We start from the raw sequence: 56,426 nt of genomic DNA, 5'->3' as shown, positions 1-56,426 counted from the left end.
ACGGTTCTCTAACTGCCCTCAGTACATTTTCAAGTGAGATAATGCAGACAGTTTGTTATATACTTTGTTATTTCCTTAATATATCCTTTGATTAGCCTTGATCTTCAGGACAGAGATCAGGTTGATTTATGGTATCCCCAGCATGTAGCCTGGCACCTCTTAGGTCTCCCAAAATATTTGCTAATAAATACAATGAATTTGAACGAACAGAGTATAATAAGTCCGTTTTGTGCCCTTCACTGCCTACTTTGCTTAGATCTTGGGACTACATATCCCAGGTTCCTTTGTTCTTTGGCTTCTGGGTATATTTGCCCAACAGCAAGCTTTGGTGAAAAGCTAGGGAGGAAGGGAAAACATGTATAATCCAGTTTTCTTCATCCCAGGGTATTTTTGGCATTGACAGTACACCCACTGTGAACCTACCTTCTAACAGCCACACTGGACTGCTGGATTTCCTTAACTCCCCAAAGCCATTGTACCCACAGCCCTAGATGTGACCCTGGCTCCTTGATTCTGCTCATATTGGGGTGGCCTCACTATCTCTGTTCTTTATCGCCAATGTAATCCTCTAATTAAATTTACTGTTTTAAAGACTGACTTCAAGTAGGTCACATTTTCCTTACTGGACCCTAATAAAAATCCTTGGTAGGAAAAGTATCTTCGAAGTCCCTGATCTCCAGAAAAAGGGAAGCACATCACTAACAGGCTACTAACATTACTTATATACATTTATTCTTTAAATTCACAACCTACCAAAAACAACGTCTCTTTCACTTTGTGTAATCACCTACACTCAGAAATCAGCGTCAAAGTCAGCTCATCTGATTAGCCATAGATCTCAACCAATTTGCATTTATCTTTTTTCTAAGCACCCCACCGAACAGATTTTTTTTTCTTTCTGAGAACATATTCTAACAATAACGATGGTTTTTAAAAAGACTTGCTTGGTTTATATCTCCTAGAACAATGCCACTTGCAATGGTCAGTCTGTCTTTTTATGTATGTGGGTGTTTTTCCTGCATGTATGTCTGTGCACCACATGCATGCCTGGTAATGATGGAAGCCAAAAGAGGGTGGTGCAGTTCCTTGAACTGGAAATACAGACTGTTGAGGGCTGCCATGTGGGTACCGGTTCCTCTGAGCCATCTCTCCAGCCCAGCAATTGTTAATCACGATTGCCAACACGACTGAGTTTAGAGTCCCCAGGAGACTAGTGAAGCGTATTTCTGGGTGTGCTGGTGAGGGCGTTTGCATACGGGATTAGATCTTGAGGACTTTCACCTGAATGGTTTAACCCCCTGATGGACTCTTAGGAGGCAGTGGAGCTGTGGGAATGAAGCCTGATTGGAGATGTTTGGTTGCTAGTGTAGAAAGGCCTCCTTGGGGGGCGAGGGTTACTTCATGCCTTGGCCCCTCCTATTGTTGCTCCATCTGCCCTTGCATGCCATAATCCTCGCCTTGCCTTGATGGTCTGAAACTTAGCAAAAGTAAACCCTCTCCGGTATGACCTGTCTCAAGTATTGTGGTCACAATAGTAAGCAAAAGCAACAGAAATTAAGTGAGGTGAAGCCTTTGAGTTGTACATTATATAGAATTGCTTGGATGCTTTATAGAAATGCAATTGTGTAGGTAACACCCTTGGCCCATTGTATCGACTTTCTGGGAGCAGGGCTCAGATTCTGTGTTGGCAGATTCCATAAATGGTGTCTTTGAACTAGATATAAATACTAGTTATTACCCCAGGCGATCGTGGCTTAGTGAACAACTTGTAAGCCATAATAAAAAGTAATTTCTATGCTTGGACACATAGAGTACATTGGAAACAGAGCAAGGGCCCTAACAGGAAGAATGAACAACTTCTGAGCTTTTACAATATGTCAAGTACTTCCAGAGTATTGAATCAGACATCACATGGGAGAGTAAAATTTGAGCACATGACCTTTCTGACATTATATGATGGAGGTGGGTCTTGTATCTTATCTGTTGATTTCATTGGTTAATAATAAAGAAACTGCCTCGGCCCTCATAGGACAGAAAATTAGGTAGGCGGAGTAGACAGAGGAGAATGCTGGGAAAAAGAAGCTGAGTGAGTGAGTCGCCATGATGCTCCCACTCCAGACAGACGCAGGTTAAGATCCTCTCTGGTAAGCCAGCTCATGGGCTACACAGAATATTAGAAATGGGTTAGAACAATATGTAAGAGCTAGCCAATAAGAAACTGGACCTAGCCGGGCCAGGCAGTGTTTGAAAGAATACAGTTTCCGTGTAATTATTTCTGGGTATAAGCTAGCCATGCGGGCGGCCGGGTGCCGGGGACGCAGCCCTGCTGCTCCTATTTCAACAGATGGCGCCCAGACGTGATGGGCTAAATCCACTTAAAAACCTGAGAGAGCTTAATTTTAAACAGAGAAAAAACAGAGTTTAATGCAGAGTTTTGCTCTTTGTTGGTGGCGTGCTGTAGAGAGATTTCCTGATTCAGCAACAGCAGCAGAAAAAAAGCTGCGTCATTTTAAAGCGCGGCTTCCTGGGGCTGTGCTGCCAGCGTGAACTCTGGCTTTAAAGCATTTCAAGGCTTTTATGGGACTGGATGTTTGTGTTCCCGCTTGGGATCGGAGGAGAGTGCTCTGAGACCGTGCAGATGGCTCAGCGCTCCCCGCCTGCACCTGGGCAGAAGGCAGAATCAGGCTTAGGCAGGCGGAAGAGCATGGCGGATTCCTGCCGCTATACAGAGACGCATTTTCAGACTGCGCAGTGCTCTGCATGTCAGATTTGGCTGTAACTTGGATGAAAAGAGTTTCTGTGCTGCACACTCAGTCTCAGAGTTAAACTGCTGAGTGCGGCTCCAATGTGGACTTGCTGTGTGCCTGAAACTGTGAATGGTTCAGGGGCACCAAATGACTCTGAGGCAGGAGCGGCTGCTCCATGCTGAACTGTGCTGATCTCAGGCAGGAACTACCGTAATTACCTTAAAACCGTGCAGTTAAGGTTTAGACTGGGCAGGACACAGGCAGTACCGTATTACCTGTAAATGGTGCAACTTAAGTTTTTAAGAAATGCTTAACATTTTAAGAAATGCTCCTGTATAGTAAAGAAATTACAGATTCACAATAAAACAGATTCAGACACTGTTGGATAAATGTACGTAGGCTTGGGAAAGAGAAGAAAAAGAATATAAAGAATAAAGTTAATGTCTTAAAAAGAAAAAGGGTAAAGTCTTTAAAGAGACAGAGTACAGAAGTACAGAGAGTTATAGATTAAAAGAAATAAAGAAATATAAGCCACGTAAAAATGGAAAATTCACAGAGAGTCTGGATTATGTACATTGTGTTTTCTTTAAAATTTTTGACTGTGAAGGAGCTAAGTACAGAGAGACATTTCATTACATGGGCTGCCAATCTAAACCAAAATGGATATAAGGGTATTATGATTTCAGAATTTGGGTCTAAGGATATGATGCTTTGGAGAGGGTCTTCTTTTGTTTTTGCAGAGGATGAGACCCTGTGGATTGCATCTATTCCGATTTGGTATGATAGACCACGCCCTCCTGAAAGGTTGCTGTGAATACCCTCAAAAAATTGCTTCGCTCAATTGCCAACTGAGATGAAACTAGCATACAGGTTATATCATGAACAACCTAATTAACGACGCCCCTATTCAGCAGGAAGCAGTTTGTAGAGAAAAAACTACGCCCATGTTCCCAAATATTGTTTATAAATGTTCTTTTACATTTAAAGGGGGATATGATATAGATATGAATAATTTGCATTGGTATGGATTTTATGGTCAATTTTGTTATATGTATATGTATTTTTGATCTTGATTAAGGTATTGTGATTGTGTAGTTCATTTAAAAATGTAATGTATAATTAGGAAATATAGGTTGTTAATGGATAATCATCGCTAATACTTAAGCTTGTAGTCATGTTAGTTAGATTTTCTAGATATATAGAGAGATATTTTAGTTAGATAGGCATTCTTCATATCTTTCAAAGGCTGCAGAATATGGCATTTAAGATATTTTAATAACTTAGGGTTTTTCATGACAATGAGACACATTTGCTCCTGGCAGCACCAATCTATTTCAAGAGGAAGATGGGCATCGAAGAGAATCCTTATGGAGTTTGATAGCCATTTGGGCAAGAAACTGCTCTTGCCTGGACTGTTGCATAAACTGGACACAGAGAACCCGCAGAGAGAGGACTGCTGAACTTGCCTAAAGGTGAGATGACCTTTTGGGGTTCCTGCTTCATGAAAGAGTCTGTGAGACATTCTGCAGGACACAGCAAAAAGTGACTGAACTGTCTTTGGAATTTCTTGCTTGATGAGAATGTCTGCTGGATACTATGGGCCTGTAGGCCGAAGATGGATGCCCCAACGGTACAGAGGAACTTTGGGTGACTGTCCAGGCAGCGAGATGTCTCTGTCATTTCTAGAGTTTTCTTATTTCTTGTTTGATAGGTAATATTATATCCTTCTGGAGTCTTTGATGGAGTTGAAGAATGGTTAGTTATAGTTTTCCTTAGTTATGATAAGAGATAAAATAGATATAAATATTGTAACTGTAATTCTTACTTGATAACTGTTTTGTTATATGTAATTTTACTATGTTAAAGTTAAAGCCTTTCTTTTTTGTTTAAACAGAAAAAGGGGAAATGATGTGGGAGTGATTTCTTATTAATAAAGAAACTGCCTAGGCCCCTTGATAGGCCCACCCTTAGGTGGGTGGAGAAAACAGAAGAGAATTCTGGGAGAAAGAAGCTTAGTGGAGGAGTCGCCATGATTCTCCCGCTCCAGACAGACGCAGGTTAAGATCCTCCCTGGTAAGCCAGCTCGTGGGCTACACAGAATATTAGAAATGGGTTAGAACAATATGTAAGAGCTAGCCAATAAGAAGCTGGAACTAGCCGGGCCAGGCAGTGTTTGAAAGAATACAGTTTCCGTGTAATTATTTCGGGCATAAGCTAGCCATGCGGGCGGCCGGGTGCCGGGGACGCAGCCCTGCCGCCGCTCCTATTTCAACAATTATAGCTCATATTCACTGTGCAAAACCATCCTAGGGTTGAGAAGGGAGGAAGTTTGACAAAGAAGGCTGCATTTGAGTCAATATGACTTTGCTGACCAAGCGGCAGGAGCAAAAGGTGTATTGTTTGTCCCAGAAAATGATGCAGTATATGGAAGGAATGAAAACAAGAGATACCACAACAATGCTGACATTTGAGTTGGTCCAAATGGCTGCAGAGCAGGAGCTGAGGATGGGATTGGTGATCTAGGCAGCTTTTGTTGTTGATTACTGTTATTCCTGCTATTAAGATTATATTTTACCCCATAGGAGAAAAAATGCACTATTGCAAAATTTTGCATGCCTAAAAGGCTAGTCTTGCATCAATTACCAATACGGTGATAGGACAGAAATAAGAGCTAAGTAGTGGTATCAGAAGTGGTGACAAAAAGACAAACAGCAGTCACCTGTTGGGAGGGAGTTCTGTGGAGGTGGGGGTTGGAGGGGGGAATGAGGGGTAGATATGCTCAAGATACACTGTTTATGCAAACGAAAATTTCAAAGGATAAATACATTTTTTTTAAGAAAAAGAGCATTTTAAAGGAGTTGGGACGCCATTACGTGATGGAGGGGGTGTTAATCCGCTATAGAAATGTGAACTCTAGCACTGAGCAAGGAAAACCACGATGCTCTGACCCAAGACCAAGGCTGACAAAGCCATGAGCATCTTTTGAAGTTGTAATAGAGATGCCCAAGATGAGGTGCCCATTTTGCTCCTGAAGTTTATCTTAGACATGGCTCTCACTGAGGGGCAGGTCAGCGTTAGGATGTCTTCTTTGCACTGATTGGTCTCCATGTTGTCTGTGGAATACCTTCTGACTTGCCTGCTTAATTAAAGCTGCTTATTGTGATTTTCGAGAGGATAAGCAGAAGGACTTCTGGGGCAGACAGAGACATGATCAGTTCAGAGGCAGACACTGGTGGGAGGAGCTTAGCAGACTTTCATTGGATACAGGGCAGTTAATTGCCAGGTGATGGAGAAGGCCACCAGGCTACCCCCACACAGCCCAGCAGCCAGCACACTGATCTGAAGCAGGGTATTATGAAGAAAACTTAAGACCATTTGCTAACATCTGAGTTCAAAGACAAGGAGGGAATGATAAGGCTTTTAAGGGGTATGCATTTTTTTTTAACAATAGTGTCCCAATATTTCAATGCACCAGAAAATTCTATTTAATGACATTTAAAGGGCTTCCTAGAACGCTTTTACAACTTAAAAACACTGTTCACTTCCAGCTGGAAAAAAAAAAGCTTTATTTATTAAAATTATATTAATCTATTTAAAATATACCAGTTATATTTCTATAAGAGCATTAATACCAATGAATCATGTTATCAAGTAAATTGAAAGGCAGAAAAGCCATGACAAGTTAATATTCCTCAATCAGAGGCTCTGGAGCGCGGCTTCAGAATGCAATCATTACTCTGTAATCAGCCTTCAGCTGTGTCTTGATTGGAACACTCGGATCACTTCATTGCTATTCATCCACATTTCCACGCACACCATGGGCGTCATTCTCCAGTGTAACAGCGTTCAGATTCCCCGGAGCCATGCGAGTCAGAGGTGGGCTTTTGGCTTCGTATTCCCAGTGACTCCATCTGAGCACAGCTGCTTGATCTCATCTGGACTGAACCCAAACTCTCTAAGAACCTCTTCGGTGTGCTCTCCTACCAAAGAGTCCCTTTTGGCAGAAGGGACGCCTGGGGTTCTGGACAGCAGGGGTGCAGGGCGGGGGCTTGTGCGCTGCTCCTCGTCCGTGACAAATGAGGCGCGCTCCCTGTTGTGACTGTGGTGGACGGCCTCCTTAACCGACAGCACCGGGGTCACACAGGCGTCTGTCCCGTCGAAGATCTGGCACCACTCGGCCCTGGTCTTCTTTGCAAACACACCTGCAAATTTCTTCTTCATTTCCGGCCAATCAGCCATGCTCATCTGGCTGGGGAGTTCATCAGACTGGAGGCCAAGTCCTGAAGGGAAATGCAATGTCTTAGGTTATTAGGCTCTGGGCGCAGCAATAATCAGCAAAGAGTCCACCATGACAACCTAAATCAGAGTTTCTCAAAGGACTGGCAAGGAAGAAACTAACCAGTTTGAAGCTGGAGCCAACGGCTGCAGCAGGCAGGGATGGGAGCAGCGACAGCTAAAAACAAGCCCGTCATTGTCAAGAGTTTTTACTGACAATTTCAGAAAGCCAGTCTGTTTTCAATGATCTAGTTTCCAGAAATTGACATCTTTCCTGAGTAGATTTTTTTTTAAAGAAATTTCCTCAGGAAAGCATTATCTGTCTAGTTGAATTAAGATAACACGACACTTTATATAAAAATACAGTTTTAAATGTTATACCTGACTCTCACTGCTAACAAGAAAGGAGGCTCAGGATAAGTGGTAAGCACAGGGCTGTAGCTTTGTAAGTAATGTTCCTTTCTCTTCACCTTAAACTAAAAGCTCAAAGGTTTTTAAGGTAGCCAAAGTCTAGGTGAAGGTTTTTAGACCTCACATTGGTGTGAAAATTCGCCAAACAACTATTATTTCTCATTGTCAGTGTTCAATAAATTATATGGGATATTCAGCAGCTTATTATTTTTTAAAAAGCCATGGGTTCGAGGAGGTTCCCAACTGTATAGTCTCATGTAAGTGTTCAGGGCCCATTAAGCTTCGTTGTTCAGCAGACACATCCGATGCATCTTTGTGAGTTTGTCTACAACACTGTCCCAAGTGAAGAAAGAGTCACTTTATAGGGGATGGGTATAAATCTCACTTTTACAGCTGGGCAGTGGTGGTGCAGGCCTTTAATCCCAGCACTCGGGAGGCAGAGGCAGGCAGATCTCTGTGAGTTCAAGGCCAACCTGGTCTACAAGAGCTAGTTCCAGAACAGGCACCAAAAGAGATATAGAGAAACCCTGTCTCAAAAAAAAAAAAAAAAAAAAAAAAAGTGAGAGATTTTACCTAGTTTAGCTGAGCACTAAGCTAACTGGGCAGACTTCAGTGGTTAGGCATACAAGTAACACAGATTAAGTTAATGAAATTCATTAGAAACAACAAACCTGCAGAGAACTCAAATATCTAATCCGAGGACAGAATGCCTTATTAATAAAGAGAAATGAACAGACTTCTAAGACACCACCAAATATATTTACAAAGGCATTAACAGGGCCATAAAAAGACAGGAGAGAAAGGTCAGAAGAAAACAATTGAATAAATATCTTAAAAGTTTCAAAATTTGATGAAAACCCCTAACACACATGTGTAAGAAACTACTCATCAAAGAAGGAATTCAAACTACAGAGCATCCCTGAGATTACAAGGCAAGTAGCCCAGGTAGATGGACTGGGAAGCTTAATGTGGCTAAAGACAGTAATATCCTCAGATCAGGGCTTACCCTCAACAGAACCCCAGTCAAAATCTCAGCTATGGGTTGGAGAGATGTCTCAGTGGTCAAGTGTTGCCATAGAAGCAGGGAGACCTGATTTCAAATCCCTGGGACCCACATAAAGGCACGGAGTGGTGATATCTGGCTAATCCCGGAGCTCCTACAGTGAGATGAGAGGCCAGAGGATCCCTAGCTGTGTCAAGCCAGTCTGGCATTTGCAGCAGCGAACAATGAGAGAGACCCTGTCTCAAGCAAGGTCGAAGGCCAACACTGGCCCCCAAGGCTGTCCTTTGAACTCCTCACAAGTGCCAATGCCCACACTACCCCACCCAAATGCATGTGCACACACATATCATGCACACAAGCACATTTTAAAAAAAGCAAATACCTTGTTTGCTGAAATTGACAAACTGATCCTAAAATTTACATGGAAATCCCAACAGCCAAGACAATGCTGAAGAACACACACCTCTCAGTTTCGAACCTACTACAAAAATCAAGATACAGGGACATAAAGACAGACAATGCAACAGAACTGAAAGTTAGGAGTAGAGTACTCTCCTACCATGTGGGAAGACCTGTGCTCTAATCCCAGTTCTGTCAAATGAAAAGAGGAGAAATAAACCCTTACATGTACGGTCACCTGACTTTAAGAAGGATACAAATATTATTCTATGCAGAAAGAACTGTCTTTACTGAAGAAACTAGAGATCCTAATGCAAAAAAAAAAAAAAAGAGTTAAATCCTAACTCACCTTGACCGTAGACATTAATTCAAAATGCACAAAGGTGAAATGTGAGAACCATCCACCAACGCAGCCTTCATAAGAAACCACTGGGTGAGACTGAATAATTGGGAGTTTTCTGTACTAATTTCTGAGCAATGTTTACCAGAGGATAAGGGGAAATGTACCAAGACGGCTTTCCGTGAAGTTACTAGTGCTCAAGAGAAGCTGTGATTGTTTAAGAGTTCAGGCTGTAAGCTTTTTCACGGAAAATATCTTCACTTTGAAATGTGGATGTTGATGAGAAACAACAGACTAAAATGTACTTAACCATTTAAATGTATTTTCTGTGGACAATACATATATTATATACACATGGCTGTTGTGTGATGTAAAGGCCTCCATGCTGTATCCTTGCTGCTTTTTCAGGGCTCTGTGGACAAGACATTATGTACTGACCACTGACCCTTCATCTAGCATTACTCAGTCCGAAATTCTGTTTCAATTTCATACATGGTCTACACAAATCATTCTGCTCCGTAGTTTTGTCGACTATACTTGAGTGTAAGTTAATCATATGATCATAAAATGCTTTGGGATGTCTATAAAGGCAACCAGGACAGGTACATACAGATGATATGTAGCAGTGTCCTGCATGTAGAGAGCCACTAACAAGGAAATAATGGTACTGCATCGGCTTTTTACACAACTGAAAAATCCCCAAACGGACATCAATCCCGCTTTTAAAGGACTGGCACCCATAAAGTGCTGTTCTTCAAGGATGGGAAGAACAGCATGTTTAAGTTCTTTTCTGAGACTAACTCAACACATGGGGCTGTGGGGGGGTGCGTCACTCAGCCCTCATTCGAGATGGTAATTAACAGACAGTAGACAGTGACCTCACTGTCTCTCAGCCCTGCATGGGATGGATGTCCTTATCAAATTTCTCCCCTCAAAGCTCAGGGGGCAGTGCTAAAGGTGAGGCAGAAAGCCGGAGGGGACTGGTGACTCCAGCGAAAATGGCTTCTTCCAGATACGACAGGGTGACGCAGATGTGAACTCACAGAGACTGTGACAGCAGGCACAGGACCTGCAAAATTCAAACTGGACAAAATTCCAGCACTGAGAAGAGGAAGCCAACACAGGTCCCACCGCCCTGAACCAAGAAGGTAAACCTGTGACTGATACCTGCTGGGAGAGGGAAAAGCAGTTTTCTCTAAGGAAGTGGCACCGGGTTATATTAAGGATACTACAGGGCAAGTCCCATGTCCAGGTGGGTAGTTGTCCAACACAAAACAAACTTGGTGTTGTGTGTGTGTGTGTGTCTGTGTGTGTGAGCATGTGTGTGCGTTGGTTTTTGTTAGTTTTGTTTTGTTTTTGAAACAAAAAAGAACGAAAAGATGGTTGGGAGAGATGGTGGGGAGAAACCGAGAGGGCTTGAGAGAGGGAAAAGAATATGATCAAAATATAAATATGCTGTATAAAAATTCTTAAATAGTAAAATAATTTTTTAAGTAATTAAAAAAGACATACAAAATAAAGCGGAGAGCAAATGAAGAATGTAATGAACCCAAGCCTCTAGTCTCTGCATGCGTTTACCTATGGTACCACGTCTGGCCTGTCTCTACTTCCTGAGTTCTGGGATTACAGGCATCTGCCATCATGGCCAGTTTTACTTCAGAGTATATCTAAAACCACTTAATAAGCTGTAGTTGGACCTTTAAACTGAAACAGTTCACATAACGGAATAATTCCAGTCCAATTACTTCACAAGGGAGGAAGCAATCCCAAATTCCCCCAAATAGTGGGTAGCATGCCACAAAGATAGGAACTCACAATAAAGGGAAATTTCCAAGATATCAAGGGACAGTGACATTGTTCAGCTGAATCTCACTCACCAAAATCTCTATGTGCTTAGGTGACTTTACTACACCTTAGTACTGTAAGAGATATCCATCAAGGAACAGAAGCCAAGAGAACCAACATACCTCTTTCAGGAAGGATAAGGAAGGTTTGGGTACATGAGGTAGGATACACATCCATCCAGTGTCATGAGCAACTGAGGAATCAGCTCTCCCATTAAAGGGATTGTTAATGTTTCTTACGTCCTGAGTTATTTTATAGAGTAGTAAAATTATCTGTCAATTTAAGATATTGACAGGGAAAATGCCCCCACAATAGACTGATGGCTATGGTTACATTAACTAGAAAGTTGGATGTAAAAACAACAACAAAAAGACATCATGGAATTCAAAAGGTCTCACAATCAAGACTAAAGAACTCACAGTAAAGGGGGAACAGGAGGCTCCTTACCTTTGACCAGCAGCTGATAGAACTGAGGCTCTATTGCACCAACAGCCATGAACTCCCCGTCTGCTGTCTTGTAGGTTGTGTAGAAAGGGGACCCACCATCTAACAGGTTTTGTCCTCGAGGCTGTCCCCACAGCATCGTGTGCTGAGTCTTCCACAGGAAAGAACTTAAGTAGGCTGTTCCTTCCACCTTTGAAGAAGCAAGGCACTTTAGGTTGCAGATGCTTAGGTAAGTATAAAGGAAGGATGATTTAGGGGTTTGAATATTTATGTATCTGCCTATTTTACAAGGCATGGCAATTATATCTAACCATACGATTTCACTGATATTTCTGGAGGTTTCTTTGTGCTATTGGGGCTTGAGGGCAGTTATGGAGTGGACCTAAGGCCTTGCACAAGCTCAGCAATTACTCTACCCTAAGCTATGCCCTCAGCTCTCTTTTCATTGTTAACTTTGGACAAGGTCTCACTAAGTTGTTCAGGTTGACATGATTGCAGCCCAGTCACGGCTGCTGTTCTCCTGCCTCACCTTCCTGAGCAGCTGGGTTACCTGTGCTATATGGCCTTATAGTCTAAAAGTTTTAGAGTTCTCATGACGCCCATGGCCCAGGAAAAACCTCTTACCCTGAGGTTACCCACAGAGGGTTCCTTTCCAACAGTGAGCATGGAACTCCTCATCTGCTGGCCGTGAAACAAATGCAAAACAGTCTCTGGATACAGTCCAGTTTTCCCTTCCAGCCTAAACTCTCAGATGCACCGAATCATGGCAGTGGCATCTGTCATTGCCAAACACAGTCCTCCTACAGCCAAATGATGAGGGCTACTTATACTCATGTAACCGGCCTAGCCACAGGTGATGCTTCTGTGGGGTTAGGTCAGCATTCTCATATTTGTATGAGGACATTAATGAATCGCACATAGATATACATATGCACATAAGTATGTCACTGCTTTAACTGAACTTTACGTTTATCATTTAATGCTTTAATCCCAAGAAATCAGAGATCTAGTCACACTCATTACGAAAGCTTTTCCCCCTCCTTTTGCATAAATTTGAGCTCGTTATTAAAACACTCTAAAGGAAAACTACTGTTCTACACAGATCTTAATTTGGGCTTGCTCATTCCAAACCCACTACAAAAAGGGCTGGCTTTCTCCTCAGGCCTCACCCCTGACAGACGGTTAGTGGAGCAAATACTAAGCAAACTGGGTTACCCGAGCGGCGGCACTAGTAGTTCTCGTGGGAAGTTCAGAATACTGATCATCTGACTTTCATATTCAGGCCAAAGAGGGCGAAAAGTTTTCTGGTTCCAGACGGAACCAACCTTGTAACAAAGTCTTTCCGCTGGGCTTCCTTGTAAGTGAGACACACTTAGCATCACAGGAGGCTGCAGGAAGAGACCTAGCGCCAGCGATCCTCATCACACAGTGAGGCCCAGAAGTGGCTACCCCAGCACGTGTCTCCTACTTGCTTTCTCACATGCCACACAAGCTGCTTAGACAAGAGCCTAGGGCACAGGAAAAGGGCAGCCCCAGCTACCACCACTGTCATCATGTGGGCCAGCAGTCCACAGGCGGTACACAACGCCAAGGTCAGGTGCACTCCAAACAGAGAGCAGATACAACAAAATCGACCTTTACCATAGTTATCTTAACCCCACAGGTTTTAGGGCAAAGCACTGTGCAAAAAAAACAGGCCCCATTTCACTTCAAGTCCTCTGGGACCAAGTATTCTGTTGCTCAACAAGTAGCTACTGGCCTGTCAGGAAAAGGTATCTGGCTCACCTTAGTCAGTGTCTACAAATCTTACAGGGCTGAGGACATGACAAATGAGGTTTACTTGACCTGTTGCCTTGAGTCATTAACCAACAATTATGATTGCCTAATGAAAATATGAATCCCAAAAGAAGTTCGTACTTACTCAGACCGCAACATTGTCTAATAATTAGGGAAGTCTAATTAGATACATTCTGATAAAAAGCGAAAGCATCTTTTACTTACAGTTAACTATAAATAGTCAATTACATGCAGCAAACTATGATCCCCTATAACTCCTAAGGCCACATGTTTATTCTTGGTCCATTCCTTTTGGATGGCACGCACTGTGCCCGCGGCAGGCAGTAGAGGAAAGCTTTTGAAAGCCTGTCTTGGGTTAAATTGTGCTATGGTTCTGTCGCTGAATCTTTCTAGCCACCCTTCAAAGAAGAGTATCTGGAGCCTTCAAATGTTCAATAGCCAATGGGAATGAGCCTTTCGCCCTTGGGCTGTGCGGCTCCCAGAGAGGTAGCCACAGGGCACTCAGTGATACAATATGAACTGTTGGCCGCTGTTGCTAGCTCATGTTGAGGCTGTGTAATGACGAGGCCAGGAACCAGGGTTAAACGGTAAACCCCACATTGTGCCTCCCAAAATACACAATAGAGGGACCAAAAGGACAAGGGGAGCTGTGCCCATGACAGAATCACAGAAACAGGCATAGTGCAGGGCTGGATATGATACACCCACGGGGAGAAGAAAGCAGTCCACCAAGGCTTCAACGTGAGGAGGTGCAGTAGAGACGGACTCTGTAAAGGTCACCCAGTGACCCAATCCAATTGACATTGTTCAATCATTAAAACCTGAGGTGCTCACAGGCTTTCCTTTGACCCCCTGGCCATTAGTGTTCTCTGGGCATGGTCTGACTTTGGTCTCCATGATGATAGTCCCTTATTGTTCTAGGCTTTCCCTTCCTCCACCATTGCCTCTCCTCTTCTGCCTACACACTGCAGACAGAACAGCAGTTTGTCCCCTCCCCAGGGACCACGGACTCTCCCACTTTATTCCCAAATGACATGACTGCAAATCTGTCACTAGTCCCTACTTGGGTATGCCCCCTGGACAGCGAAAAGCTCCTTCAAGCTTTAAATGCACAAAACTAAATTCATTTTCCTGTAGGGGGCGGGAAAAGACAATCACAGATCCTTAGAGAGTCAACTGGGGGGCTCCGCTGACACACCACACAGCGATAAACTAACCCCCTAGCAACTATGACAAGCTGACAAGTTATTCTTTGACACGGTTGGAATGTGACCATCCAAGAGGTCTGCAGAGCTAGGAGGAAAGAAGTCGGCTGCCAGCCTGGGCTCTGCTGCTTCGTGCCATCAGAGGGCACAACAAAGGAGGGCACAGGGTCTCCCAAGCTGCCCTCTGACCAGATGTACTCTGACACACTCACACAAAACCATTAAATGAACGAATAGGTTTAAAGTGCTGGCACCATAGGCGGCTTCGAGATGGCATTCTAAAGCATCCAGTGGGGAGGGGGAGCTATTTGAAAAAAAAAAAAGATACCTTGTTAGGCATGGTGGCACACACCTTTAATTCCTGCATGCAGGAGACAGAGGTAGGTGGAACCCCATGAGTTCAAAGACAGCCAGGGCTACATAGAGAGATCCTGTCTCAAAAAGGGGGAAAAAAAAACCCTCTTTGGTCCCTTGAATATTAAACTTTATTTATTCCTTGTCTTATTTGGAGAGTTTCTGAGGCAATCATACATCACAGGGCAGCCCCACCATCACCAGCCCACCACCCAGTTAATACTCACCATGTTCGCATCAATGACCTGACCCTGGCCAGAACGCGTGCGTTCCAAGAGAGCGAGCACAATGCCCAGTGCGCACATGAGGCCACCACCACCGAAGTCAGCCAGGAGATTCAACGGTGGGTATGGGTTCTCCCCACTTTGGCCAATCTTTGACAGAACACCTGCACCACGGACAACAAATCGAATGCCCCTTTTAAAAATAAACACACGAGCAATCTTCGAGGGATAACCCATTTTTATAATCATCAACCTAAGTGAAAATGGTACACGGTGCTCTTCAAACTATGAACCCATTTGGCTTAACTTTTCCTCTGCTAAACTGTCCTAGAGTCAGGCGGGGTGGCACAGCCCTGTAACCCCCGCACTCAGGTGACCGAGGCAAGTAGATCTAGATTTTTAGCCTGGGCTATACAGAGAACTCCCCCAGCAAAACACATAAATGAGTAAAAACAAGAAAATCACTCCAACTGACATTTTTAATATCTTATTAAAGTTCTCACTAAGTTTAAAAGAAAAAAATTACTGTCAATTTGTCTCCTGGCTTTAAAGCAGTGCAACATGCTTTCATGTTTTATCAAAAGGAGATGTAAGAAAAATAGAGTCGGGCCATTCTAACACATGTTCTCACAGGCACGGATTCCAGTGGAGTGATGGAGAGACCTGAAAACTGTGGGCTTTTCACAGAAGTCTGAAATGGTGGCTCAAAAGGATTCTTGGTAAGGGAATGTAAGAATCAAGCTGAACCTTCTTTTCCAAAATGTAGAATAACCAACCATCCATCTTATTACCTTGGTCCTCACCCCTAGTAGGGGCCTTTCTGAAAACTGATTTCCCAATCATAGAAAACAGGTATAACTAGTGATTATCACCCATCAAATAAATTGGGGGGAGCACAGGTAGAGCTTTAAAATGACAAAATGACAGTTCTAGGAACTCGAATCAACCTGTTTTCAACAACCGCGTTCTCTTTGCCAGTTCCAACAAGTATTTCTATCTTTACACTTTAAAGTTCTTGCTAATCAGGGCTGGGGGCTAGAGAGATGGCTCCGTCATTCAGAGTGTGTGCTGCTCTAGCAGAAGACCCCAGTTCAGTGCCCAGTGCCCACACAGAAGGGCTCACAACAGAGACCTGTGACCCTAGGTCCAGATGCTCCAGGACCCTCTTCTGGCGTCCAGAGGCATGTACGCTCACACTCATATATCCACATACATACACACAATGAAAAGATAACGAATCGTTTTTAAACCCTTGTCAATCAACGGAACTGCACTTCCTGATGTTGAAGCCAATCCCAAGAGTTTTCAAAAAGCAGTTCCCACATACCTGACAAAGCCAAATAGTTGATGTCATGGCCAGCTGCCTTGGAGAAACTTCCCGACTGGCCGAATCCACTCAGCCTGGCATAGATGAGCTTTGGATTGTCCTTCAGTAGGGTTTCTGGCCCAAGCTGAAGCTTCTCCATGACACCTTTAGAGAAAAGTCATCAATTGTTTGGGGGTTTTTGTTTTTAAAGAGAGCATGAGACAGAGATAATCCCTTCTACCGGGCAAACTAAAAGTGTGCTCATGCAAGTAACACTAACAAGAGTTGCTGTAATTTTGATTAAAGCTTTCATAATTAAGCGTCATTTGGACCACCCTCATCTTCAAATGGGGTACTTAAACGCTATGATATAATCCTAAATGTTACCGTTACTGTCCTCAGATAAGCCTGTGAAGCCTAAAAGTTGTTACATATAAATACACCTGGTGCCCCATCCCCACTCAGTTCATTGTCCATCTTCCACCAGGCAGTGTCAGTAAGAGTGTTTAGCAAGAGTGGCTAAATCAGGGATCGACGGAAACACAGGTGCATGGGATACTCTGGATAATAATACAGGAGGAAAGACCATTATTAAATGGATGGAGAAAGACTTGACTCAGGGTTTGTGACAGTTGCAAATGCCAGTGGACAGCCAGATGGGGGCGTACGTCACCAAGTATGCAAGTTTTACAGCTCGAAAATGGTGTCTGTAGAGCATTCAAACAGTGTCTTTGCAAGGCCCAAAGTAAATGAAGTGATCTTGGAGCCGGAGTTTAGGAATATCATCACTTAGGGAAAGGTTAGCATGAACTGTGGATAGCTTTAGAGTACAAGCATAGCAACATGTCAAAGGGTCAGTGGCAATATTCCAACGAGTTAGAGTCTCAAACGGTTCAAGGCCCCAAAGAATAAGGGCAGATGTAGAAGAGCTTTTAGGGTCCAAAAAAAAAAAAAAAAATAAGCAAATTAAAAGCCTAAGGAACCAGAGAGGCTCAGTAAGGAGCCAGGAGGGAAGGGCGAACTCGCGGCGCGGCTCACCGCAGCGGAAGGGCTCCAGCAGCACGTCCGCGCTTGCGCACATGCGCCGCAACACGGCGGCTCCGCGCGGCTGCTTCAGGTCCAGCACGAGCGAGCGCTTGCCCCGGGCCAGGAGGCTCATGTCCCCCGCGGAGCCCGGCCGGTCGATGCACACCACCTGAGCTCCGAAGTCCGCCAGGATCATCCCGCAGAACGGCCCGGGGGCCAGGCCCGCCAGCTCCAAAACCCTGACGCCACGCAGCACCATGGCCAGTCCCGCGGTGACAGCTGAGCGGCCCGAAGTCCCACCCGCCCTGTAGCATCTCTAACCCCGCGCCCCGCCTCCCTCACGCGCCTGCGCGGGGGGGGGGGCACCCTGGAGGCTGTGCGCTTGCGCACTTCCCGCCTACCCGCGGTAGACCCAGGCTAAAGTTTAGCCTGTTGTTTCAGTTAATGGTTTAATTCGGGTGCCAATGTTAAAGTCCTTGACCTTGAACTCTGGCTTCTGCCGAACCTCTCTGGAATCCCTGCTCCCATCCTCAATAAGTGACTAAAGGTACTTTAAGCCCTTTATTATTTAGAGCAATATAAGGAGGCAAGCACATATCCTTCCATACGCCACAGGGTGTCTCCCTTGCCGTCCTGAAAACTGTTTTCTTCCAATAACAGTTTGAAAACCCCTCCTAGACACCCTAAGATTTAAAGGGAAGGCCTGGGGGTGTAGCTCAGTTGGTAGACTGAGTGCCTAGCATGCATGGAGACCAGCACCGCTTAAAATACCGTGGTGTGGACTCCCTATAACCCCAGCATTTAGGAGTCTGGGATATCAGAAGTATTGTTCAATCGGGGCTGAGTAAGAGAGCCTTAAAAATGGTTTTGGTTTGTCAGCTGTCGGTTTTATGGACAACTACAAGTTCGAGTTAGAAACTCTTTTTTCAACCTTTAAAAAAGTACGGCAAACAATCAAATACTCTACCCACATTTATGGGTCGTATTACCAGTAGTGGTGGAGACTGCGTGTAGGTGGCCAAATGCAGTTTCTAAGAGCTCTAGGAAACTGAATAAAGCGAGAGAGAGACAAATTCTATAAAACTCTGGCACCTATTCTTAACAAGTGAGGCAGATAAGAAAAGCTAAGGCGAAATGCTACATAGTTGAAGCCAAAACTCTTTTAACCAGCTGCTGAGTTTTAAGATTCTTCTGCGCAGGGGGGAATCTGTGCTCTCCCAGAGTGAGCTGCCTCCAGCCTAGGGCAGGCATCCTCTGCATGATCTCCAATGCTCCCCTCTGGTCAGTTGCTGTTTCGTGTGTCTACCTTTGTTCCAGCCTAAAGTTTCCTATTATCGCCGCTTACTTTCTGTGCATTTTGAAAATCTGGAAAGGAAAGAGAAAATTGCAAAGCCTGTGGTATATACGGCTGGCTTCCACACCGAGATATTAGCATTTTATTGGAGTTGCTTCTGTTCTGTTTTTCTGAAAAACCTGGTACAGATGTGACTTGAGCTTACATACAGAATCATAGTCACATGAATTGAAGGTTTTAACCAGTACCGTACTTTACAAATCATTTCAAAATACTGAGTTATCCAGAGGCCCAGACAATGTACAAAGAAATCTCAACCCTCCAGATCTTTCCTCTGGCACAAACTGTCTTCACAAAGTTAATCAGAGGAAACAATAATCTAAAATTTTTGGTATGGTGTCAAACAGCTGTCATCCCAGCACTTGGGAAGTAGAAGCAGAACTATCAGAAATTCAACGTCATCCTTGACTATATATAGCAAGTTCAAAGCCAGCCTGGGCTACATGAGACCCTGTTTCAAATCAACCACAACCCAACAATAAATAGACAAATAAAATATAGATGCAAACAAAAAACCTCCTAAATAAAAAAGATGAAATAATTAAGAAGCATTATTTTATACTTTTTTATTGGTATGGATGTTTTGCCTGCATGTATGTCTGTGCACCGTGGGCAAGCCTGGTACCTGCAGGGCCAGAAGAGGGTGCTGTATCTGAGGATACAACAGTTCCCTGAGAGAACTGGAGTTACTGGTGGCTGTGTGCCACGTAAGCACTAGGTATCAAACCTCTTAAAAAAAAAAACCCTCTAAAAAAATCAGCCAGTGTTCTGAAGTGCTGACCCATCATCTCTGGAATTGTTCTGGAAGTGCTGACCACCCCTAGAATTATATTCACAATTGGGTCTCAATACCAAATGGGAGTTCTCTGTTGGGTCAAGATAGGAAAATATGTAGAAAACTTGCCAAATGATGTGTCTTATTACTGTGTTTGAAAATAAAAGTGTAAGTCTACGGTTGTCGGTTAGTCATAGAGTGTTCGTGCTTAAGGTGATGGGCTTGAAACCTTAAACAACGAAACAATAATAAAGCCACAAATGCGTACAGAAAAGGATCTGGCCCCTTGCGGTCTGTGGCTGTTGGAATCTGCCTCATACCATGTTCCCACTTACTTTTAGCCTACTGTCCTTTGTTGAAAACTCAGAGAAGGCAGACGGAATGGCTGAGTAGCACGTATCTTGCAATGGGTAGATGTTTACCAACTGTAGCCTTGTCCTTTGGGATTTGCATTCTCATCGAAATACACAATTATTTTGGTTTAACTTTATGTTTTTTTTCAGTAATGGGATTGAGCCTAGTGCCTTGTTTATGCTAGGCAAGCACTTTATCTGGGCTCCAGCCCTGTTTATTTTCTAGATTGATTCAGGATCTTGCCAAGTTGCCCAAGCAGTATGGAACTTGTAATCCTCCTGCCTCAGACTCACAAGTAACTGGGATTACATACTTACACAATCCAGTATTGCTTTTTTATTTAGACTTCAACTCTTTCTCATAATGCACTCCCTTATTTTCTTTTACTATTTCAAATAATGCAAATAGCATCGGAGAATGTTCATAATACATAAGCTCAAATCCTAGAAGACTGTGTGTGTGCGCAAGTGCGCATTGAGTGTGAGTATTTATTTCCATATATGCTTATAAAGTTTTTCTTGCAGCAGTTTTACCTAAGAATAGCTCAAAATCTTCTTCCAAAACACTTTCTAGGTTAGTGGGTACTCTTTTTCCTCCAGACACTTAGTAGTATGTATGTTGATGGAATTTTTCTTATAAACACATTCATGAGTGTGTTTTTCCCCATTGTACTTATTCACTTACATTTGTGACTTTAACTTACGCAGTTTGAAGTCGAGCATCAATACTGGCCCCAGCTTTTTCCTCCTTCACACTGCCACAGGCGGATGTTACTGTCATCTTAGCAGCCTCGCTATGTGATTTTGTTCTCTCTTTCCTTTTTAAACACAGAGCTTTCCCCTTTTCACTCAAGGGGAGCGCTTCATGGCTTCTCTGTGGCATGTTCAGCTTGTCAATAGCACAGCTTTGTATTTATTGCCATCGTTGAGCAAAATAGGTGTTTCTTGAGCCCAGGTGCTGAGATGTGAGATGACAACCAAGACAGACACTAAGTGACAAACAGGCTGGCAACATACATAGTGTGGATATGCAGCAGATGTTCCTGTCTTGTGGTGAAGGAGCAGAGAGCATGAACCCCTTTAGTCTACTGGAAATGGCATACAATTCAGATCTTATTAGGAATGTCTAGAGTGTCCTACTTAGAATCTTCAGACCTCAGTTAACCCCATGTATTTGAAACTTGCAGAAGACATCACCTCAGGGAAGTGACTACTGTGTAATTAGGCCATGAGCTGTAGAACCATTATTGATAAGTACTCTGATCTTCCAGTTCTCTCACGAATCACCTTCCTTTTACCCACTGGTACTCTTTTGCAAGCGAGGTGATTTCATCCTCCACAAACAAATCCATGTCCAGCTCTGCTATGATGAAAATTAAGATTAAATTGTGACATGAGCGTAAAAAGATTGTAGGTGTATGATGAAGACCCGTCCACTTGGAGATACTCGGTTCTTAAAAGGGAACTGGTACCCACAGATGTCATAAAAAGATTGTAGGTGTATGATGAAGACCCGTCCACTCAGAGATACTCGGTTCTTAAAAGGGAACTGGTACCCACAGATGTCTTAAAGGGGTAACGATATGGAGTAACTGAAAGTGGAGTCTTGTGGAGACAAGTGACCCTGCGGTTTGCACATCTCTGAGTTGCATGACTGGCAACAATGACAGGAAAATATTATTGCTTTACATTAGCCACATGAGTTACAATCATATCACAATTGTGCTTATTAAGAACAATTACAAAACAAACGTGATCACCAAAAGTGTGTTTATTTCCACATATGCTTATGCAATTTTTCTTGCTACAATTTCATCTAAAACTATGCCAGAATCTTCCTACAAGACAGGAAGTAGTAGGTAGTGGATACTCAATATCTTATGCACTTCTGTGAGATGTTTGTGGTATTTAATCGTAGTAAAGCTTAACCTTATGACCCCATATGCTCTGAGCATAGAACCACACACTAAATCACAAAAACACTCTCTGAGAAGGCAAATAATGGCAAATAGCCTTTCACGTTAAAAGAGTGTTATATGCAGATTCACAAAGAGGTTAAACAAGTTTGTGGGTGAAAAGTATAGGGTCAAAGGTTGGACTGAACCTGGCCACCAATGAATTAGGCAATAGGACAGCCTCACTTGACTTTCATTGTCTCTAGCTGTAGGGTGATAACTTGAAGGAAATCTGTGGTTTAAATGCCTTTGCATAAGTTTAAATTGTTGTAGAAAATAAATTAAGGGTTCATTACTTTAAAGAGAATTGATGATATGGTATTTTTCATATAAGAATCTCATTAGTGCATTTTATATACGATTTAACACCAGGGGTAAACACTTTGAAGTGCTATGCTTCAAGGAAACAAACTTGGGTACTGAAGATGTAGCTCAGTAGAAGAGCACATGCCTAGCATGTGCAAAACAGCAACACACACACGTATGTATGTATATTTATGTATATGTGGTACTATCTGTGAGTGCCAACTTATGGCACATTCTATGAAGGTGTTTTGATGACAAATTTAACCCTTTTCTGATAGATTCTGGGGTGGTGAAAGTTAGTCAAAAAACAATAAGCCCCATCTGTAACATATTACTGTTTTGTGAATGTTAGTCAAGTATGATAATTAAGAAAATATTACCTTTATTGCAAACATTTGAGATGTGTTATTTTGTGTCTCTTAAATGGAATACTCTTATATTTTGCATCCCTTAGTCTGCCTGTATATAATTGTTAATAAGTCCTTCAACATAACATGGCATACATAAAATATAAATATTTTGGGATAGTTCTCAAATTTAAAAACTGTGATAACATCTGCACTATATCAGCTTAATCTTACCTCAGCTGGTTGCACAGAGTCAAGCGAGCTCTACTGTGGTCCAAGTAATGCCATAGCAAAGACGAGATCTGGCAAGCCAGATGTGATAAGCCCAGTTCTGGATTATAAGAAAATTTTATATCTAGAAATCTAAACCATTAGAACTCAATATTAATTTGCATGTTTGTTTATGTTCTTAACAAGGAGCCAATTATTTGTGGGCATTGGAAATCATTTTACTATTTAAAAGTTATCTGAAATAACTAAAGCTTTCTTATAATTTATTGATGAGCGTAAGAACACAAATCCATAAAACCAAATGCTATTTCGCAGTGTAGACTTTGCAAGAATTTCTCTAGGTAGGCTCTGGTAAGATAGGCTCTAATTCTTGCCCTAGCCCTGCTGTAATCAGGCTGTTCTCTTTAATGTGAAGAACAGTGAACTAGAACTTGTTTGGCTCCAAAGCTGATACTACATTTAAACAGAGCACCAAAACTCTTTGTAGATGCTTTCTTTGAGGGGAACACTTATTCCCAACCTGCATCAGGTGACAGTTCCTTCAGACGTGTAGGGAAGAGTGATAAAGATGCTGAGTGTCTCCCAAGGTCGTCTGGGAAGGTTACCTTGTGGTCTATTCTTCTGAGTCTCTGAAGCATCCAGCATTATTGGGATACCAGTAGAACGAGTAGCAATGTGACCAATACAACAGTTAAATATTCCATATAGATCCCCCAATTAAACTCCCTTCACTCATAACACTCCAAGCTCAGCTACAAGTCTCCCCCAAAGTGGAGCTATCCTATCCTTCCTGTCACTTAGTCTCAAAGAGCAGGAAGCCTGCGAAGGTAGAGAAGCGCTGGTGGTCCCCATGGAGGGCACCGTTGCCCATTCTCAGCCAGACTTCATCCCCTTTGGCCAGTTTGAGCACTGCGTGGTTGCTGGATGTGTCTGACTTCCCCTTTGTTTCGTAGCTGGAAAGAAAGAGAGGGACACACTACTTAGTCGTCACCATGCAAACCCAGCCCTCCAGCCCATTCTGTCTCTACCCTTCTCCTGCGCTCTAGGTAGAGTCGTGTGTTAAGTTCTCTAAGTGGCATGCTAAAGGGAATAGCGTAAATCACTTCTAGACCTGTCCAGTAGGGTTACTATATAGAAGAGAGTTCCTTATCCCATTCAGACTAGAAACTTATACCCAGCATTATCTTACCAAACCTCCCTGGACTGTTAGGTGAGAAAAAAGAACAGTTCTACTATCTTTGAATATTTACATATAATCTTTTTTTTTTTTTACAATGATTTATTTTCTTCTTGCCAATCTGGAATTTGGTATTCAAGGAAGATATTTTCAACCACCAAAATGAAAATGCACTCTCTAACAGCCAGGCAGGAGGCAATGTAGAAATAAATTCTACATTTAGAATTTATCTGAAAAGATAAAGGCTGGTGTGTGGTGGTTTGAATGGGAATGTCCCCTATAGGTTTATGTATCTGAATACCTAGTTCCCAGTTGGTGGACTGTCTAGGAAGGATTAGGAGGTGTGGCCTCATTGGAAGAGGTGCGTCATTGGGGGGTTGTCTTTGAGGTTTCTAAAGCTCATGGCGTGCCCAGTCAGTCTTATATTCTCATATTCATATATATTCTCTCTGTGTTTCTCTGTCTCTCTCTCTCTCTCTCTCTTTCCTGCCAAAGTGTGGATCAAGATGTTAGCTCCCAGATGCTGCTCCAGTGGCCATGCCTACTGCCGTTCTCACCATCATGATCTTCAAGAACTCAGCCTCTGAAACTGTAAGCAAACCCCCAGCTAAATGCTTTATTTTATAAGTTGTCTTGGTCCTGGTGTCTCTTCACAGCAGTAGAACAATAACCGAGACACCATGTTGTGCTTGGGAGATATTTGAAAAAAGCAGGGTAACATAGACCTGGTATACAGTCACCACTTAAGATAAAGGATTCCAAAGAGGTAAGTATTCTTTGCAGATTTATGATGTTTCTTTAAAAAGATAAGTTTAGAAAAGAGCAGACATGCTTGAAAGATAAATAGAATCTAGACAATCAAGGCTCTAACAAGGTTGGAAAAAAACAAACAAATAAAAAAAAAGGTGCTTGTATACCTGAAGAGGACAAAGGTGATGTGTTCCCATTAGGAACTTACACTCAGAGTCACATGCTACTTATTTCCTCTTGACAATAATGACTGCATTTAGAAAAGGGCAAAACAATGAAGAGCCATAAGAGTAACCGGCTGTCTAGAAGGTGTATTGGCTATCATTCACTAACACATTCCTGACTGTGAGCAAACAGAGCAAAGGCCTGATATGTTCTATAGAAATCCTTGCCGAAGACCCAGCCTGGGTTAGAAAGACTTGGGATATCTGGCTTATTTCTCAGGTTTCCACTGCCTGGAAGTGGAACATGAAAAAACTCTAAGACAGAACGACTTACCCTTTAGATGTGACCTTGGATAAAAGTAGACAAAGAAGACCGACCCTTCAAAGGATAGAATCAGAAGCCAAAGAGAAAATCAGCTGAGGACTGTCTTAAGAAAAGGATTGTTCATCTCTGAGTTCTGCGTTTGAACTAGTTTAGGCTATCTCCCACGAAGACCAAGACAGAGAAGTGTGTCCTACGGAAGAAGGAAGAGCTGGGTGGATGTTTGGGAATAAGGAGCCTGAAAAGGGCGGGCTTTTACCAGGATTCATTGTCTCCTTGTTATGGATTTGATAGAAAATGTCTTGCACCAGCTCACATGTTTGAACTCTTGGTCCCTAGCCACTAGAATGCTTTTGAAGGTTGTGGAACCCTTGGAAAATGGAGGCTGGCTGGAGAAAGTAGGTTGTAACAATGCTTTCTTGAGTGGGTGTTTTTGTCACTTGGTGTGATTGCTGTGTTCTACAGTCTGGCATCAGTAAGAAAGGGGAAAGATGAGTTAACAGGTAACAGCATTGTTAAGACATCCAGAACACACTGTCTGAGACATCAGAACCCTGAGCTTTCCTTGTTCCTTGTCCACTGAGATGTGAGGAGCCGTGCCACACCAGGCTTCTGGAGAACTCTCCCATGCTGTCTTTGCTGTGATGAGCTGAGTCCTCTCAATAAACCCTCCCTTAAGTTGCTTCTTTCGGTGATGATCACAGAGATGAGAAAAGCAGTGAATGCCCTCCTACACAAGAACTGTACTAGTTCATGCTGTCCTCGGGTTGGTTAGGTAGAGCTGGGATCAGGGGGATTAAATTCTATGAATAGAATGACAAACAAAAGTGTTCACTGTCCTTTCCTCCTCCTGACTCTGGAAAAAACCGTGATCAGTGAGAATTTAGGAGTCAGTTTTATAGATCTCTAAGTTGCTTCATCAGCCAACATCCCTGAAAATAAAAACAAATGCAAAACAGGAAGAACAGCCCCCCACCCACACTGCTTTACAATGCTCTCTTCTTCCCTACCTGCCAGCCTATGTTCCCCTTTCGGGAACCCCTGCCCTGGTTGCTCAAGGTTCCGATATGACAATGTGTGCTGGATGGCTTACAGCTCTGTTACCTGTTTTAACTCTTTCCCTTTCTTACAGATGCCAGACTCTAGAAGAACACAGAAATCACAACAAGTGAGAAAAAAATACAGGGGAAAAAAATAAGAGACCAAAAATGTTTCCCTTAATTACGGGGTGGGGGTTGGAGGGTGCTGGCTGTCTGCATGTCCTAGCAGCAGAGCATGATATGGTGCTGTCTAAAGCATTATTCCCCAAGGAACTCCAGGGCCAAGGTGATAAGTATCAAAGTAATGCACATCATTAGACATAAGGACCTATTCTGCCTTCCTCATCAGCAGTGAAGGCTGTGAAGACCTCTAATAGTGCCCAGCTTCAGGCAAAGCGGGAGTGGGGAAGCAGACGAAACCAAAGAGAAGTGAGGAGCTAAAGAAAGTTAAAGTGGTGATGGTGAGGAGTGCTGCTGGCCATTTGCCCAAGGTCCCTTTACTTGATAAGTTCATTACTGCTCTTCCCAAACAGGAGTGATAGATAACCTGACCAAATAGAAGAGAACACACCTGCTAGAGTAGGCTCTGTGAGTGCCTAAGCGCTTCCCGTGATCAAAGACGGCACGTACCTGTACATGCTGAAGACAGTATTGCCATTGTGCATAAGGTACACGTACACTTCTTCTACGTCCTCATGCTTCATCATGCTGAAGGTGAAGAAATACACACCTGGAAAGGACAAGGGTTCACTCATCTACATCTTCTGTAGAAGATGAGTCAAGCGATTGCACACATGGCTTTGTTTTATCTGTATATTGTGTAGTTTCATGATCTCTTTATATGAATATACTTTTGTTTGCTCCCTAAAAAAGTGCTTAGTTTTTTTTTGGGGGGGGGCGGAATTCGAGACAGGGTTTATATGTGTAACAGTCTTGGTTGTCCAGGAACCCACTTTGTAGACGAGGCTGGCCTCTCTAACGCACTGAGATCCACCTGCCTCTGCCTCCCAAGTGCTGGGATTACAGGCATGTGCCAACACCGCCTTGAACTTTGATTATTTTTAACTCAATGTGCTTCCTGTTTATACTTAGTAATATTACAAAATAATTAATAAAATTAGTCAAATATGAACTTAAAATGTACAACTACATTCCCCAAATATAGCAAAGGCTACATATTAGAATGCAAGTAAATGTTTCATAGTTCTAAAGAAATGGTTTGGGTTATTTCTCACATGACCCATTGTAAATCAGTAACTCTGCCACAACACCTTGTTGCTAAAAGTATATTCTTACTGATTTCCATTTTACAATTTTTGAACTACTAGCTATACAAAAGAAAAGTCCAGAAATATCTATAGAAAAAAAAACTAAAGCAATGGAGCAGTCATATTTCTTTTCAAACACCTATTTCTTTCTTATGAGGATATTAGCTATAAGGATCCGTCTGATGTTGAGCCAACTTACAGAGGAAAATTATGTTTTGTTAAATGTTAGGGATGCGTATTTGATGGCAATCTGTGATGCCCATTCAGATACCAAGAGATTGGTTCGGAGAGGAAAAGTAAGGACAGATGAAAATTAAAGTTCTTCAAGAAACAGTTTGTATATATCTAGTGTTTTACATTTTATAGGATTTCGTTTTATACACACATAACAATTATCAGTGTCTGCAGAAAATAAATTTATAATCAAAATGGCAGGGAAGTACCTTAGCCTTCCTTTAAAAATGTACTGTAAATAAAAATAGATGCAGAAACACTTTAGAAAGAGCAGGCTACAAAACCAGATGGTAAATAATGGAACTCTTAGGATTAGAATTGCAGAAGCAAGCCTGTAGAGTACGCACATGGGACTCTCTCTACCAGAACGTGGTTTGGCATACTTGTGCCCTGGTTTTCAGGTCTTTGAGCAGTAACTGCAAACATCAGTGTTCTCTGGCTTATCAACTTTAAAGGCGGGAAAGATGATCATTAGTGTGAAACCACTGGGAAGGTTAAACAATAAGCAGTAAGTAAACAGATTTAAATTACTATTATCAGAATGGTGTCCAACCAAGGGAGCACAAAAATTTAATTATGGAGTCATTGAACTCAATGGGACCATTGATCCAAGATATCTAGACTCTTATCTGTGGCACTGGTGATGAGTTGCAAAAATTTTTACATGAAACTTAAAGCCCTCAGAGCAAAAAGATCACAAAACTGACATGGAGTGAAGTATGATGGAAAGACTGTCTCTGTAGTTGCATGAGTTAGGCCATTCTTACTTTAACAGGGTGAAATAAACCAAAGCACACATTAAAAGCATATGTGTAAGTTTAACACGGCCAGCACATTCTTAGAATATTTTTCCCTGTATATACCATGGAGAGGAACAAGGAAAGAAAACTGAAAAGCAGAAATTGAAAAACTGTCAGATTTCTGCAAAACTACGACACTGATGGAAATCAATACGATTCAAGTATGTAAAGGTGCTGCCCAACCGCAGCAGGAAGCTGGACAGGGATTCTAGAAGCAGCAGAAAATAGATCTCAGCCCTGCCAGGAAAAAATATTCTCCCTGATGGAGAAAGGCCACTCTCAAGTGTTGAAAGACAGTTCTAGGATCAGGGCAGTTTGCTAGGAAAAAAACACAGACTACAAAAGTGTTTCTTTAGTAGCCGTTACCAGGATTTGCCAGCAATGACAAGATTCCTGAAAATCAGGGAGTTTCAACGCTGCTTCAGAAGTCTTTCTCAGGAAGTATGGAGAGGAACTGTGGCCACACGGGATGAAAACACGGAGGAGCTCTGCTTAAGAATCTTGTGCTGGGGGGCCGGAAAGATGGCTCAGTGGTTAGGAGCATTGCCTGCTCTTCCAAAGGTCCTGAGTTCAATTCCCGGCAACCACATGGTGGCTCACAACCATCTGTAAAGAGGTCTGGTGCCCTCTTCTGGCTGCAGACATGCACACAGACAGAGTATTGTATGTATAATAAATAAATAAATATTTAAAAAAAAAAAAGAATCTTGTGCTGTTGGTATCCCTGGGAGGCCTGCTCTTTCTTCAGGGAAATAGTAGAAGAGCAGTGGGCTGGGGGAGGTGGGGGGAAAATACAGGTGGGATGAATTGTATGAGATCCCTGGCAACAAGGAGAGGCGTGGAAATGCCTCATGATCGAGGTTGCCCGGGTCCATTCCCAGCAATCTTTAACAAACAGCTGGTCAAGGTGAGCCGGTCATTCAGTCATCAGCTGCCTTTTTTAAAAATATATATTTCTTTAGTATACAGTACTTTGTCTTTGTGCATGTCTGCAGGCCAGAATAGGGTACCAGACTTCTTTACAGATGGTTGTGAGCCACCATGTGGTTGCCGGGAATTGAACTCAGGACCTTTGGAAGAGCAGGCAATGCTCTTAACCACTGAGCCTTCTCTCCAGCCCCCATCAGCTGCCTTTTAAAGGCAGAAAAAAAAACAGCAAAAATTATACAATGGATGATTAGTCCCAAAGGACATGTTGTCAAATACCCAATGGACGATATTGCCGAATATGTACACCACTGGTTGTAAATATACCAATAAAGCAAATGGCGCTGTTCTAAAACAGAATTCAAGAAAATAGCCAGACGAGAAGGAACTAAAAACTGAGACACTGGGAAAACCTGGCTGTAGTAATTATTTTCCCAATAGTTGTGACCAAATGCCTGACAAGAAGCAGTTCAATGGAAGAATGGGTAATATTAAGAAATGTTCTTAATATCCTCAACTGTGATCACAAGTGCAAGACTGATTCTTCTGGAATCAAGGTATTCTCTTAACTGTGGGTCTCTGCACAGGTCAAAACCATACTGTATTCTTCCACCATAGTGACGCCAAGTAAATATTCCCATTCTAAAAGGAAGGAATGGGAGAAAAACCAAAACCTACAAGGGCAAACACCAACCCTACAGCTCCCAGTCTGGGATCTGGGGTCTGTGGCAGAATTACTTGACTCTGAAGGGCTTTGTCTGGCCTACCCTTCCAAGTCTTTAATATAATCTCTATATATCTAAAGAACCTGATTAGTCTAATTATAAATGACAAACTTAGATGACTATTAATCTATATAATTCTCAATATCTATCTAACTTAAAGACTACCTGTAGCGTATATAGCTTCTCTCTCAGGGCAGATCCACTCTATGACTGCAGATTGCCTCCCAGGAAAATTCCAACTTTCGTTCAAAGTCGAGCATCTCCAACATTCTAGGGTCCCCGCTGTACCTTGACTTCACCTTCATAGCTTCATGAAGCAGCCTCTCAAGTCCTCTTTGTAGGGGCTCTGACCCTGCACCCATCAGATGGCCCCATAGGCTCTCTGAATCCTTAGTACCAGACTGCAAAAACTCCACAACTCGGTGCATCTTACATCATTAATGTCTCCAAAATCAATACCATGAGAACAATGCTGCCAACTTCTATTGCCAGCTCAAAATGTAGCCTGGCCCACCTTGCATCACAGCTGCAAAAGCCTCTATGTGCCTTTTCCACCTTGGAAAAACACTTCCCTAGGTGGCCTTTAACCCCCTGTATACTCTGCATTCCTGTGAGCGCTCTGGCTTCCAAGTTGCCATCAGAAGCTTCCACTAAGATCGGCTCACAGCATCCTAGGGCTTTTCTAGTCTGAAGTTCCAAACACTTCCACATTCCTCCTGCAAACCAACTCCAAGTATTTGAGAACCACATGGTCAGGCAGACTACAACAATGGCCCCACTGTCCCATACCGGTTTTCTGTATCACTTCTTTCATTGCTCTGACCTCCTGCTTGTAAAGAATCAAGTTAAAGGAGGAGGGTTTACTTTGTCTTGCAGCTTAGGAAAGGACACCGTCCATTACTGCTGGGGAAGCTTGGCATCAGCAGTGTGAGGCAGAGATCCCATTACCACTGAAGTCAGGAAGCATGCATCACAGATAAGTGAAGCCAGACTAAAGGCTCAAGACCTGTCTTCAGTGACCCTCTTCCTTCATCAAGACCCGTCTTCTAAAGGTCCCACCACCTTCCAAAACAGGGTCACCAGTGGGGGCCAAGTGCTCAAACATACAAGCCTACAGTGGATATTTCACATTCAGACCACAACACTATTGAATTCCGAATAAATTCCAAAATCAGTGGCAGTGTTGTGCCCAGTGGATTTCTTCATTTTGGTAATCAGATTTTAGTTCTAGTAAACGCAAACTTCAGAGTGAGCACAAAACTTTGGCAATATTTTTGTAACTCTTCTGTCAGTCTAAATCACTTTAAAGTTAAAAAAAATATTAAAATAATAGAGCTTTTTGTTTAGTTTTTAGTTGGCCAACTGTCCAGACATTTCAAAGATTTTGCTGATGGCATTATAGATAAATGAGTGTTTCCCTATTCTAGTAAGAGGAAGGGATAGCTACAAGCCTTACAACCTTGCAGAGCTGGTCAAACTCATAAAGAAGTCCTTCTGTCTATGTGTTGCTTTTATTAGTTAATAAGGAAGCTGCTTTCAGCCAATGGCTTAACAGAGTAAAGCCAGACTGAAAGAGATATATAGAGAGAGTAGGCAAAGTCAGGGAGAAGTCATGTAGCCACCAGAGAAGAAAAACACAAGCCATAAACTGGAAACTTTGCCAGTAGGCCACGGCCTCGTGGTGATCACAGATTAATGGAGATGGGTTAGTTTAGGATGTAAGAGCCAGTTAGAAATATGCTTAAGTGATTGGCTATGCAGTGTTTTAATTAATACAGTTTTGTGTAATCATTCCGGGTCTGAGCAGCCAGGAACGAGCAAACAGCCTCAGCCTACAAGAGTTTGTTTTTGCTTCCGTGATTCCGTTCCTGGTACTTGAGCCTACAGATATACCTGTATGTGTTCAATTATAAACTGGCATAGGAAAACTACTGACAGAAGGCTTATTTTAATAACAAAATGCGGAAACAGCCCAAAGGGCCAATAAACAAGGAAATCAGTAGGTACATTTTCATGTTATTTATAAAAGAAAGCCATTACAAGGGAATATTTTTAAACATTATGGCAAGTCTTTCTTTAAAAACAAACTATATTTAAAATATAGAGTATGCTAACTTTTATATAAGATTAAATATGTTTTCTTAAACAAACTTCAAAAGTTGGATTATTTACTCAATTTTCAGTATTAAAAATAGAACAGGTATTCCTTGGGGGCAATGATGAAGGAACACAGTTATCACACAGTGAAACTGTGAGAATTGTGTTCCGGGGACTTTGATCATCAGAGATGTCTGTACCACCTCAGGGACATCAGATCACTCTCGATTCTTCCCTCCCTCCATTCCTTCCTTCTTTGTTCTCAGCAATCCTCCTTCCCACCTCCCCTTCCATCTTTCCTTCCTCTCTCTGCCTTTCATCCATTTCCTTTTCCTGCCCGTGTGTCTTCTTCCTCCTTCCTTCTTTTCCTTCCGACCTTTCCTTTCCCTTCCACCTTCCCATCATTTCTTCTTTCTCTCCCTCCTCCCTCTTTCCTTAATGGCTTCATTCATGGATGTGTAAATCTCACCTGATACAGGAGCCCCAAATCTACCAGTCATAACATCAAAGAAGTTTCCGATGTTGGTCTCAACACTGCTGAAGATGATGCCACTGTTCTGATTGCTGAAGTGAGTTGCTAGAGAAGCCATGAAAGCGATCTAAGGAGAAAGCTGGTGGTCAAGGCAAATTTGTCTTAAAGAAAAACATCCCTGTACAGGTAATTTTCTTGCAGTGTTATTTGTAATGGAAAGCATGAATACAATAAGTACCAAACAATAAACAAAGAAGTAAATAAATGATAATAATTTAATGTATTTATTCCATATAGATATAGTCTACATTAACAATTCTGAATGTATTTAAAAAACTACTAGTCCTTAAAAGATACTTTTTTAAATATTAAGATTGTGTTATCAAGTTAAACTGAAAAAATTTGGATAAAGTTCTTGGGCTGTAGTATTAGATGCATATTTGTATATTAAATGATTAGAGAAACTTACAGTTGAACTTCTTACTTTTTTAACCCTAGGGAAATGTCTTTTAATGCATTAATTAAAAAGGCAACACAAGATTATTGTGACTTAATATTAGACTTCATTAAGTGTTCTATTTAAGTGGAGTTGTTCTGTAGTCAAACTGAGAAAAATATCTTCAAGAATATACATAAGTGGATAGCAAGATGATTGAGCAGGTAAAGGTGCTTACTGTTGGGTTCAGAGACCTGAGTTTGATCCCCAGGACCTATACTGTGGGCAAAGAGAACCAACTCCCCAAAAGTTGTCCTGTCCTGTTTATTTTACAATGAAAGGGTGTTGTATGAATTACCTTAACAGGCAAAAGAGAGGTTTGCAGTTATCTAAAACATAGCAAAAGCGGTTAAAGAAAATCAGAAATCTATTTGACTATTGGAAAAGAAAATTTTCTGAGCTTAATTCTGCATAAAATAAATATCAAACAAATTGAGGCCAGAAAATTCAAGAGAACCAGAGAATCGGTTACTGTGAGCAGCCCCACCTGTAATTTAAGACTAATCCCTTATGTTTAGGAAACCTTGAGAGCCTCAGCTTAATTCACGGAAGCTGAGTGGTAAGTTACTCTGAGAAACCTGTTCCATGATCCAACCACGAGATCCTGTGGATTGGGAATAATCTATCTATTTGAGTCCTGTCTTACTTAGGGTTTCTACTGCTATGAAAAGACGCCATGACCATGGGAACTCTTATAAAGGAAAATATTTGATTAGGGCAGCTTATAGTTTCAGAGGTTCAGTCCATTATCATCATGGCAGGGAGCATGGCAGCGTGCTGACAGACATGGTGCTGGCTACATCTTGATCAGAAGGGAACAGGAAGTGGACTATTGCATAGGGCTTGGCTCAGGCATATATGAGTCCACCCCACAGTGACATACTTACTCCCACAAGGCCATACCTACTCCAACAAAGCCACACTTTCTAATAGTGCCACACCCTGTGAGTTTATGGGTGCTAGTTACATTCAAATTATCACAGGTCTGAAGATACATGGATTGAGTCTCAGCTTCAATCTGAACCTCAAATATCCATGTCCCTTAAGTTGAGAATGAGGCACCATTATTGCTCTTTTATGGGTACTGCCATTGTTACTGCTAGTAGTGTTCTAAACTAGAATTTGAATAATTAAAAGAGCATTAGAACAATTTTCTCTATCAAGAAATGATTTCACTTGATAATATTGTTGGAGGAGATTTGAAAGTCAATGACAATCCCTTAAAAATAAGCAGAAATAAGAATAATAAATTCTTTAACATGTAATGGATGTTAATCCCCCTTCTTCATAAGTTTTTGTAATTTTTTAATTTTAAAATTAAAATATGAATTTAAAACCTTCCACTTCCCTTTAAAATTCATGGTGTCTTTTCTATTATTTTGTTATTTTTGTTTGTTTGTTTGCTTTTTGAAACAAGGTTTCTCTATGTAACAGTTCTAGCTGTCCTGGAACTCAGCTTTGTAATGAGTTGGCTTTGAATTGACAGATATTAGCCTAATTCTTCCTACTAAATTCTGGGGTTAGAGATGTACACCACTAAGCCCAACCTGTGTTCTCTTTGTAAGAAATTAGTATTGTTTTATATATATAAATGCACAAAAACATAGATATAACCTGCTGAGTCCATCTAGTGCTGCATATATATGCATATATGTGTGCATATATAAATATAAACACACACATTTTTAGGACTGAACACTTGGTATTGAGTAACCAATTAGGGGACTCATTCCTGAAGAAAACTAAAACCCCATCTCTCAGTGCTTAATTGGCTGTATCTTTTTGTTTAGAAGTGGTGCCTAAGAGATTCCTTCTATCTATGTTAGCATGTCTGTTGGTGCTGTCGTTGTTCAGAGAGCCATGTGGTTGACGATTCATGAATGTATGATTCCTGTTATTGCTAGGAGACAGTCTCACAGCCGACTTCCTGTTCCTCCAGCTCTGACTATGTTGTTCTGCCTCCTCTGCTTTGATGTTCCCTGAGGCTCAGCTGTGGGGCTGGGTTGTAGATGTATCAGCTACAGCTGGCCACTTCACAATCTCTCTGCATTTTGAGCAGTTGTTTCCACAAACTTAAGTCTTCCATGAACGTGTGAAAGCGTCATCCCAAATGAGCATATTTGTAACATTTGGGGAAACAGATGACATTTAGTGGTTGCTCAGATGTCCCCACTAACTACCTGTCCCATGAAAAGACCATCTCTACATTTTTTTTGCTAGTTTTCATACATCTCTAGACCATCATAGAAATTACCTTACCCTAGCTAGATGGCCTTCCAGCCCACTCGTTAATTTATATTGACATACGAATCCCATCATGCTGAAAGTATTAAACAGAATTAAGAAGTTGCCACCAAGCCCCTCAAGAGTCAGTTCTGGTAACACACAGGACATCTTATTTTACACTTGAAAAACAGGAGCCCAAGAGAATGGTGCAGTGTACCCAAGAATAAACAGCGTGACTGCTGCCCAAACAAGCAGCAGTTTCCTCTCATCTCTCAAACAAGAACGGCTTTGTATACCCGTTCTCAGAAAGTCTCTCTTGTTCCAGAATTTTCTCCCAAACACTTAATTCTAACCACAAATTGCTCTTTGAGGAAGACAAATTAGCCAGACACTACCTGAACAACAACAACAACAAACAATCTATTTTTAAATATTAACAAAAACTAACATAGAGTTAATCATTTTTCTGGGTGACCTAACTTTAATATTTACAAATTTTAGATGTTGCAATAAGAATTATAAAGATGAGTTCAAAGAGAACTAAAGAATGCATCCAACTAGAAAGGGGTTATATCCATATAAATAGATTTTAAAGTTTCATGTAGAGATGAACACAGCCTGATCTACCAAATGGAATAACTCAAAAAGTAAAATGTCCCTAGTGAAAAGAAGACTCTGATGTGAAACGTTTATATAAAATTGAACTATAAAATCTAATTTAACAGAAAGAATGTTAATATACAAAGATGAAATTTAACTACATGATGTGGCAAATTAGCAAATAAAATATAACTAGATGCTTAGCCATTCCATTTGTATGTTTAAATGTTTTAGTGCAACTTGGTTATAACCCTCTTATTTAACCCGTTGTCTCATCTGGAAAATAGGATATGAGTTTATATTTATGGCTGTTTGGTCCTATGAGGGAGCTGGATCTCACACTTGATAAATACCCTTTCTTAAAGCCGTGTTTGAGAACAGGCCTGCCATGTAGCTGAGCAAATTGAAACTGAGATTTTCTCAGGATGACTGACGGTTTGTTTACTAGAGCCGTTTGGTCCCTGGTCCCGAATGTGCACGCAGCATTAGAAGTCACCTGGGGCTGTGCGGACGGTGGTTTACCTGTAGTTCTGGTGGCACTCCTGGGTAGCCCTTCTCTCCTTTGGGGCCATGCTGCCCCCGCTCCCCTCGAGGCCCCAGGTCTCCTTTGTCTCCTTTCTCGCCTTTAGCCCCTTCGTGGCCAGTGGCTCCATTATTTCCATTGTTTCCATGGTTTCCTTTAAAAGTCAGAGATCATATGAGAAAACTGATTCACTCCAACCACCATGTGCTTTTAGACAAACACAATTCCTTCCTTCAGAACTAGTCAAACTCATTTGTAAAAGGAGACCATTAAAGAACCCTGACCAAAGCCCTTTAAAGGGCATCAGACGAGTGCTCTTGTACTGGGCTCTGGGATACGATTAGAGACCAAGACCACAAAGCATGCTTTTCTACAAGCAAGGATTGAGTGGAAGACTGTGTAAAGACCATCACATTGCCATTGGAAACAGTGAAGATTAACAAACACAATACCCACCAGTGCTAGAATGGCTCAATTTTAGTAATGGGTGCATTTTATTAATTACATATTTATAAAAATATTTTAAATGATCAATATTACAATAAACATAAGTGATATTTTAGTTATGGTTGTAACAAGTAGGGATGGTGTGGTACTATTTCAGTTTGAATCATTGTATATTTATATATTATATGCATAGATGAAAAACTAATTCTAGTTATTATCCACAATTATTTTAGTTTTTCATGAATAGATGAAGCAAGGGTGATTTTTGTGTTGTTCAATATGTTTTTCCATCTCCTTCAAGTCTTATACAAAAGCAGTTTTATAATTGGGAAGAAAAACTCATATAATAGCATAATAATTTTTCAAATCAAGAGTCAGGTAGTATATTCAAAGGTTCACTCTGCTGCTCAGACCAGTTCTGCACCTATTTCTTATTTTCATATTTGCTAACCTTCCGTCTCTTTTGTGTTATACTTTGTGTGTTATCTTTGACAGGGCAGTAAATCAGGCTTGAAATGTTCACAGATTAATAAACTTTGTTGGATCAAAGTGTTCTGTCTCAAAGGTCTTTCTCATGGGAAACCTTTCACCAAAGCCAACTTGCCCTGTCACCTGAGAGGAGGTCAAAGAGCCTTGCTTCACATCACTGACCCTGTGAACGAATGGCTTTGGCGGACAAAGACATAGGCTTAAGTATAGGACAGGGTACGAGGGTGGGGGGGACTTGTTAGGTTTTTTTTTTTTTTTCATTATAAGTTTGGTTTCACAGGAGAGGTACAAGGAGTTAATCCAGTTTTGATAAGTATAAACATCAGTGGGGGAAAGTCAGGGAACACAAGTAGATTTCTTGTAGAAGGAACTCGTCTGGGGTGGGGCAAGGATAAAGGTCTTTGCTTTGCCCACTCTGTTCACGGTAGTAACGCTCTAACAGAGTGACCCAAGCTTAATCAGCAGGAACAATACAACACAGGTTAACCATGGATCTAGAGCAGTGGCTCTCAACTTGTGGGCCGTGAGCCCTCTGTGCCTTGAACTGTCCTTCCACAGGGGTCGCCTAAGACACCAACTATTTGCATTACAATTCATAACAGTAGCAAGATTAGTTATGCCGTAGCAATGAAAATAGTTTGATGGCTGGACTCTTTAAAGCATGAGGAACTGTATTAAAGGGTCACAGTATTAAGAAGGCTGAGAGCCACTGTTCTAAGGGGGCTGATGAGCTCAAGAGCATTTCCTTGGCTGTTGCTGCTACTAGAGCCCAAAACACACTCATGAGTCCAAGTGAGGCATGGAAATCAACTAGAAACAAGGATCTGAAATTTAAAAAAAAAACCAAAAACAAAAACTAAACTGACACAGAAAGTCACACCCCTCAGAGAATGGTAGAGCAAAATCCAGCAAGCTTTCCTTTTTACCCTTTCTACCCGCCTCCATTTGATATGTTTTAAGAAAGTTATGGCGTGTTGTGTAAAGTACACTGTGGCAGAAATACTGACCACTGGGGTTTAGATAAATGCCTCCCCAAAGCCCATGTGTTTGAGGCTTGTTCCCCAGTGTGGTGCTGTCGGAAAGTGGTGCAAACCCCAAGGGGTGTGGTCTAGGTGGAGGTTAGAGGTCACTGAGGATGTGTGGCTTGAAGGAGGTTATAGGGGCACAGTCCTTTGTGCTCCCTCACTCATGACATGAGTGCCTTTGCTCCCCCACAGCTCCCACTAACTACAAAGTAGTCTCAGCCAGCCGTGGGAGAAGCCTCCAGAATCATGAGCAAAATAAACTCCTTCTCTATGTAAGTTGATTAGCTCAAGAATTGGCAACAGTAATGGAAGGTAACTGGTACTTAGGTGCTAAGGTGGGAGTCAGTGCTAAGGTGGGTCCCGTTGCTAAGGTGGGTGTTGGTGCTAAGGTGAGTCTCTGTTCTCAGTAAGTGGCTCTGTCTACGGGCTGGTGATGAACCTTCTCTCTTTTGAGTCTCAGCTTGGATGACTGAAGCCTCTTGGATTCTCGAAGTAGTGTGAAGAATAAACACCACAGGGCAGTGTTCCACTTGAACTGACCTAATGAACCCAGCTCCTTGCCAGTTCTTTATCTTTGCCATTCTCAGTACACAGTATGTCAACCCAAAGGGTTTGCGTTTACCCTTGGCTTCTGTTTCTAACACTGTTACTGAAATTGCTGTGCAAACTGTAGGTCCTTACCTGGAATGCCAGGAGGGCCTGGAGGCCCAGGGGGACCTTGGTAACCACGGAATCCATAATCTCCATGACAACACTTGCTGCAGTCTGGGGGCAGTCCTCCGGTTTGTGGAGACTTGAAAACAATGGGAAAAGAAACTTCAGGTAAAGATATTTGCAAGCACTTAAGAACTTTTTAACTTCCTCTGGCCTTCACCCTTAGATAAGTTTCACTTCGCTCAACTCAGGGTCACATCAGAATAGATGGTGTGGGACACGGGGGAATATCTATGACCTGGGGGCTAGGGAGTGGGTAAGGTGAGTGGGTGACCAGAGGTTAAGGCTACAGGGATTCCACGGAGATATGCCGTGGGATGGCGTGAGGGCAGGACGGTGCAGAGGACAGGGGTGGTCTTGGACAAGCCCATGACAGCAAAGGCAGTATCTTGTTCCCAAGAGGAAGAGGACATGAAAGCCCCTTCTCCCTCGATACCCAGAAGTCTCAGGGACAATTAGACTATGGTAAGCCTCAAAGCAAGCGAGCAACAACTTCCAAGGTAGCTACTAAACACCACACTCCTAACGTTGGCTTAGAGGTCTTAGGACCTTTGCAACTCCACCTTCCCAAACCTCTAAAGCACACAAACTCCTGAGGAAACAAAATATTCCTTAGTCTGTACATTAGCTTATTTATTTTTAGATTGAAAAGTAGAAATATAGTTATCATATACAACAGCTGTTCTGAGACACGCATATACATCCTTGCTGAGTGACCAGTTCATATGCATTACCTCGTTGGCTTTCCTCTGATGGGTCCATTCGAACCCTTCTTCTTGGCAGTTTTCAGGAGTTCAATACACTGCTGCTAACTGCGCTCATCCAACTGATTCTTACTATATACACGTGGGGCAACTCTAACCTCATTATAAGTATTTAACATTTTTTACATTCCTCTTCTAAATTTAAAGTGATTATCTCACTATGCAAACTAATATTAAATAAGCGCAAATGGACACTATATGCTCAACTGTGACTCCCATACAAGAAGAATATAAAAATATAGGAATAAAAAAATTCTTAGTTATACAGAGATAAAATTCTAAAGTGTACTCTTGCTGTGAAGGAACCAAGGACCCAGTGGACTGACTGGCGGGAGAGTCAGAACGTGTAAAATCTGGATTCTCGTCTGCACTGGCAACCTGCCTTTTAATTTTGTCATGCAAAATACTTGTGGAAACTTTCCTAGATACCAGTTACAATCCAGCAGTTTTGAAAACAGCACGTGGTTGCTAAGGGATTCATTGTGAAAAGAAAAGGATCCAAAATGGAATGGACAGAGCAGAGGACAAAGATGGGGCACGAGGCAGGGAAAGAAGAGGAGGGAGGAATTCACCGTTCTGGTTTTCTCTGCCACTAGATGTCCTCCAAGGAGAAAACTGGGTGAAGAAGGCCTCACATCACCACACAGCTACACCTTCCTTTGATTGGTTGGTCTTAGAGACTTGGTCATTGTCCTCCCTTTCCCTGAAGTTTTCCATTAAACCATTAAGGGAGTAGCCCGCCCTGGACCAAGTGTTGAGGAATCAAAAGTTAAATGCTGGAGATAACTCTTAGTCTTAAGTCTGCCAAGCCTAACCGCAGACAAGTATAAATTCATATTGGCTAAGGAAAAAAAAATCAACTAATATACTTGGTTAGAGATGAAGACACTTGATATCAAACTCCACAGGCAACCCCACCTACCCCACATCTGAGAAGTGTGTTCGTCATCTCCTGGGATGCTTTGCTAATGTGAAATGCAGCTTCTAAACCCCAGGACCCAGAGTTTGGCCAATGATGGGTTTCATGGATAGAGTGGTGTGTGTATGAGGGAGGAGGCGCTGTAAGAACAGAATGGAAACTCTGAGATGCTTAGGACTGTTAGAATAATCACTGCACTGGGACCAGGGTCCCTGCTCAGTTCTTTGTGGCCTTCGAAAGTCACCATTCCCAGACATCAATCTGAGTTGGCCCTGAATTTCCTTTCTAGTGCTAAGATGCAAGCAAGGATGCTATTGTGTTTAACTTTCGATAATAATATCGAAAGACCTTTAATATTTTTATTCTTTTTAACAATTTTATCACATGTATTTCTTCTTTCTTATATGCATAGGACACGTGATGTGACACACACGTGGCAGTCAGAGGACAAACGTGTGGATCCTGGGGGATCAAGTTTAGGTCGTCAGGCTTGCCAACAAGCACCTCTGCCTGCAGGGTCAGCTCACACACAAGAGAGTCCTGACACTCCCATTTGTAAATGTCTAGTATCTGAATACAGGGAGGTGGTGTTTCTTAGTATCCCAGCTAACGAGGATGAGTGGTGCGCATGTAAGCTATCTGGAGTAACGCCAGGAGCACAGAGCTGCCACCAGTGCAACAGGAAGACTCCCGGTTCTTCTAGTTGGATGCCTCCCAGGAACCCTTCTACGATGTTTCGTGACGTGTTCTTTCGTCTGGCCTTGTTTTTCAAGGTCTAGTTCAGAGGAACAATGATAGTGCAGCAAGGAGGGGGAAAGAAAAAGGGGAGACACAGAGAGAGAGAGAGAGAGTATGCTGTACATATTTGTTAGTGTAGGTGTGTGCTCACGGGTGTGCATGGTGGGGACCAGAGATGAGTGTGAGTATTCTTCTTCCACCATCATTTACAAAAACACAATTACTGAACCTGAAGCTTGTAGGTTAGCTAGGCAGGCTGGTCAGTGAACTTCAGGGATCTGCCAGTCTCAGCAAACCCCCTCCCACCCCAGCACTGGGTTGCAGATGTGCAGGCACACCTGTCTCTTTATATGAGTGCTGGAAATCCATCGGCAGGGCCAGTGCTTACATAGCAGCCCGACCGAGCCATCTTCCCAGCCCTCTCGTGAGGCTTTCGCTGGACTCCGAAGTCGGACAGGATGTGATCTAAACATTTTATTCTCACTAAGGAGGAATTTGTATATGGGAAGTCACTATCCACAGCCTCTTCAGTTTGTCATCCTCCTTCCCAAATCGGATAGTAATACACTGGGAGCGTGCAGTTGAGCAGCTGACAGGACAGGGGCGTCGTCTGTAAGACAAGCTCCACCCACTTCGCAGAACTGAGTTCTACTCTCAATGACTATAGAAAATGAATACACAATTTTTTTTCTCAGAGAAACAAGATGGTAGGGAGGGAAGGGGAGAGAAAATGAGTGAGTGGATGCATGAATGAATGAATGAATGAACAAATAAATACTGATAAAATTTTGTTCCTAACAGAGTACTTCAGAGTGGTTGGTGATGGGGGCTTGGGTGTGTTTATGGTCTCAGTTTCCATCCTATAGCATGGAAGAAGTCAAAGCTGGGAAATGCTGGGGAGGAATTGATGGGGGAAAGAATAGCGTAAAGAAGAGGATGGGGGAAGTGGGGAGCGAGGAAAGAGTGTCGCATGATCCTAAATTTGGTGTTCACTTGTAGAGAAATGGCACCAAAAACTTCCGGGATGTTCCTGGCTCTGAATCTTCTAGGCAGCTCCACAGGGTCTTTATCTGAGGATGCTTCAGAAGTCTAGGGCTAAAAAACTAGAATGTGGAGTGGAGCGAAACTATAGTTGGTGTTGGTTACCAGGAAATAACCAAAGACAACATATAACACCCCTTTGGACACCTAGGAAAGACACGATCCATCAAGATGAAAAGCCAGATAGGGGACTGAACACAAATTAAATGAAGATGAAAAAGTTAGATGAAGATCACTGAAGCAAAGTCTTTAAATAGAAGTCTCTGAAAGAGTTATTCTGTTCATACACACACACACACACACACACACACACACACACTTGACAAAACCCCACAGGGCGACTACGAAACTGCACCGTGTGGTCCAGTTACATGTCTCAGGCTTATTCCAGTCCTGCTGCTGAGTCTGTGTGGGATCCTAGGCTGCCCACAGAATCGGATAATCAACCAAGACTTCTCAGTCTGGGCTGGGGGTTAGATTGCAGCCATGTGAAAAGAAGTTCCAGGGTCTCTACAAAGTCCATGGTTCCTGTGCTCCTATGTCCTGCTTCAAAGATCGTGTAGCCCAAGTGCCCTTCTCTCCACTCCATCTAACTTTAGCATTTTGTGTGTTAGATTCTAAGTACAAATAAGTTTCTTCCCGTTTTTGCTGCTTTTGATTAAATTGAAGTTTGCAATTTACTACATCAGAAACCTTTACTCATTCCTATGTTACCTAAAAGACTTAAAGAAATGTCCTCAGATGCTGGGTTTTTATCCCAAGAAATCAATCAAGTTCTCTCATTAGGAGACTGAGTAATTCAATACCTTGTAATTTAAACATGTAATCTTTTTTGTTATTTATTTCTTTTTCTTTTAATGAGCTAATCTGGTTTTTAAAAAAAAACGTTTAAACGAGAAGGCTTAGCAACCTAGACGGCTACAAAACAAATAAACAAAACTAGAAGGGAAACATTACAGAAAATCCCCAAATCAAAGTAAAGCAATCTAAACTGGCTTTTGGCAGAGGCAAAGGGCAGCTTCTCCCTGGTGGGGAGGATTAAAAAGAACCCACTGCTTTGGGGATCAGCAAAATAATTATCCACAGCAATGCATCTGTCCACATGGGTCAGCCCTTCTTTCTGCATCAACAGAGCAATAAAATAACAATAACAATAAGGTCCCAACACAAAAGTAGGCTGACTCCTCCTGGTCCCTGTTCTCACGCAGCACATCATGCTAGCAACTAGGAGTCCCTGTTAGATCCCAGATACCCACAAGCAGCTCGGCAAACTGCTCACAAGCGCAGATTTTTAAGAATCATAGTTTAAACAACAGCAACAATAGTCATTTACGTCTGCAAAAAGTCATTACGTCTAAAATCTTAGAAGAGAATTCCGAGTACCTGGCCCCAGAATGGGTTGATCTGGGCTAGGTCCTCTACCTCAGGGTGCGGAAGCTCATCTGGTCTCAGGGGTTTTAGGTCTGTAGAAGTGTTATTATCCACAGTCCCAGTTTTAGGGTGGCTCCGCTCTCTCACTTTCTCCCTCCTGGAGCCGCTACGGCCAGTCTGCTGGTGGCTCTGCACTATCCTGGCCACCGCCTTATTAGCTCTTCTGCTCACCTCCATGTATTCATCTTGACACAGGCAAAATGGGAGGGAAAGCAAAGCCAGCAGGTGCCACCAGACCATCTGCCTCCCGAGCATGGCTCACAACAGAGCCACGGAGTCTTCCTGGGCAGCTGGTGGGGGCTGTAGGTGCCGTGGTCGCTTCAGGCAAATGCCAGGTCTGGAGATGAGAGCTGCAGCCGGCTGGGTGGTTTTATACTTTCGGTGTGTAATAAATAAGCCTGCAGTCATGCCAGAGTGACGGCGGCCCTCCCCCCCAGACAGAACAGCCCCCATTCATCACATTCCTGCACCACAGGCAGGACAGTGTGTGCGCGCGGCGTCCAGTTGGTGGGGTTCATAAATGTCACACCTTGGCATGTTGTTTTGTGTAAGAGCTAAGAATATGTACACAACCAGCTGGAAACAGAGAATGTGTATCCAGTGGTTCGCTTTCGTGATTAGACACGGAAAGGCTGAGCCTTTGTGGTCTAAAACAACTTTTGGAAAAACCTCCCCCTGAGCTTGCCAGGGAATCCAGCTCAACTGTATCAGTTCCTGCAATTACAGCAGGAACCGGTTCAGGTCAACAGAGAGAGGTCTTGCTCTGAGCAGTACGGTTTGCTCGTTCCCACTTTGGGCCACTGCAAACCGTGAGTCCTCCCTCCCAGATACTAGCAGTAGCCAGCAGTCTGTGGACTAGGAAAGACTGATCAGAATCCAGGGGCAAAGGCTGAGTTTGGCTGAGATGTTTTCCCCATGCTAAACATTATTTTCTTCTCCTTTGCGTCTCTAAAAGCCAACCTGAAGCAGCAGATGGTCTAAGTTCTTGCTAGGTGAAAACACAACCTACTTCCTTGTTAAAGACATCCTTCTCTGGCTTCTCTGAATCTATGGAATACTGATGTGCAGTACCAAGAAAGGTGGAAAGCACCCAACTAAACATATGATTCTAAGGGCTCAAAATCGAGAGAACTACCACCTCTTAAAGCTCCTGTGCTTGTATTGATTAAACCAAAGAACAAATGGGCACGCCCAACCTCTTTAGTGATAATAAGTTTAGAGAGCTGATAGTGTTGCCTTTAAAAATTGATTCTTCTTTTATTTTTGTTTTCTGTTTTGTTGAGACAGCATTTCTCTGTGTAGTCCTGACTGTGCTGGAACTTGCTCTGTAGAACAGGCTGGCCTTGAACTCACAGAGGTCTGTTTGCCTCTGCCTCCTAGTGCTGGGATGGAAGGCGGGTACCACCACCGCCTGGCTAAAAAGTGCTTTTATTTACAGATCATTCCATCTATTACTCACTGATCAGAAGGTTGTTGGCTCACCCCCTTGGGGCTTGCTGCCGTCCTGAACTCTTAAAGGGCTCTTAAATGGGCTAGTGTCTGGTCTGGGTCCTCGAGGGCCGTTATAGAAGACAGCCAAGACAGTTCCCTATAGAGAAACCAGGGTTACTAACTGAGCAGCCAGAGAAAGCGAGGAAGGAGCTGCCACAGCAGCCCTGTTTCAGCAAAGGGACTTGAGAAATAAATGCTGCCTCTGAACTGACAAACTGGCAAATGCTACCGTGGTCAATCTTGCCACTCACTCCTGGCCAACTATCTCCCAGAACCCACATGGATCCAAAGAAAGTGCTGGGAGCCAGTGATAGAGTTTTCCCATAAAAATCAAACTCCCTAAATCACAACAGGGGGGGGGGGTTCTCATCTTCTGGGCAGAGATACCCTAGTTCCCTAGTGTGCTAGCTGCATCTCAGATGTCTTCTGTCTTCTTTGAGCACACACAAGCATGGTGCAAATGTAAACAACACATCGGACTACAGTCCAGCTTGGATTCTCTCAGGGAACCCCCTTCCCAGGCCTGGATGCAATCCGGCAGGATCACAGCCTGTGTGAGCACACATCAGTGGTGAGGACTCAACTGTGGGTGAGAAGGACACTGTCTCAGTGGGGTGCTCCAACCTCAGAGAGGCCTGGAAAACAATGGCTGTGAAAATTAGGTCACCTGATTCCCTGGCACCCCAGAAGCTGCCCAGGCTGTCTCTGTTAGGCATGTGCCCTCCTCTCTATCACAACAAATGGTCTTCTCTTGCTTTCTCGGCACAGCAAACCCCTCATTAGGGTTTCATTCCTGCCGTCCAACCTGGTGGTTCTCAATCCTAGCTGCACATTAACATAAACCCAGGGACTTCTAAAAATACCAGCGCCTAGGTCCTGCTTCAGACCTTCCCGTCAGAATCTCTGAAACACCAGACGCTTGCAGCCGTTTTCCCCCCAGGATGAGTGAGGGCTAGGAGTCATTGATCCATGTTATCCTGGACTTAAGGAGACTAGGTAACAATATCGTGATTTGTTGATACCATATGCCAGCCAAATGCTTCTTTAGATTAGCTCACTGACTTCTCTCAGCAAACGTCTCCACTTTGCAGAGCAAACCTTGGATGCTCACAGAGGTAAAGTGGCTTGTTTGCTTTCACACAGTGGGAGAGGGGTGATTGGGAAGACACCCCATCAGTCTCCCATTCTGTACTCTCTGCTTCCACAGCAGAGCAGGGAGGTGGGCATAGACTACCCTACCCTGTACCTTCCAGGGAGCCACTCGTCAGAGGCCCCACAGTGTCAGAGGTCAATTGTATATATCCCAAAGATAAAAGGGTGCTGTAAAATCCCCTATACTTTGAGTATGAATTTATTTTCATAGATGATCTCAATAAGATCATTGGAGTTGGGCCTTAATCAAATATGATGATGTTCAAATTAGAAAGAAGACATGCACATAGGCAGAGCGCCATGTGGAAGTGAAGGTGGGATCAGGGCAATGCTTTCTTTAAAAGTCAAATGGCACCCGTGATTGCCAGCACCCAGAGTGGAGAAAGAGGCACAAGACAGACCCTCCATCCCTCCAGAGCCCTCAGCAGAAGCAACTTCACTGACACCTTGATCCCTGACTCCTAATTTCAGAATGTGGCATGATAATTCTTTCTCTGTGGCAATCTTCAAGTGAATAAAGATGGCACTGTGGAAAGTTAAGGAAAAAATAAGGCTCCAGACAGAACAACAGGTCTCTGATGTGTAGCATAGCAGGCTAGCTATGGCTGACAAAATTAATAGTCTGTTCTAGAATAGCTAGTAGAAAATATTCTAATGTTTCTAGCATAAAGTAACTATAAATTTTTGAGGTGATATGTCTATATCCAGACTGGGTATTTATACATAGTGTGCATGTATTACATTTTATTATTCATTTCTAACTATAAACAATTACTATGTGTCAATTAGCAATTATTTTAAAAACCTGCAGACTCCTGAGAAGATGCTGTATCTAACTCCAGGCCCTGAATGACCTTGGGCTTCACTGGACACTGTGGCACACTCCTTTAATCCCAGCATTCAGAAGGAGAGGCAGGCGGATCTCTGTGAGTTCGAGGTTAGTGTGGTCTACAGAGTGAATTCTAGGATAACCAGGACTATTTACTAAGATCCTATCTAACAAAAAGAAAGAAAGAAAGAAAGAAAGAAAGAAAGAAAGAAAGAAAGAAAGAAAGAAAGAAAGAAAAGAAGATAGGAAGGGAGGGAGGAAGGTAAGAGGAGAGAGAGAGACAAGAAGAAGAAGGAGGAGAAGGAGGGAAGGAAGGAAGGACAGAGATGTGGATGTATGCCCCCATACCTAACGCAGAAGCTATCTCCAGTGGATAACCTCTTTAAAAAAAATAGTTTTCTCACAGACGTCTCAATGGAGAAACAAATTACTCTTAAGGGTAGGCTGTATGCCCAGAAGTAGATGGCCAATAGGAAATGAACTCAACAGCGCCTTTGGAGGTTCCTTATCTCATAATGTCTTGTCAGGGTGTTTGTTTTTATTTATTTATTTTCCCTCTTTTTACCCTGTAGGTTTTTGGGTATATATTATGGCTTCCAATTTTGTGTTTTTATGGGAATCCTGAATGTGCAGATGAGTGGGTTTCTGTCTATCTGTTTCTTGTGCCTTTTATCTGACCCAGATGGGAGGGGAGGAACTGGAAGGAGTAGGAAGAAAGGAAACCATAATCAGGATACATGAGAAAAATCTGTTTTCAATAACAGTGTGAAAAAACCCTGAAGACTGCCATCTTATTACTGAGGAGATGGTAGTTTGATGTTTAGCCAACAGCACAAGTTCAAGGATGACGGATGGCAAATCTGATTCGCCAAGTCCCTGGTATTTCAACTCAGGTTCTTTCTCCTTTATACTTAAATTTCCCATTAAATTGCCTAAACCTTAGCTTATGGTTAAATGTTACATGTGATTGTCATCCATATGTCTTTCAGGATGTCTCTTCTACCTGGTGTTCAAAGGCGAAGACATAACTATGATGCTTGCCTATGGGTTAAGTATCAACAACATCTGGAATCTTCCACCTCCCTGTAGTTGATGGAGTTGCAGTTCTGTATAGCTGGCTTGGGCTCCGAAAGCTCCCAGAGGATGTATGAGGACATTGGGCTCCCGAAATATCCAGGACTGCCCCCTACATCCTTCCTGCCTTTCCTCCAGCTCCAGCCCGGGATGTTGGCACAGCTCGTAGTACAAGCAGCAAAGATGTAGGTGCATAGGAATATATGCATAAAAAACCCGGTCCCCCAGCTTAGCTTTGCATGTTGGAGGCAAATATTTGTTTAGCCTTACAAAGGAGGCAGTTGTGAGGTGTGTAGGTGCCCTGTGGCCTCCCCTGCTCTGCTTCAACATGGCTTGGGTCCAAAGAGATCAGTTATGGTCTGGCGGTAGACAGTCAGGAGTTATGCTGGATTCAAGGTCTCTTTATTTCAGGGCCAACTTAAAGAGTAGCTAATGAAGGAGACTATCTGGCCAATTTTCAGAAACACTTGATGAGTAACCCACATTTCCCTAGTCCTTTTGGGTAAAAAATAAATACTCCTTATACGCACTTGGGTGAATTCAGAGATGCCACAATCAAGGCTTTATCCCTTTGTTTAAAAGATAGATGTGTTAAACTACAAGTGAAATTAAAAGCATTCCCTCAAAAGAGCTAAGTTAACTGTGTGGTTGTTTATATCTAAACATGCAAGCCCTCTCCAGATCTTTTCTGGGAAGTTTTATTTAGAGAAAAATTTAAAGACCAAATGGGATCAAAGAGTTGACATTGTCTCTAGATAGGAGATATTTACATCTGCAGAAAAGGCAATCCCTGCTTGCTCAAGATGTCTCTGTTTGCTACTATGGGACCAAAGCAGGAGAGGAACATGAAAGCATGGTGGTCAGCAAGTCAAAGGCGCCATTGCCTTGGCTGAATTACGCGGTTCAGGGAGGGACCCTCATCTGGCCCATGCAGGAAGCCCAGCTTCAGAATCCAAGTAATGGACCTGTCTCTACGACCAAAATAAGCCAATGAGAAATGGATATACAAAGACCAGCTTCCTAGTTATTGAATAGCAAACAGTATTCACAATAAACAGGAGACAAGAGTTTTCTCAAAGCTCTTCCTATTCTGCAGCAAGATCCAGAAAGATTCAAGCTTATTCCTCAAAATGGTAGACTACTATCATCAGAACCCTTGTATTAATAAGGATTCTCTAGATAAACAGACATAATATACATATGCATGTCATACAGATGTATATATGCAATATATACATTATACATATGTAAATATATTTGTTCCTCTGTGTGTGTGTCGAGAGAGAGAGAGAGAGAGAGAGAGAGAGAAGAAAAGAATGAAGGAAGGAAGGAAGGAAGGAAGGAAGGAAGGAAGGAAGGAAAGAGAAAGGAAAGGAAAGGAAGAAAGAGGGAGAGAGAGAAAGATAGACAGTAAGAGATAGAAAGAGACAGATTGACTAATTTTGAGGATTTGGGCAGGCTTCTATAGAAGGCTAGAACTACTAGAAAACAAATGTGTGTGTGTGTGTGCGTGTGTGTGTGTGTTGTAAAAATGGTTTCATGAGTTAGAGAGATGGCTCAGTGCTTGCCATAAAGCATTAGGACCTGAGTTCAGGCCCCCAAACCCATGTAATAAAAAAAGCCCAAGTGTGGTGGTGCTTGTTTATAATCCCAGCAATGAGGAGACAAACAGGTGGATTCCTAGGGATCCTTAGTCACCCAGCTTAGCCAAAGCAATGAACCTTGGCCAGTACTATCTCAGATAAACAAGGTGGAAAGTGATTGTGGTAGACCCCAGAATTTGACCTCTGACTTCGTTATGCACATACACATATGTTTTATGTACTTACATACATGTGCATGGGCGCGCGCACACACAGACACACACACACACACACACAAATGGGGATTCACTAGGTTGATGTGAATTGGCACCTACACACTGAAAAGTCTGAGAACCTTGTAGTTGTTCGGTCCACAACGCATTCAACCATCTCACCCAGGTGCTGAGAAGATTGCTGGGAAGTCTCTGTTCTTCAGCCCTTATTAAAAGGCTGAGAAGCTGGGGTCTAATGTCAGCAGAGGACAGCAACAGCAGTAGCCACAAGGATAGGTATCCACCAGCAAGAACCAGAGTCAGGCAGGCAAGCAACATTGCTTCTTCAGACCTCTGGATATCTGACCTGCTCACTGGAGAGTGACGCCCACTATGGAGAAGAGTCTTCTCTCCCAGTCAATCCTTTCTGGAAATGACCTCATGGACCTGCCAAGAGGTGTTAGTTGATTACAGAGTTCATTCAGTTAACAGTGCTAATGACCACAGACCTAACATGATCAAGAAGGCTGTCGGTCTGATGGTCTTGGGACAAGCTAGCAGGCTGGGAAGCATGAATTGGTATTGTAGTTTTGAGTCCATTGGAATCTTCGGGCTGAACTGCTTGCTGGTTGGGGACCTCTTCCTTTTCCCTGAGGCTTAAAACTGATTAAATGAAGCTGCCCTACTTTCGTTTGTTCCCATGATAAAACAGGAGATAGAAGCTCCAGAGTCGAGTCAAGAGTAAAGACAAATGGATGCTCCCCTGCTGCAAGTAAGCTGCTATGCAGCCAGCCCATATCAATCCTTTATAGACCGGGGCCCCAAACCAAAGATATGATGCCTCCCACAATGGTCTGGGTCCTTCTACATCAATCAACAGTCAAAACAATCTCCCACAGACCTGTAGGCCAATCCGATCTAGGCAAGTTCCCATTTCTTTTTCCAGGTGATTCTAGGTCATGAAAAATGGAATTTCAAAATGAACCATCATGTAGGCTTGTAGGCTTACTACATTATGAAGATAACTTAGTTTCTTTTCTAATCTTATGGTAAAAACACTGTGACCACAGCAACTTACAAGCGGCCATTTATCTGGGCTTGTGATTACATGAGAGTTTATGGTGGCAGAGCAAATGTGTGATAGTCGATGGCTAGAGCAGCCGCTGAGAGTTCACACCATCTACAAGCAGGAAGAAGAGAACACACTAGGAAAAACACAAGTATTTTAGATCCTCAAAGCCCATCCCTAGTGACACACCTCCTTGAACAAGACCACACCTCCTAATCATTCCCAAACAGTACCACCAACTGGGGACCAAGTATTCTGCTCATGTCTTACGAGCCTATGGAAGCCATTCTTATTCATACCATCACAGAAGGATATTGTAATTTATCCAAAGGCTAATAATTTACATCAGTCACATTGAAAAAAAAAACCTTCATAAAAACATCTAGATTGGTGTGTGACTAAACAGCTCGGCACTATAGCTGGCCAATTTGACTCAAAATTCACATTTCTTAATCATTTCAACTAATTTTTTTAAAGAAAACTATCTTTTTCATTTTTTTCATTTCCCAGTTCCCACTTCCTCTTCTCCTCCCATACCCTTCACTTACCCCTCCACCGCACCCCCAATCCAGACTTCAGAGAGTATAAGGCTTTGGGGAAGATACATGGCCCTCCCTACTATATCTAGGCTAAGCAAGGTATCCATCCAAAGAGAATAGGTTCCTAAAAAGCCAATGCATGCAATAGGGATAAATTCTGGTGCTGCACCAGTGGCCCCTCAGTCTGCCCCAGTCATACAACTGTCACCCACATTCAGAGGGACTAGTTTGGACCTATGCTATTTCTTTCTCTGTCTAGCTGGAATTGGTGAGCTCAGGTAAACTGTTTCAGTGAGTGTACCCATTGTGGTCTTGACCTCGTTGCTCATATTCTCACTCTTCCCACTCTTCAACTGGACTTTGGGAACTCAGTCCAGTGGTCTGATGCAGGTCTCGGCCTCTGTTTCCATCAGTTGCTGGAAGAAGGTTCTATGGTAACATTTAAGATATTCATCAATCTGACTCCAGGGCAAGGCCAGTTCAGGTACTTGTGGATTCCTGGGAATTTCTCTAGTGCCAGGTTTATTGCTAGCCCTATAATGGCTCCCTCAATCAAGATATCTTTTTCCTTGCTCTCATCTCTGTCCTTCCTCCATCTCAACTATCCTGTTCCCTCAAGTTCTCCTCCCCCTTCCCTTTCTCTCCTCCTCTTTCCCTTCCACACTCTTTCCCCCTACCTCCATGCTCCCAATTTTGTCATGCAATCTTGTCTGTTTCGCTTTTACAGATGGATCTATGTATGTTTTTCTTAGGGTTCACCTTGTTACTTAGCTTCTCTAGGATCATGAACTATAGGCTCAATATCCTTTGGTTTACAATAGTATTCCCCTTATGAATGAGTACATACCATGTTCATCTTTCTGGGTTACCTCACTCAGGATGTCTTTTTCTAGTTCCATCCATTTGCATATAAATTTCAAGATGCCTTTTTTTTTTAACCACCGCTTAGTACTCTAATGTGTAATGTACCACATTTTCTTTATCCATTCTTTGGTTGAGGGGCATCTAGGTTGTTTCGAGGTTCTGGCTATTACAAATAATGCTGCTATGAACACAGTTGAACAAATGTCCTTGTTTTGTTAACATCTTTTGAATATATGCCCATGAGTGGTATTGCTGGGTCCTGAGGTAAATTGATTCCTAATTTTCTGAAAAACCACCATACTGATTTCCAGAGTGGTTGTACAGTTTGCATTTCCACTAGCAATGGAGGAGTGTTCCCCTTACTCCAGATACTCTCCACCATAGGTTATCATTGGTGTTTTAGAGCTTAGCTATTCTGACTGGTGTAAGATTATATCTGAGAGTCATTTTGATTTGCATTTCCCTGATGGCTAAGGATGTTGAACATTTCCTTAAGCATCGCTTGGCCATTTAAGATTGGGAATTCTCTATTTAGTTCTGTACCCCAATTTTAATTGTATTATTTGAAATTTTGATGTATAATTTTTTGAGTTCTTATTATGCTTTGGAGATCAGACCTCTGTTTGATGTACGGTTGGTGAAGATCTTTTCCCATTCAGCGGGCTTTTTTTTTTTTTTTTTTTTGTCTTATTGACTGTATCCTTTTCTTTACAGAAGCTTCTCAGCTTCAGGAGGTCCCATTTATTTATTGCTCTCAGTGTCTGTGCTGCTGGGACTTGGGAGATGGCTTAGCTGCACAAGCTCACACATCCTCAGGGTTGCAAATACATTCCCACCCCAGTCTGGCTGTTCCTTCTATGCTCCATCAATCCTAATACATTCCTATCTCTTGGTCTTGGCCACTGTCTCCTTGGCCAAAAAGCTTCTCATTCAATCATGTTTTTTTTTACATTTTCCAATGTATTTTTCTAATGTTAAAATGTATTTCCAAGCTGTTCATTTACCACTTAACATCATTTATATAATAGATGAAATTTATTTTTGGTCTGGCAACTATTATTCTCTTACTTCCATGAAAAAACAAATCTCACTCTTGTTCTTCTGTCTTTCAGAGGTAAGTCATGATGTGTGTCACATGCTGTGGTCTGAGATTCTCCATGTCTAAAACTGGACATAGAGAAAGAAATGTACTTTTTCTGTCACTTTCTCCACAAATACTATCATGTTTACCTGTAAAGTGGGACACTACAGAAACCTATAGGATCCCAGAACAAAATGATGGAAGATGCTTTTCCTCTTAACCTCTATTAACCACTGATCTAGCCAGCCTCAAACCCACTCAGTCGTCTTCTGTGTGTGACATATGGGTGCTGTGCTCGTAACTTGAGATGTCTCAACACTGTCTTCAGCATGATGCTCCTGGATGTCCTTTTCAGCTGAGATGTTGGTAGGAATAGAAGTACCCCGGTTATCATGCTATAGAGCCTTGTTCTACAACCGACACATCAAAAACATTTCATAACTTCGCATCAAGAGAATGCATTGAAAATATAAAGTAAATTCATAGATTCATAATGAACTGATTAATTAAAGACTAAGATAAAATGTATGTAAAGGAGGTGAGGGAAATCTTTCCCCCATTTTAATACCCCCAAAATATTTCTGGCAGAAGCTGAGTAATTTCTCAATTACTGCCAAAGTCTCTCTCCACAGAAACAAAGTTCTGTATTTAGTCAATAATGTGCTTCCTGCACATTTTCCCGCCTCCTCTGCAGTTACACTGGGGCCACGTGACTGGGTTCTGGCCAGTAGACATAAGAGGCAAGCCACTTCTAAATTTGACCTTCAACGGGAAGACCATCTGACTGTCCCTTTCTTCAAACACTGACTTCGGAAGCTGCATACTCCACATGGTGGAGCTGCGAGGGCAGAGCTTCTGCCAGCCTAGGTTCCAGGGAAAGTGTCTGGAGACGGCTGTCTGCTGACCCTACAGGCGTACCCTAGCTGATAGTGAACTTCATTGTGCTCAGCCATTGCCTTCAGAATTAATCACTATAGGCAGCAGCTAATTTACACCCTTAACTGTTTTCTCTCTTGAATGCTTTCAGGGTTCTAAACTTTTTGTAAGATTTTCAAATCAAAATTTGTATGTATTTACTGTATTCTTCTGCTATTTTTTTCCCTTACCGGCATGTATACGCCATAATGAAAACTTTTTCTCATTATTTTACTTTTTTTTTTGAGACAGGGTCGTATATAGCCCACCCTGGTTCCAAACTGGTTATACAACACAAGCTGCCCTTGAGCTCCTGCTCCTCCTGTTCTACCACATTACTGCTATAGTCATTAAATATCACACTGACTTTACTGCTGTATTTTTAATGCCTAACATAGGGTTGGATATGATAAATCTAGTATTTGTTAACGAATAAATGGGCTTATGGACAGATGTGAATTGATTTTAGCTTCAGGCCCTCCTGAGTTTAAGTACCAGTTTTTCAGTGTTCTAGACTGGTTATCTTAACCTTTGGAAGCCTCCGTTTCCTCATTAGTAAAATAAAGTGTATAGCTTATAGCAATGCTAGGAAGATTTAGAGGGACATTCTAAGATCCACTGTCAATACTGGCCATTGATAATTAGAATTTATTAGGAAGATAATGTCAAGGCAATGCAAGTCTTACTCTACTTCACGCAAATGATTCAGCAAATGTAATTTGAATCAATGAGCAAAACAGAAAAAGAAAATTTGTGCTTCGTTTATAGACTAAAACAACCTCTTCCTGTTTATTTTAATTGACAGTGAGAAATTTCTGCTTGTCAAAATCAGTTTTAAGTATTCTAGGGCGTTGGTGTTCTTTTGTGTTTGGGAGCCTAATGCATTTTGCAAGTATGTCTGTATCCATTTTATTTCCCAAAGGTGCATCTGAGAAAAATCAGGTTGGTGCTCCAGAGAGAAACAAAGACAAACATCCTGAAGAAATAAAGCTAAGCTTATGAAAAATCCAGATGAAACTTTGAGTCTGCCTTCAGAATTAATCGTCTGATTCTGCCAATAGCGACGCAGATCCATCTTGCCTGCTTTCATGGTTTGCCACAGTCTGTTCCAGGACTTTGCAAGCATTAAGGAGTGGAATGTTTCCACATGAGTAATGCTGATGCTAGACACTCCACCCGAACCACAAGGGGAGCAGATCTGGGGCTGGCGGCCCAGATACATTTCTTTATTCCCAGCCTTAAACTAAGCAATAAAGGAACGGCTCTTGGACGGTAACCCTGGAGCATCTCCAACCATGTCCCCTTGGTTCCTGTCTGCTGGTGTGACAGACACAGTGCTCTCGTCTCTCACTGCCATCCGCCTCATTTGTCTGCCTACTTTTCCACAGACACAGTCAATACCCACCTTCCAAGGCAGCCTTCTTGGCTGGCCCCGTTGAGGATGGACTTTGATGCAAAAATCAGGTGATTTTTATGCACTTGGTGGAAAAGTGTATTGGCTGAGAGGGCATGTGTTTTATAAGCAGTCAGG

The 56,426-nt window shown here is 42.5% G+C and overlaps 2 protein-coding genes and 1 long non-coding RNA gene across 4 annotated transcripts; 1 reads left to right on the top strand and 2 right to left on the bottom strand.

Moving 5' to 3' along the window:
- Positions 1 to 6,300: 6,300 nt before the first annotated feature.
- Amacr (alpha-methylacyl-CoA racemase) lies at positions 6,301 to 17,697 on the bottom strand. The gene is made up of 5 exons (XM_050139043.1): positions 17,389 to 17,697; positions 16,372 to 16,515; positions 15,048 to 15,208; positions 11,468 to 11,654; positions 6,301 to 7,027 (listed from the first exon to the last, which is right to left on the bottom strand). Exons 1-5 carry the CDS (start codon positions 17,633 to 17,635, stop codon positions 6,618 to 6,620), a joined length of 1,149 nt encoding a protein of 382 aa, XP_049995000.1. The 5' UTR covers positions 17,636 to 17,697; the 3' UTR covers positions 6,301 to 6,617.
- LOC126499729 (uncharacterized) lies at positions 17,696 to 49,186 on the top strand. The gene is made up of 4 exons (XR_007591173.1): positions 17,696 to 17,923; positions 24,370 to 24,465; positions 32,680 to 32,859; positions 48,548 to 49,186. It is a non-coding gene; the product is annotated as an uncharacterized lncRNA (long non-coding RNA).
- Positions 21,615 to 44,440, bottom strand: C1qtnf3 (C1q and TNF related 3). Of its 2 annotated transcripts, none has more exons than XM_050139044.1 (6): positions 44,039 to 44,440; positions 39,161 to 39,272; positions 36,518 to 36,672; positions 32,671 to 32,800; positions 26,781 to 26,880; positions 21,615 to 23,650 (listed from the first exon to the last, which is right to left on the bottom strand). In XM_050139044.1, the coding sequence occupies exons 1-6, from the start codon at positions 44,339 to 44,341 to the stop codon at positions 23,491 to 23,493; spliced, it is 960 nt and encodes a 319-aa protein (XP_049995001.1). In that variant the 5' UTR covers positions 44,342 to 44,440; the 3' UTR covers positions 21,615 to 23,490. The 2 variants fall into 2 exon arrangements, with proteins under 2 accessions (XP_049995001.1, XP_049995002.1); XM_050139045.1 differs by having other exon boundaries at positions 44,258 to 44,439.
- Positions 49,187 to 56,426: the final 7,240 nt, after the last annotated feature.

This window comes from Alexandromys fortis, unplaced genomic scaffold, assembly GCF_014885135.2.
Source record: "Alexandromys fortis isolate MF-2015 unplaced genomic scaffold, M_Fortis_MF-2015_v1.1 scaffold_37, whole genome shotgun sequence".
Taxonomy (NCBI): domain Eukaryota; kingdom Metazoa; phylum Chordata; class Mammalia; order Rodentia; family Cricetidae; genus Alexandromys; species Alexandromys fortis.
This window is presented reverse-complemented; position numbering and strand designations above follow the sequence as displayed.

Bases quoted from the DNA above. Each gene is read 5' to 3' on its own strand.
- Amacr (XM_050139043.1), bottom strand. From the start codon at position 17,635: ATGGTGCTGCGTGGCGTCAGGGTTTTGGAGCTGGCGGGCCTGGCCCCC. The intron at 15,209-16,371 runs GTATGTGGGAAC...TCCGTGGTGCAG, and splicing joins CAACTATTTGGCTTTGTCAG to GTGTTCTGTCAAAGATTGGC. The intron at 11,655-15,047 runs GTGAGTATTAAC...GCTTCTTCAAAG, and splicing joins AGGTCATTGATGCGAACATG to GTGGAAGGAACAGCCTACTT.
- C1qtnf3 (XM_050139044.1), bottom strand. From the start codon at position 44,341: ATGCTCGGGAGGCAGATGGTCTGGTGGCACCTGCTGGCTTTGCTTTCC. The intron at 26,881-32,670 runs GTGAGATTTACA...TGTCCTTTCCAG, and splicing joins ATTTGGGGCTCCTGTATCAG to GTGTGTATTTCTTCACCTTC. The intron at 23,651-26,780 runs GTACGTGCCGTC...CTTTCTTTCCAG, and splicing joins ACTGTCTTCAGCATGTACAG to CTACGAAACAAAGGGGAAGT.